General features: G+C 43.7%; 1 protein-coding gene across 1 annotated transcript; it reads right to left on the bottom strand.

Annotated features, from left to right (window-relative positions):
* Positions 1-8,329: 8,329 nt before the first annotated feature.
* Positions 8,330-56,641, bottom strand: LOC139416998 (uncharacterized). The gene is made up of 10 exons (XM_071166230.1): positions 56,458-56,641; positions 48,260-48,502; positions 43,678-43,914; positions 42,799-42,831; positions 42,396-42,416; positions 22,228-22,473; positions 16,765-16,794; positions 15,182-15,202; positions 8,527-8,598; positions 8,330-8,442 (listed from the first exon to the last, which is right to left on the bottom strand). The coding sequence occupies exons 1-10, from the start codon at positions 56,639-56,641 to the stop codon at positions 8,330-8,332; spliced, it is 1,200 nt and encodes a 399-aa protein (XP_071022331.1).
* Positions 56,642-61,736: the final 5,095 nt, after the last annotated feature.

The raw sequence follows: 61,736 nt of genomic DNA on the forward strand, positions 1-61,736 counted from the left end.
ACACATGGTTAGCAGATGTTAATTGTCACATACACATGGTTAGCAGATGTTAATGGTCACTTACACATGGTTAGCAGATGTTAATGGTCACATACACATGGTTAGCAGATGTTAATGGTCACATGGTTAGCAGATGTTAATGGTCACATACACATGGTTAGCAGATGTTAATGTTCACATACACATGGTTAGCAGATGTTAATGGTCACACGGTTAGCAGATGTTAATGGTCACATACACATGGTTAGCAGATGCTAATGGTCACATACACATGGTTAGCAGATGTTAATGGTCACATACACATGGTTAGCAGATGTTAATGGTCACATGGTTAGCAGATGTTAATGGTCACATACACATGGTTAGCAGATGTTAATGGTCACATGGTTAGCAGATGTTAATGGTCACATGGTTAGCAGATGTTAATTGTCACATACACATGGTTAGCAGATGTTAATGGTCACATACACATGGTTAGCAGATGTTAATGGTCACATACACATGGTTAGCAGATGTTAATGGTCACATACACATGGTTAGCAGATGTTAATGGTCACATACACATGGTTAGCAGATGTTAATGGTCAGATGGTTAGCAGATGTTAATGGTCACATACACATGGTTAGCAGATGTTAATGGTCACATGGTTAGCAGATGTTAATGGTCACATACACATGGTTAGCAGATGTTAATGGTCACATACACATGGTTAGCAGATGTTAATGGTCACATGGTTAGCAGATGTTAATGGTCACATGGTTAGCAGATGTTAATGGTCACATGGTTAGCAGATGTTAATGGCCAACATAAACATGGTTAGCAGATGTTAATGGTCACATACACATGGTTAGCAGATATTAATGGTCACATACACATGGTTAGCAGATGTTAATGGTCACATGGTTAGCAGATGTTAATGGTCACATACACATGGTTAGCAGATGTTAATGCGAGTTTAGCGAAATGCTTGTGCTTCTATTTCCGACAATGCAGTAATAACCAACGAGTAATCTAACCTAACAATTCCAAAACTACTACCTTATACACACAAGTGTAAGGGGATAAAGAATATGTACATAAAGATATATGAATGAGTGACGGTACAGAACGGCATAGGCAAGATGCAGTAGATGGTATCGAGGACAGTATATACATATGAGATGAGTAATGTAGGGTATGTAAACAAAGTGGCATAGTTTAAAGTGGCTAGTGATACATTTTTACATAAATTTCCATTATTAAAGTGGCTGGAGTTGAGTCAGTATGTTGCCAGCAGCCACTCAATGTTAGCGGTGGCTGTTTAACAGTCTGATGGCCTTGAGATAGAAGCTGTTTTTCAGTCTCTCGGTCCCTGCTTTGATGCACCGGTACTGACCTCGCCTTCTGGATGGGGGTGAACAGGCAGTGGCTCGGGTGGTTGTTGTCCTTGATGATCTTTATGACCTTCCTGTGACATCAGGTGGTGTAGGTGTCCTGGAGGGCAGGTAGTTTGCCCCCGGTGATGCGTTGTGCAGACCTCACTACCCTCTGGAGAGCCTTACAGTTGTGGGTGGAGCAGTTGCCGTACCAGGCGGTGATACAGCCCGACAGGATGCTCTCGATTGTGCATCTGTAAAAGTTTGTGAGTGCTTTTGGTGACAAGCTGAATTTCCTCAGCCTCCTGAGGTTGAAGAGGCGCTGTTGCGCCTTCTTCACCATGCTGTCTGTGTGGGTGGACCAATTCAGTTTGTCTGTGATGTGTACGCTGAGGAACTTAAAACGTACTACCCTCTCCACTACTGTCCCGTCGATGTGGATAGGGGGGTGTGGATAGGGGAATAGGGGGGTGCTCCCTCTGCTGTTTCCTGAAGTCCACGATCATCTCCTTAGTTTTGTTGACGTCGAGTGAGGTTATTTTCCTGACACCACACTCCGAGAGCCCTCACCTCCTCCCTGTAGGCCGTCTCGTCGTTGTTGGTAATCAAGCCTACAGCCTACTGTTGTGTCGTCCGCAAACTTGATGATTGAGTTGGAGGTGTGCACGGCCACACAGTCGTGGGTGAACAGGGAGTACAGGAGAGGGCTCAGAACGCACCCTTGTGGGGCCCCAGTGTTGAGGATCAGCGGGGTGGAGATGTTGTTACCTACCCTCACCACCTGGGGGCGGCCCATCAGGAAGTCCAGGACCCAGTTGCACAGGGCGGTGTCGAGACCCAGGGTCTCGAGCTTGATGACGAGCTTGGAGGGCACTATGGTGTTAAGTGCTGAGCTGTAGTCGATGAACAGCATTCTCACATAGGTATTCCTCTTGTCCAGATGGGTTAGGGCAGTGTGCAGTGTGGTTAAGATTGCATCGTCTGTGGACCTATTTGGGCGGTAAGCAAATTGGAGTGGGTCTAGGGTGTCAGGTAGGGTGGAGGTGATATGGTCCCAGGGTCTCGAGCTTGATGTCTATGGTGTTAAATGGTGTTAGATGCTGAGCTGATGAACAGCACATTGGGTCTAGATTGTCAGGTAGGGTGGTATGGTCCTTTACTCTCAAAGCACTTGAAGATGACGGAAGTGAGGGCTACGGGGTCGTTTAGTATGAACAAATTTCATGTTCCTGAGAAAGTATAAAAGATCGGTGAAGAATCCAGCTACGAACTGGTCCGTTTGTTACAACTTGGGGAAGCTCATGGGAGACGGTGGGGCCACATTACCATAACTCTGTTTATATAATAGCCTCAGATATGAGGTTTACATCTACTTGTTGTATAAGATGAATGAGTGAGGATGATACTGTTTGTACAATTGTGTAATATGATTTTGGACTGTTTAATGAAGGAAAATCCAATTCCATTTTGATTTGAACTAAATCAGAGGACCGCCCCTGAGCCCAGTTAGTGTCAGACATCCTGGGACAGCCCCTTTTCTGCAATTCCGAATAAAACCCAACTTTGAGAAATTATCACCAGACCAAGCTTACCTCAATTACAAGATGGCTAAAGGTTGTAGAATATTTTAACCATACCACGTGGTTAAACTCTTAGACTATTGATACCGACAGAATAAGAACAAGTCTTTGATGTTAATTACTAGTCTGCAGCTAGGAATTCGGTATCATTGAACGTGAAGAACGACACGAATGAATGTCACTCTGAACTAACCACTCGACAGAGAGTGAGAGAGAGAGAGAGAGAGAGAGAGAGGGGACGGAAACTCTCCAACAGAAACTAACTTTTTTAAAAGCGATCAAGACGACACATTGAGCGTAAATATATATATTGATTGCAATTGTTCCCGAATGAGTGAGCGTTCATGTGTAAAGGATTAGCATTTCAATTGTTATAATTAACTCTGTAGTGACTTCTCATGTGCAAAGGATTAGCATTTCAAATGTTATAATTAACTCTGTGACTTCTCAGTCGACCCCTTTTGTCTAACAAGCCGCCTATTCTCCTATAATTTCTTGTAACTATATTTACTTTGCTTGTTTGTTTATGCATTTCTTTGAATTACTTAGTTAGTAATACCTAAATTATTTAAGACAATTGATGTATGAATGACACAGTGAAGACTGGGTTCGTATTATATTTATTTATATATATATTTATATTATTTATTTTATATTTCCACAACACAGGTCACCAAGGAAACAGTAACACTACCTACTAACTTTTAAACATTTTGAAACATTACACTGGAGTCACATTCTCACACAATGATGTCATAGTTTATTAAAACCTGTTAGAGATAGGGCTGACTACTGCCCCCTTTGGAGGAATTGCGTGCCCATAGTAAACTGAAAAAAAATCTGTCAAAAATTGCTAATATATGCATATAATAATTATTATTGGATAGAAAACACTCTAAAGCTTCTAAAACCGTTGGAATTATGTCTGTAAGTATAGCAGAACTCACAGGGCAGGCATTCTTCCAAACTAGTTTTGTGGTCATGAAAGTTGGTGCAACTTTGACGTCCTCGCCCCCACCCTTCCCAACCAGCTATGGATCTGGGGACACTTTCTATGTCTTCCACTAGATGTCCTCATTCAGTAGAGCGTTTAATCGTTCAAATCCCGCGAGAATTGGCCCTATGGGAGTGAATTGAGTGAGTGCCGCGAGAAAATACCTGTGCGTTTGGGCGCGAATTGGTCCCATCCATTCCTTTGTTCCAGCACTCCGGGGGAGAGCTAACGATGACCGGTTGAATAGAAAATTGTTTTGTGTGTTAAAAACATCCTAAAGCTTGATTCTGCACTTAGTTTGACCTGTTTAGTCGACATATAATATGTAATTTTGAAGTTTTGATGCGCAACTTTTCCGGACCAGAGGACGTTTTGGGTGCATTTCAGCTGATGTTATTAGCAGTAGCTAATACAAAGACGTAAGACTTGAAACCAAACAATGTTTTGGGTAAGTATGAACCCTTCCAGTACATTCTGAACGAAGACCATCAAAGGTAAGGGAATATTTATGCTGAAATCTGTGTTTCTGTTGACTCCAACATAGCGGAGAAATATAGCTTATATCTGAGCGCCGTCTCAGAATATTGAATAGTGAGCGATTTCTGTAACGTTAAAAATAAATGTAACAAAGCGATTGCATTAAGAAGCAGTGTATCTTTCTAACTATATGTAGAACATGTATATTTAGTCAAAGTTTATGATGTCTATTTACGTTATCTTGCCGCGCTACCTAGATTTTCTGCGGACATTTTTGAGTAATTTCTGAACATGAATTCAATGTAAATGGACATTTATGGATATAAATGGCATATTATTGAAAGAAAAAAAATGTACTGTGTAACATGTCCTATTACTGTCATCTGATGAAGATTTTCAAAAGGTTAGTGAATGATTTATTTTTTAATCCTGCTTTTATAATTTTATATTTTCTGGGACAAAATGGCTGCCTCTTGTCTTCGTTTCGGTGGGGGTCTAATATAAATATGTGGTGTGTTTTCGCCGTAAAACATTTAAAAAATCTGACATGCTGGGTAGATGAACAAGGTGTTTATCTTTCATTTGAACTATTGGACTTGTTAATGTGTGGAGGTTAAATATTTCTTAGAATATTTTTGCGTTCCATGCGCCACGTTCCAGCTGAACGTGGGAGGGGTTGTTCCCAAAAGGGATCCCTAAGTCCTCATCAAGTTAAAACAAGAAATCCTCAATACATGGAAAATACCATTCAACTGTATATACATGATCAATATATTATATACAGTGGGGTCTGGAATTATAGACACCCTTGATAAAGATAATGACTGTATAAAATACATCAATATATAATATACAGTGGGTCTGGAATTATAGACACCCTTGATAAAGATAATAATGACTGTATATACATGATCAATATATAATATACAGTGGGTCTGGAATTATAGACACCCTTGATAAAGATAATAATGACTGTATAAAATACATCAATATATAATATACAGTGGGTCTGGAATTATAGACACCCCTGATAATTTGACCCCTCTGTATATAATCAAGGTGACACTAAACATTAAACACTTAAAAAAGTCAAATAAAAAACTGGCACATTGACATGAAGCTACAATAGAAGCTGACAGGTTGAAGCTACAATAGAAGCTGACAGGTTGAAGCTACAATAGAAGCTGACAGGTTGAAGCTACAATAGAAGCTGACAGGTTGAAGCTGACAGGTTGAAGCTACAATAGAAGCTGACAGGTTGAAGCTACAATAGAAGCTGACAGGTTGAAGCTACAATAGAAGCTGACAGGTTGAAGCTACAATAGAAGCTGACAGGTTGAAGCTACAATAGAAGCTGACAGGTTGAAGCTGACAGGTTGAAGCTACAATAGAAGCTGACAGGTTGAAGCTACAATAGAAGCTGACAGGTTGAAGCTACAATAGAAGCTGACAGGTTGAAGCTACAATAGAAGCTGACAGGTTGAAGCTACAATAGAAGCTGACAGGTTGAAGCTACAATAGAAGCTGACAGGTAGAAGCTACAATAGAAGCTGACAGGTTGAAGCTACAATAGAAGCTGACAGGTTGAAGCTACAATAGAAGTAGAAACATTTCAACAAATGGTTTTATCAGTCTGGGTCACAGGAGGCTGTTGAGGGGAGGACGGCTCATTATAACGGCTGGAACAGGAGCCAATGGAACGGCATCAAACATGGAAACCATGGAAACCACATGTATGATGTGTTTGATACCATGGAAACCGTGTGTAAGAGAGTCTGTAACAGATTCTAACAGGAGACATTAGTCCTGTGGTCTGGTTGATATACCTGATGATCAGGTACTGGACATAAGAGAGTCTGTAACAGATTCTACCAGGAGACATTAGTCCTGTGGTCTGGTTGATATACCTGATGATCAGGTACTGGACATAAGAGAGTCTGTAACAGATTCAACCAGGAGACATTAGTCCTGTGGTCTTGTTGATATACCTGATGATCAGGTACTGGACATAAGAGAGTCTGTAACAGGAGACATTAGTCCTGTGGTCTGGTTGATATACCTGATGATCAGGTACTGGACATAAGAGAGTCTGTAACAGGAGACATTAGTCCTGTGGTCTGGTTGATATACCTGATGATCAGGTACTGGACATAAGAGAGTCTGTAACAGGAGACATTAGTCCTGTGGTCTGGTTGATATACCTGATGATCAGGTACTGGACATAAGAGAGTCTGTAACAGGAGACATTAGTCCTGTGGTCTGGTTGATATACCTGATTATCAGGTACTGGACATAAGAGAGTCTGTAACAGATTCTAACAGGAGACATTAGTCCTGTGGTCTGGTTGATATACCTGATGATCAGGTACTGGACATAAGAGAGTCTGTAACAGGAGACATTAGACCATCATTCCATTCAATTCAACTCAGTTTCCTGAGGGGGATGAGAAAGACATTGTTTATGGGGAAAACATATATAGAATAACCAGGAAATGGATATAAACCCATAACAGACATGGGTAGTAAAACTTCAACAAGTAAAGAACTAACTACTGGAAGTGGATTATAGAGAACTGACTAACACCTTTATCAGATGACTTTGTCTTACCAAGATTCATATCACTCAGTTATATACTCAGAAACTCAGCTTTGTTAGGTGGGTTAGGTCTCTATAGAAAGTTATAGTCTCTCTATAGTTAGAGTCTCTCTATAGTTATAGTCTCTCTATAGTTATAGTCTCTCTATAGTTTTAGTCTCTCTATAGTACCCCTATAGCATATAGTTATAGTCTCTCTATAGTAACACAGCTTTATAGTTATAGTCTCTCTATAGTAACTCAGCTCTATAGTTATAGTCTCTCTATAGTAACTCCGCTCTATAGTTATAGTCTCTCTATAGTAACACAGCTTTATAGTTATAGTCTCTCTATAGTAACTCAGCTCTATAGTTATAGTCTCTCTATAGTAACTCAGCTCTATAGTTATAGTCTCTCTATAGTTATAGTCTCTCTATAGTTATAGTCTCTATAGTTATAGTCTCTATAGTTATAGTCTCTCTATAGTTATGGTCTCTCTATAGTAACTCAGCTTTATAGTTATAGTCTCTCTATAGTAACTCAGCTCTATAGTTATGGTCTCTCTATAGTTATAGTCTCTCTATAGTTATAGTCTCTATAGTTATAGTCTCTCTATAGTTATAGTCTCTATAGTTATAGTCTCTCTATAGTTATAGTCTCTCTATAGTTATAGTCTCTCTATAGTAACCCAGCTTTATTAGGTGGGATAGGTCTATATAGAAAGTTATAGTCTCTCTATAGTAACCCTATAGCATATAGTTATAGTCTCTCTATAGTAACCCTATAGCATATAGTTATAGTCTCTCTATAGTAACCCTATAGCATTTAGTTATAGTCTCTCTATAGTAACCCTATAGCATTTAGTTATAGTATCTCTATAGTAACCCTATAGCATTTAGTTATAGTCTCTCTATAGTAACCCTATAGCATTTAGTTATAGTCTCTCTATAGTAACCCTATAGCATTTAGTTATAGTCTCTCTATAGTAACCATATAGCATATAGTTATAGTCTCTCTATAGTAACACAGCTTTGTCTCAGTTATTGTTCCAGTCCCCCCCCCCCCCCTCCCTCTCTATAGAAACTCAGATTTGTTAGGTCTTTGTTAGGTCTCAGTTATTGTTCCAGTCCCCCCCCCCCCCTCTCTATAGAAACTCAGCTTTGTTAGGTCTTTGTTAGGTCTCAGTTATTGTTCCAGTCCACCCCCCTCCCTCCCTCTCTATAGAAACTCAGCTTTGTTAGGTCTTTGTTAGGTCTCAGTTATTGTTCCAGTCCCCCCCCCTCCCTCTCTATAGAAACTCAGCTCTATAGAAAGTTGTTGTAGCTCTATAGTTAAAGTCTATAGAAACTCAACTTCCACCCCTCTCCAGGTCATCATTCTTTGAACCCAGTAAATGCTTCATCTCAGGAACAGACTTCTTCCCTGAACCAGGTAAAGACTCCATCTCCATCTCTTCAGACTCTATTAAAGATAAGAGGATTTAGAATGAATCAACAACATTCAGAATTAATTCTAGGAAACATTAGAATCAATAAGACTGATTACTTTGGGAAGGAGTCTGTGTTTTCTGTTGACCACCTGGAGAGGTGGAGGGTTGGTTGGTATCATTATCTTCCCCTGAGGACAAGAACACACGTTGGTGAGCAAACCTTAACATGACAGCAGACACAGATGCACGTGAACACACACACACACACACAATTGTCATGGAAATTTTACAATTCCTATATGTGTTCATTCATTAACCAATTCAATTAAAATCACTGTCTGTTTCTAAGAATTTATAAGATCCTTATTTGCATTAAATAGACAGAGACCAGTCAAAATGTATCAAAATTAGCCAATAGTATTTATTCTCGGAGCGCGCTACTCAAAGAACCCTGTACAACAGTTTATACATCAAATATGTCGTCATCTTGACCAGGACAAAGCAGGTTCAAAAGTTCATTCCAACTATCATTAACTTCTGAAGTCTCACCATTTATCTGACAGTTCTCGCTATCTTTTCTAATCGCAGAGTTGAGTTAGTTCAAAGGTTAATGATCCTCTCTGTGACACACACACATACATTCCTTCCTTCACAATGGTTATCATTTCCAATTACTCCTTGTTATTGCTACATAACCTCTTTCTTATGAACTAACATTATAAATCAGATATAATAAAACTGGGTAGAATTCAATTAGTTTAGTTATAGTTAAATGTATACATTGTTTTCAATTAGTTTAGTTATAGTTAAATGTATACATTGTTTAACCATTATTCATAAAATCCATAACAACTACTGTGATAATTAAAGATCATTGAAACCCCCCTATACTCAGCCTTGTCTCAGGATGGTAAGTTGGTGGTTGAAGATATCCCTCTAGTGGTGTGGGGGCTGTGCTTTGGCAAAGTGAGTGGGGTTATATCCTTCCTGCTTGGCCCTGTCCGGGGGTGTCCTCGGATGGGGCCACAGTGTCTCCTGACCCCTCCTGTCTCAGCCTCCAGTATTTATGCTGCAGTAGTTTATGTGTCGGGGGGCTAGGGTCAGTTTGTTATATCTGGAGTACTTCTTCTGTCCTATTCGGTGTCCTGTGTGAATCTAAGTGTGCTCTCTCTAATTCTCTCCTTCTCTCTTTCTTTCTCTCTCTCGGAGGACCTGAGCCCTAGGACCATGCCCCAGGACTACCTGACATGATGACTCCTTGCTGTCCCCAGTCCACCTGGCCGTGCTGCTGCTCCAGTTTCAACTGTTCTGCCTTATTATTATTCGACCATGCTGGTCATTTATGAACATTTGAACATCTTGGCCATGTTCTGTTATAATCTCCACCCGGCACAGCCAGAAGAGGACTGGCCACCCCACATAGCCTGGTTCCTCTCTAGGTTTCTTCCTAGATTTTGGCCTTTCTAGGGAGTTTTTCCTAGCAACCGTATTTCTACAACTGCATTGCTTGCTGTTTGGGGTTTTAGGCTGGGTTTCTGTACAGCACTTTGAGATATCAGCTGATGTACGAAGGGCTATATAAATACATTTGATTTGATTGAATCATGATATTTATAAATCAAATCAAATCAAATCAAATTTTATTTGTCACATACACATGGTTAGCAGATGTTAATGCGAGTGTAGCGAAATGCTTGTGCTTCTAGTTCCGACAATGCAGTAATAACAAGTAATCTAACTAACAATTCCAAAACTACTGTCTTGTACACAGTGTAAGGGGATAAAGAATATGTACATAAGGATATATGAATGAGTGATGGTACAGAGCAGCATAGGCAAGATACAGTAGATGGTATTGAGTACAGTATGTACAAATGAGATGAGTATGTAAACAAAGTGGCATAGTTTGAAGTGGCTAGTGATACATGTATTACATAAGGATACAGTCGATGATATAGAGTACAGTATATACGTATGCATATGAGATGAATAATGTAGGGTAAGTAACATTATATAAGGTAGCATTGTTTAAAGTGGCTAGTGATATATTTACATCATTTCCCATCAATTCCCATTATTAAAGTGGCTGGAGTTGAGTCAGTGTCAGTGTGTTGGCAGCAGCCACTCAGTGTTAGTGGTGGCTGTTTAACAGTCTGATGGCCTTGAGATAGAAGCTGTTTTTCAGTCTCTCGGTCCCAGCTTTGATGCACCTGTACTGACCTCGCCTTCTGGATGATAGCGGGGTGAACAGGCAGTGGCTCGGGTGGTTGATGTCCTTGATGATCTTTATGGCCTTCCTGTGACATCGGGTGGTGTAGGTGTCCTGGAGGGCAGGTAGTTTGCCCCCGGTGATGCGTTGTGCAGACCTCACTACCCTCTGGAGAGCCTTACGGTTGAGGGCGGTGCAGTTGCCATACCAGGCGGTGATACAGCCCGCCAGGATGCTCTCAATTGTGCATCTGTAGAAGTTTGTGAGTGCTTTTGGTGACAAGCCGAATTTCTTCAGCCTCCTGAGGTTGAAGAGGCGCTGCTGCGCCTTCTTCACGATGCTGTCTGTGTGAGTGGACCAATTCAGATTGTCTGTGATGTGTATGCCGAGGAACTTAAAACTTGCTACCCTCTCCACTACTGTTCCATCGATGTGGATAGGGGGGTGTTCCCTCTGCTGTTTCCTGAAGTCCACAATCATCTCCTTAGTTTTGTTGACGTTGAGTGTGAGATTATTTTCCTGACACCACACTCCGAGGGCCCTCACCTCCTCCCTGTAGGCCGTCTCGTCGTTGTTGGTAATCAAGCCTACCACTGTTGTGTCGTCCGCAAACTTGATGATTGAGTTGGAGGCGTGCGTGGCCACGCAGTCGTGGGTGAACAGGGAGTACAGGAGAGGGCTCAGAACGCACCCTTGTGGGGCCCCAGTGTTGAGGATCAGCGGGGAGGAGATGTTGTTGCCTACCCTCACCACCTGGGGGCGGCCCGTCAGGAAGTCCAGTACCCAGTTGCACAGGGCGGGGTCGAGACCCAGGGTCTTGAGCTTGATGACGAGCTTGGAGGGTACTATGGTGTTGAATGCCGAGCTGTAGTCGATGAACAGCATTCTCACATAGGTATTCCTCTTGTCCAGATGGGTTAGGGCAGTGTGCAGTGTGGTTGAGATTGCATCGTCTGTGGACCTATTTGGGCGGTAAGCAAATTGGAGTGGGTCTAGGGTGTCAGGTAGGGTGGAGGTGATATGGTCCTTGACTAGTCTCTCAAAGCACTTCATGATGACGGACGTGAGTGCTACGGGGCGGTAGTCGTTTAGCTCAGTTACCTTAGCTTTCTTGGGAACCGGAACAATGGTGGCCCTCTTGAAGCATGTGGTAACAGCAGACTGGTATAGGGATTGATTGAATATGTCCTTAAACACACCGGCCAGCTGGTCTGCGCATGCTCTGAGGGCGCGGCTGGGGATGCCGTCTGGGCCTGCAGCCTTGCGAGGGTTAACACGTTTAAATGTCTTACTCACCTCGGCTGCAGTGAAGGAGAGACCGCATGTTTTCGTTGCAGGCCGTGTCAGTGGCACTGTATTGTCCTCAAAGCGGGCAAAAACGTTATTTAGTCTGGCTGGGAGCAAGACATCCTGGTCCGTGACTGGGCTGGATTTCTTCCTGTAGTCCGTGATTGACTGTAGACCCTGCCACATGCCTCTTGTGTCTGAGCCGTTGAATTGAGATTCTACTTTGTCTCAGTACTGGCGCTTAGCTTGTTTGATAGCCTTGCGGAGGGAATAGCTGCACTGTTTGTATTCGGTCATGTTACCAGACACCTTGCCCTGATTAAAAGCAGTGGTTCGCGCTTTCAGTTTCACACGAATGCTGCCATCAATCCACGGTTTCTGGTTAGGGAATGTTTTAATCGTTGCTATGGGAACGACATCTTCAACGCACGTTCTAATGAACTCGCACACCGAATCAGCGTATTCGTCAATGTTGTTATCTGACGCAATACGAAACATCTCCCAGTCCACGTGATGGAAGCAGTCTTGGAGTGTGGAGTCAGCTTGGTCGGACCAGCGTTGGACAGACCTCAGCGTGGGAGCCTCTTGTTTTAGTTTCTGTCTGTAGGCAGGGATCAACAAAATGGAGTCGTGGTCAGCTTTTCCGAAAGGGGGGCGGGGCAGGGCCTTATATGCGTCGCGGAAGTTAGAGTAACAATGATCCAAGGTCTTTCCACCCCTGGTTGCGCAATCGATATGCTGATAAAATTTGGGGAGTCTTGTTTTCAGATTAGCCTTGTTAAAATCCCCAGCTACAATGAATGCAGCCTCCGGATAAATCGTTTCCAGTTTGCAGAGAGTTAAATAAAGTTCGTTCAGAGCCATCGATGTGTCTGCTTGGGGGGGGGATATATACGGCTGTGATTATAATCGAAGAGAATTCTCTTGGTAGATAATGCGGTCTACATTTGATTGTGAGGAATTCTAAATCAGGTGAACAGAAGGATTTGAGTTCCTGTATGTTTCTTTCATCACACCATGTCACGTTGGCCATGAGGCATACGCCCCCGCCCCTCTTCTTACCAGAAAGATGTTTGTTTCTGTCAGCGCGATGCGTGGAGAAACCCGTTGGCTGCACCGCTTCGGATAGAGTCTCTCCAGTGAGCCATGTTTCAGTGAAGCAGAGGACGTTACAGTCTCTGATGTCCCTCTGGAATGCTACCCTTGCTCGGATTTCATCAACCTTGTTGTCAAGAGACTGGACATTGGCAAGAAGAATGCTAGGGAGTGGTGCGCGGTGTGCCCGTCTCCGGAGTCTGACCAGAAGACCGCCTCATTTCCCTCTCTTTCGGAGTCGTTTTTTTGGGTCGCTGCATAGGATCCACTCCGTTGTCCTGTTTGTAAGGCAGAACACAGGGTCCGCGTCGCGAAAAACATATTCTTGGTCGTACTGATGGTGAGTTGACGCTGATCTTATATTCAGTAGTTCTTCTCGACTGTATGTAATGAAACCTAAGATGACCTGGGGTACTAATGTAAGAAATAACACGTAAAAAAACAAAAAACTGCATAGTTTCCTAGGAACGCGAAGCGAGGCGGCCATCTCTGTCGGCGCCGGAAGTACACGTTATATACACTGCATGATCAAAAGTATGTGGACACCTGCTCATTGAACATCTCATTCCAAAGTCATGGGCATTAATATGGAGTTGGTCCCCCTTTTCTGCTATAACAGCCTCCACTATTCTGGGAAGGCTTTCCACGAGATGATGGAACATTTCTGTGGGGACTTGCTTCCATTCAGCCACAAGAGTATTAGTGAGGTCTCCCTCTCTCTGTTCTCTCAGAGGACCTGAGCCCTAGGACCATGCCTCAGGACAATCTGGCCTGATTACTCCTTGCTGTCTCCAGTCCACCTGGTTGTGCTGCTGCTCCAGTTTCAACTGTTCTGCCTTAGGCTATGGAAACCTGACCTGTTCACCGGACGTGCTACCTGTCCCAGACCTGCTGGTTTCAAATCTCTAGAGACAGCAGGAGTGGTGGAGATACTCTGAATGATCGGCTATGAAAAGCAAACTGACATTTACTCCTGTTGCACCCTCTACAACCACTGTGATTATTATTATTTGACCATGCTGGTCATCTATGAACATTTGAACATCTTGGCCATGTTCTGTTATAATCTCCACCCGGCACAGCCAGAAGAGGACTGATCACCCCTCAGAGCGTGGTTCCTCTGGTCTACCCAGTACAGTCAGTAAAGGACTGGTCACCCCTCAGATCCTGGTTCCTCTCTACTAAGTACAGCCAGTAGAGGACTGGTCACCCCTCAGAGCCTGGTTCCTCTGGTCTACCCAGTACAGCCAGTAGGGGACTGGTCACCTCTCAGAGCCTGGTTCCTTTCTACCCAGTACAGCCAGTAGAGGACTGGTCACCCCTCATAGGTAAAAAGGGCTTTATAAATACATTTGATTGATCAATTGATGCTGGGAGATTAGGTCTGGCTCGCAGTCGGCGTTCCAATTCATCCCAAAGGTGTTTGATGGGGTTGAGGTCAGGGCTCTGTGCAGGCCAGTCAAGTTCTGTTAAACCCAGATGGTGAAGAGTGATTCATCACTCCTGAGAACGTATTTCCACTAGTCCAGAGTCCAATGGCGGTGAGCTTTACACCACTCCACCCGATGCTTGGCATGGAGCATGGTGATCTTAGTCTTGTGTGCGTCTGCTCGGCCATGGAAACCCATTTCATGAAGCTCCAGACAAACAGTTATTGTGTTGACGTTGCATCCAGAGGCAGTTTGGAACTCTGTAGTGAGTGTTGCAACCGAGGACAGACGAGTTTTACGCCCTTCAACACTTGGCGGTCCCATTCTGTGAGATTATGTGGCCTACCACTAAACGGCTGAGACATTTTTGCTCCTAGATGTTTCCACTCCACAATAACAGCACTTACACCTGACCGGGGGAAGCTCTAGCAGGGCAGAAACTTGACCAACTGACTTGATGGAAAGGTGGCATCCTAAGACGGTGCCAAGTTGAAAGTCACTGAGCTCTTCAGTAAGGCCATTCTACTGCTGATGTTTGTCTATGGAGATTTCATGGCGGTGTGCTTGATTTTACACACCTTTCAGCAACTAGTGTGGCTGAAATAGAATCTACTGATTTAAAGAGTTGTCCACATACTTTTTAATATATAGTGTATTTATTTCTTTAAGGAAAGTGTCTTAAATCACTTTTAAATCACTTAAATCAATGAAATACATGCATGCAGACTTTCATGCAGTTGTGCAACTCACCCCTCTCTCCTCTGACCTCCTCTGTAGATAGAGAAGATAAAACATGATGTATTATGGGTACTAGAACATGAAGACAGACTACATCCTCTCTATTCTGACCTCCTCTGTAGACAGTAGATAAAACATGATGTATTATGGGTACTAGAACATGAAGACAGACTACATCCTCTCTATTCTGACCTCCTCTGTAGACAGTAGATAAAACGTGATGTATTATGGGTACTAGAACATGAAGACAGACTACATAGATAGACAGACAGGTACACAGACAGACACGCTACTTACTCAGCTTTTCTGGTGTAAAAATTAAATAAAGATAGTGATTTATACACTACATGATCATTTCCTTTGATAATGTTGTTAATGTTGATAATCACATGAATATAGAGGCCATCTTGATTTGAAGTGTTTCTGGGGGAGAAATACATTCACTCAACCAAAACAGACAGACAGACAGGAACACAGACAGACAGACAGGTACATAGACAGGAACATAGACAGACAGACAGGAACACAGACAGACAGACAGACAGACAGACAGACAGACAGACATGTACATAGACATGTACATAGACAGACAGGAACATAAACATACAGGAAGATAGACAGACAGGTACATAGACGTGTACATAGACAGACAGACAGGAACACAGACAGACAGGAACATAGACAGACAGGAACATAGACAGACAGTTAGGTACATAGACAGACAGACAGACAGACAGGTACATAGACAGACAGACAGGCAGGTACATAGACAGACAGACAGACAGACAGACAGGTACATAGACAGACAGACAGACAGGAACACAGACAGACAGGAACATAGACAGACAGACAGGAACATAGACAGACAGACAGGTACACAGACAGACAGACACACAGAAAGGTACACAGACAGACAGACAGACATGTACACAGACAGACAGACAGACAGACAGGTACACATACAGACAGACAGACAGGTACACAGACAGACAGACAGACAGACAGGTACACAGACAGACAGACAGACAGGTACACAGACAGACAGACAGGTACACAGACAGACAGACGGACAGACAGCCAGACAGACAGACATGTACACAGACAGACAGACAGACAGACAGACAGACAGACAGACACACACAGACAGACAGACACACACACACACAGACAGACACACACAGACAGACAGAGACAGGAACACAGACAGACAGACAGACAAACATGTACATAGACAGACATACATGTACATAGACAGACAGACAGGTACACAGACAGACAGAGTCAGGAACACAGACAGACAGACATGTACATAGACAGACAGGTACATAGACAGACAGACAGGTACATAGACAGACAGACAGGTACATAGACAGACAGACATGAACATAGACAGGCAGGTACATAGACAGACAGACATGAACATAGACAGGCAGGGACATAGACAGACAGACAGGAACAGACAGACAGGAACATAGACAGACAGACAGGTAGACAGACAGGTACATAGACAGACAGGTACATAGACAGACAGATACACAGACAGACAGGTACACAGACAGACAGACAGACAAAACATGGCTTAATTAATTACTTACGAAGCTTAAATTCTTCATCTTCATCTGAATCTAATAAAAAACAGTCAGTCAGTTAGAAGACACCTAAAACCATCATGTTATTATCTAACCCTGCTGGTACCCCCACAGAGGTACAGTAGACTGACCACTAGAAGTCGACCAATTAATCGGAATGGCCAAGTTTTCATAACAATCGGAAATCGATATTTTTGGACACCGTTTCTTTTTTTTTTTTAATAATATTTATATTTATTCAGATTTTTACCTTGTCAGCTCGGGGATTCAATCTTGCAACCTTACAGTTAACTAGTCCAATGCTCTAACCACCTGCCTCTCATTGCACTCCACGAGGAGACTGCCTGTTACGCGAATGCAGTAGAAGCCAAGGTAAGTTGCTAGCTAGCATTAAACTTTTCTTATAAAAAACAATCAATCATAATCACTAGTTAACTACACATGGTTGATGATATTACGAGGTTAACTAGCTTGTCCTGCGTTGCATATAATTGATGCGGTGCCTGCGTATCGTTGCTCCAATGTGTACCTAACCATTTTTAAGCCTGGGGGATAGGTTTATGACAGTCATAAATACCTCTCCCCCCTTTTTCCTCTCTCTACCCTACTGAGGTTACATTTGAAAAACCCTTGGTTAACATAGAGAATCTGGGAACATCAGAAGGTGGGGGGAAATTAACTATATTCTGGTAATGCGATATGATGTCAGTTCGGTTGTCATCTGAGACATTCTCATCAATGATAAGATGACAAACTCTACAGTGGAAAGTCTACACATCAGAGTTATCGGATTCACATGGAATTGTTTATCAATTTAAATGTTTGAATATGAAATGGTGATTTTAGCTTCTAAAATGTGAGATTTGCGTTTTCATAAGGGCTCTGCTCTGTGTGAAGGGACATGGGCTATAAAACTGTACTTCAAATCTATGATACTCCCCCACTTAACATACTGCTTGACTAGTTGGGCCCAAGCTTGCTGTACAACATTAAAACCCATTCAGTCCGTCTACAAACAGGCTTTTCACAAAATGCTTGAAGGTCAATCAGATTTGTGAACATAATCCTTAGCTGTGTGTTACCGCTTTCCATGTCTATTATCTGTAGCTTGTGAGGTGTGGAAACACTTTGTTGCTTTTATGAATTTTGTCTTGTTGCTTTTTGTCCTATGTTGCTCTGTCTGTATGCTACGTCTGGCTTGTCCTATGTTGCTCTGTCTGTATGCTACGTCTGTATGCTATGTCTGGCTTGTCCTATGTTGCTCTGTCTGTATGCTACGTCTTGCTTGTCCTATGTTGCTCTGTCTGTATGCTACGTCTTGCTTGTCCTATGTTGCTCTGTCTGTATGCTACGTCTTGCTTGTCCTATGTTGCTCTGTCTGTATGCTACGCCTGGCTTGTCCTATGTTGCTCTGTCTGTATGCTACGTCTGGCTTGTTCTATGTTGTTGTGTCTGTATGCTACGTCTGGCTTGTCCTATGTTGCTCTGTCTGTATGCTACGTCTGGCTTGTCCTATGTTGCTCTGTCTGTATGCTACGTCTTGCTTGTCCTATGTTGCTCTGTCTGTATGCTACGTCTGGCTTGTCCTATGTTGCTCTGTCTGTATGCTTTGTCTGGCTTGTTCTATGTTGCTGTGTCTGTATGCTACGTCTGGCTTGTCCTATGTTGCTCTGTCTGTATGCTACGTCTTGCTTGTCCATGTTGCTCTGTCTGTATGCTACGTCTTGCTTGTCCTATGTTGCTGTGTCTGTATGCTACGTCTGGCTTGTCCTATGTTGCTCTGTGTGTGATGGTCTATATTGTAATTGTTTTTAATAATCTGCCCAGGGACTGCGGTTGAAAATTAGCCGGCTGGCTAAAACCAGCACTTTTACTGAAACGTTGATTAATGTGCACCGTCCCTGTAAAAATAAAATAAACTCAAACTCTCCCTTCCTATATAAGCCCTTGATGACAATATAACCTCCTGTTCCGAGGATGTGAGGACGACGGTCCGATGTCAGAATGGTTCAGATAATAACTACAGAACGAAGCCAACATCAGCGTGAGCTTTGGTTGCGAATGGTATGAACTTTGAACTCTTATTCACTACAGAAGTGATACCTCCTAGCCGTTGAGTTAGCAACAGCAGCTGCAAACGAGGGTTAGGAAGGAACAGACAGAGTATTCCGTCTATCACACAACAACGTTACTGCAACGTATCCAAACCCAGCCCCTTTTCTTTTGTGTAACAAGCTGTCATATCTGTTCCGTCCGCTAGGGACGTTTTCCTTTATGATGTAAAGAAATTATAAGTTGTAATCAAGGTATAATTCATTCTTTGTATATGTAATTCTGTGTGATTAGTTAGGTATTCAGTAAATAAATAATTAAACCCAATTTTGTATTGCTGATTCAACTTGTTAGCCAGGGTTCTTGCAGTCGACCAAGAATTTACAACAATTTACAACTTTCAGATGAGACTGAATTAAGGTGACGATTAATATTGACTGCTATTGATATAAAATATTACAAGGTCTTTAAGAGTTTATTCGGAAGATAACAGCTCTATAAATATTATTTTGTGGTACCCGACTCTCTAGTTAATTACATTTACATGATTAATGCTCAATCAGGTGATATTAATTAAGAATACATTATTTTATAGAATAGCATGTCATACCACTTAATCCGGCATAGCCAAAGACACAACCATATTTAGCTAAAAGAAATCCAGGTTAGCAGGCAATATTAACCAGGTGAAATTGTGTCACTTCTCTTGCGTTCATTGTACGCAGAGTCAGGGTATATGCAACAGTTTGGGCCACCTTGCTCTTTGCAAACTAATTTGCCAGAATTTTACATAATTATGACATAACATTGAAGGTTGTACAATGTAACAGGAATATTTAGATTTGGGGATGCCACCCGTTAGATAAAATATGGAATGGTTATTATGTTATAATTAAGTAGATGATTTGATAGCGCAGTCTGACTGAGCGGTGGTAGGCAGCAGCAGTCTCGTGAGCATTTATTCAAACAGCACTTTCATGAGTTTTGCCAGCAGCTCTTCACTCAGCTTCAAGCATTACGCTGTTCAAGCCTATCAACTCCCGAGATTCACCGATGTGAAGTGGATAGCTAGTTAGCTGGGTGCGCGCTAACAGCGTTTCAAACGTCACTCGCTCTGAGAATTGCTCTGCAAGGGCCGAGGCTTTTGTGGAGCGATGGGTAACGCTGCTTCGAGGGTGGCTGTTGTCGATGTGTTCCTCGTTCGAGCCCAGGTAGGAGGGAGGAGAGGGACGGAAGCACTGGCAATACCAAAGTGCCTACTATTGGCACAAAAGTGTTGGAGAAGAAAGTAAATGTGCAATATGTGCCATGTAAAAAAGCCAACATTTAAGTTCCTTGCTCAGAACATGAGAACATATGAAAGTTGGTGGTTCCTTTTAACACGAGACTTCAATATTCCAAGGTAAGAGATTTTAGGTTGTAGTTATTATAGGAATTATAGGACTATTTCCCTCTATACCATTTGTATTTCATTAACCTTTGACTATTGGATGTTCTTATAGGCACTTTAGTATTGCCAGTGTAACAGTATAGCTTCCGTCCCTCTCCTCGCTCCTCCCTGGGCTCAAACCAGCAAAACTTTGTTTTTGCATTATTTAAACCAAATTGTTTCATTATTTATTTTAAGGCTAATTTGATTTTTATTGATGTATTATATTAAGTTAAAATAAGTGTTCATTCAGTATTGTAATTGTCATTATTGTCACAAAAAAAAAAGAAATCGTCCAATTAATCAGCTTTTCTCCAATAATCAGAATCTCTGTGTTGAAAAATCCTAATCGGTCGACCTCTACTGGCCACTCCTCAGAGCCTGGTTCCTCTGGTCTACCCAGTACAGCCAGTAGAGGACTGGTCACCCCTCAGAGCCTGGTTCCTCTCTACCCAGTACAGCCAGTAGAGGACTGGTCACCCCTCAGAGCCTGGTTCCTCTGGTCTACCCAGTACAGCCAGTAGAGGACTGGTCACCCCTCAGAGCCTGGTTCCTCTGGTCTACCCAGTACAGCCAGTAGAGGACTGGTCACCACTCAGAGCCTGGTTCCTCTCTACCCAGAACAGCCAGTAGAGGACTGGTCACTCCTCAGAGCCTGGTTCCTCTCTACCCAGTAGAGGACTGGTTACCCCTCAGAGCCTGGTTCCCCTAGTATACCCAGTAGAACCAGTAGAGGACTGGTCACACCTCAGAGCCTGGTTCCTCTGGTCTACCCAGTACAGCCAGTAGAGGACTGGTCACCCCTCAGAGCCTGGTTCCTCTGGTCTACCCAGTACAGCCAGTAGAGGACTGGTCACCCCTCAGAGCCTGGTTCCTCTGGTCTACCCAGTATAGCCAGTAGAGGACTGGTCACCCCTCAGAGCCTGGTTCCTCTGGTCTACCCAGTACAGCCAGTAGAGGACTGGTCACCCCTCAGAGCCTGGTTAATCTCTACCCAGTACAGCCAGTAGAGGACTGGCCACCCCTCAGAGCCTGGTTCCTCTCGTCTACCCAGTACAGCCAGTGGAGGACTGGTCACCCCTCAGAGCCTGGTTCCTCTCTACCCAGTAGAGGACTGGTCACCCCTCAGAGCCTGGTTCCTCTAGTCTACCCAGTAGAGCCAGTAGAGGACTGGTCACCCCTCAGAGCCTGGTTCCTCTCTACCCATTAGAGGACTGGTCACCCCTCAGAGCCTGGTTCCCCTAGTATACCCAGTAGAACCAGTAGAGGACTGGTCACACCTCAGAGCCTGGTTCCTCTGGTCTACCCAGTACAGCCAGTAGAGGACTGGTCACCCCTCAGAGCCTGGTTCCTCTGGTCTACCCAGTACAGCCAGTAGAGGACTGGTCACCCCTCAGAGCCTGGTTCCTCTGGTCTACCCAGTATAGCCAGTAGAGAACTGGTCACCCCTCAGAGCCTGGTTCCTCTCTACCCAGTAGAGGACTGGTCACCCCTCAGAGCCTGGTTCCTCTAGTCTACCCAGTAGAGCCAGTAGAGGACTGGTCACCCCTCAGAGCCTGGTTCCTCTGGTCTACCCAGAACAGCCAGTATAGGACTGGTCACCCCTCAGAGCCTGGTTCCTCTGGTCTACCCAATACAGCCAGTAGAGAGGTTCTTACCCAGGTGATAGACTAGATAAGGTTTATATTCCAGTGATATGTAACCAAAGGTAGAGAGGTTCTTACCCAGGTGATAGACTAGATAAGGTTTATATTCCAGTGATATGTAACCAGAGGTAGAGAGGTTCTTACCCAGGTGATAGATTTGATAAGGTTTATATTCCAGTGATATGTAACCAGAGGTAGAGAGGTTCTTACCCAGGTGATAGACTAGATAAGGTTTATATTCCAGTGATATGTAACCAGAGGTAGAGAGGTTCTTACCCAGGTGATAGACTAGATAAGGTTTATATTCCAGTGATATGTAACCAGAGGTAGAGAGGTTCTTACACAGGTGTCTGACAATGTCAGGTTCCAGATCCAGTAGAATCCTGTAAAAGTCTGATTTCACCCTTCTTGAGTTTAGAGCCTCGTACAACAGTTTCATCTGGTCCGGTTTGGTGCTGGCAGCACGGATCTTAGAGTACGTCTCAGAACAGATCAAGTGTTTCTGGTGCAGGACATGTGCTATGTGAATCCCCGTGGTAACATTCTGACTGAGGTGAACCCTGTTTCTGTCCACAAACTTGGCCTGACCTAGACAGGAAAGGAAACAGATGTAGAGTTATATACTGTAGAACAAGAGGATATTACTAGTCAGGTTAGATGTAGAGGACATTACTAGTCAGGTTAGATGTAGAGTTATATACTACTTATGCCTCTTTTCCTGTGCCAATTTAAAGTCCTTCACTGTAGAATATTCATTCATATGTTAATTAATAACATTAATATGTTTTCTGGTTTTATTATTGTAATACGTGTTTTTTTTAAAACACAAATTAATATACAGTATAACCATTAAAACCATGAGGTCTGTGATTAACAGTTGACCCATCAGTATTATAGTAATAAACCATGAGGTCTGTGATTAACAGTTGACCCATCAGTGTTATAGAAGGTAACCTGGTATAAATGAATAGAGTCTAATGGACAGTATGTGGGTCATTCCTAGTTATATCCTGATCTAATACAGGACTGGTCTGAAGGTAACCTGGTATAAATGAATAGAGTCTAATGGACAGTATATGGGTCATTCCTAGTTATATCCTGATCTAATACAGGACTGGTCTGAAGGTAACCTGGTATAAATGAATAGAGTCTAATGGACAGTATATGGTTCATTCCTAGTTATATCCTGATCTAATACAGGACTGGTCTGAAGGTAACCTGGTATAAATGAATAGAGTCTAATGGACAATATATGGGTCATTCCTAGTTATATCCTGATCTAATACAGGACTGGTCTGAAGGTAACCTGGTATAAATGAATAGAGTCTAATGGACAGTATATGGGTCATTCCTAGTTATATCCTGATCTAATACAGGACTGGTCTGAAGGTAACCTGGTATAAATGAATAGAGTCTAATGGACAGTATATGGGTCATTCCTAGTTATATCCTGATCTAATACAGGACTGGTCTGAAGGTAACCTGGTATAAATGAATAGAGTCTAATGGACAGTATATGGGTCATTCCTAGTTATATCCTGATCTAATACAGGACTGGTCTGAAGGTAACCTGGTATAAATGAGTAGAGTCTAATGGACAGTATATGGGTCATTCCTAGTTATATCCTGATCTAATACAGGACTGGTCTGAATGTAACCTGGTATAAATGAATAGAGTCTAATGGACAATATATGGGTCATTCCTAGTTATATCCTGATCTAATACAGGACTGGTCTGAAGGTAACCTGGTATAAATGAATAGAGTCTAATGGACAGTATGTGGGTCATTCCTAGTTATATCCTGATCTAATACAGGACTGGTCTGAAGGTAACCTGGTATAAATGAATAGAGTCTAATGGACAGTATATGGGTCATTCCTAGTTATATCCTGATCTAATACAGGACTGGTCTGAAGGTAACCTGGTATAAATGAATAGAGTCTAATGGACAGTATATGGGTCATTCCTAGTTATATCCTGATCTAATACAGGACTGGTCTGAAGGTAACCTGGTATAAATGAATAGAGTCTAATGGACAGTATATGGGTCATTCCTAGTTATATCCTGATCTAATACAGGACTGGTCTGAAGGTAACCTGGTATAAATGAATAGAGTCTAATGGACAGTATATGGTTAATTCCTAGTTATATCCTGATCTAATACAGGACTGGTCTGAAGGTAACCTGGTATAAATGAATAGAGTCTAATGGACAGTATATGGGTCATTCCTAGTTATATCCTGATCTAATACAGGACTGGTCTGAAGGTAACCTGGTATAAATGAATAGAGTCTTATGTCCTGATCTTTCTAATTCAGTGCATTCATAAAGTTACTTTTTCACCCAAAAATTACATTACATAAAATGGATTAAATTATTATTTCTCAATCTACACACACTACCCCATAATGACATCACAATACCCCATAATGACATCACACTACCCCATAATGACATCACAATTGTAACGTCGGGAGTGATGGGTGTGGAGTCAGGCGCAGAGAGCAGAAGTTCACGGAAAAAAACGCTTTAGACTGGCACTAAGAACAGAGGGAACATTTCCCCAGTCAGCTCCATTATTCATTACATTGGTTTAGTTTGAACAGGCAGACTGGCACTAGGAACAGAGGGAACGTTTCCCCAGTCACCTCCATTGTTAGTTACATTGGTTTAGTTTGAACAGGCAGACTGGCACTAAGAACAGAGGGAACGTTTCCCCAGTCAGCTAAATTATTAGTTACATTGGTTTAGTTTGAAGGGGCAGACTGGCACTAAGAACAGAGGGAACTTTTCCCCAGTCAGCTCCATTATTAGTTACATTAGTAGTTACATTGGTTTAGTTTGAACAGGCAGACTGGCACTAGGAACAGAGGGAACGTTTCCCCAGTCAGCTCCATTATTAGTTACATTGGTGTAGTTTGAACAGGCAGACTGGCACTAAGAACAGAGGGAATGTTTCCCCAGTCAGCTCCATTATTAGTTACATTGGTTTAGTTTGAACAGGCAGACTGGCACTAAGAACAGAGGGAACGTTTCCCCAGTCAGCTCCATTATTAGTTACATTGGTTTAGTTTGGTTTAGTTTGAACAGGCAGACTGGCACTAAGAACAGAGGGAACGTTTCCCCAGTCAGCTCCATTATTAGTTACATTGGTTTAGTTTGAACAGGCAGACTGGCACTAAGAACAGAGGGAACGTTTCCCCAGTCAGCTCCATTATTAGTTACATTATTAGTTACATTGGTTTAGTTTGAACAGGCAGACTGGCACTAACAACAGAGGGAATGTTTCCCCAGTCAGCTCCATTATTAGTTACATTGGTTTAGTTTGAACAGGCAGACTGGCACTAAGAACAGAGGGAACGTTTCCCCAGTCAGCTCCATTATTAGTTACATTATTAGTTACATTGGTTTAGTTTGAACAGGCAGACTGGCACTAAGAACTTAGGGAACGTTTCCCCAGTCAGCTTCATTATTAGTTACATTGGTGTAGTTTGAACAGGCAGACTGGCACTAAGAACAGAGGGAACGTTTCCCCAGTCAGCTCCATTATTAGTTACATTGGATTAGGTTGAACAGGCAGACTGGCACTAAGAACAGAGGGAACGTTTCCCCAGTCAGCTCCATTATTAGTTACATTGGTTTAGTTTGAACAGGCAGACTGGCACTAAGAACAGAGGGAACGTTTCCCCAGTCAGCTCCATTATTAGTGACATTGGTTTAGTTTGAACAGGCAGACTGGCACTAAGAACAGAGGGAACGTTTCCCCAGTCAGCTCCATTATTAGTTACATTGGTTTAGTTTGAACAGGCAGACTGGCACTAAGAACAGAGGGAACGTTTCCCCAGTCAGCTCCATTATTAGTTACATTGGTTTAGTTTGAACAGGCAGACTGGCACTAAGAACAGAGGGAACGTTTCCCCAGTCAGCTCCATTATTAGTTACATTGGTTTAGTTTGAACAGGCAGACTGGCACTAAGAACAGAGGGAACGTTTCCCCAGTCAGCTCCATTATTAGTTACATTGGTTTAGTTTGAACAGGCAGACTGGCACTAAGAACAGAGGGAACGTTTCCCCAGTTAGCTCCATTATTAGTTACATTGGTTTAGTTTGAACAGGCAGACTGGCACTAAGAACAAAGGGAACGTTTCCCCAGTCAGCTCCATTATTAGTTACATTGGTTTAGTTTGAACAGGCAGACTGGCACTAAGAACAGAGGGAACGTTTCCCCAGTCAGCTCCATTATTAGTTATATTGGTTTAGTTTGAAGGGGCAGACTGGCACTAAGAACAGAGGGAACTTTTCCCCAGTCAGCTCCATTATTAGTTACATTAGTAGTTACATTGGTTTAGTTTGAACAGGCAGACTGGAACTAGGAACAGAGGGAATGTTTCCCCAGTCAGCTCCATTATTAGTTACATTGGTGTAGTTTGAACAGGCAGACTGGCACTAAGAACAGAGGGAATGTTTCCCCAGTCAGCTCCATTATTAGTTACATTGGTTTAGTTTGAACAGGCAGACTGGCACTAAGAACAGAGGGAACGTTTCCCCAGTCAGCTCCATTATTAGTTACATTGGTTTAGTTTGAACAGGCAGACTGGCACTAAGAACAGAGGGAACGTTTCCCCAGTCAGCTCCATTATTAGTTACATTATTAGTTACATTGGTTTAGTTTGAACAGGCAGACTGGCACTAACAACAGAGGGAATGTTTCCCCAGTCAGCTCCATTATTAGTTACATTGGTTTAGTTTGAACAGGCAGACTGGCACTAAGAACAGAGGGAACGTTTCCCCAGTCAGCTCCATTATTAGTTACATTATTAGTTACATTGGTTTAGTTTGAACAGGCAGACTGGCACTAAGAACTTAGGGAACGTTTCCCCAGTCAGCTTCATTATTAGTTACATTGGTGTAGTTTGAACAGGCAGACTGGCACTAAGAACAGAGGGAACGTTTCCCCAGTCAGCTCCATTATTAGTTACATTGGTTTAGTTTGAACAGGCAGACTGGCACTAAGAACAGAGGGAACGTTTCCCCAGTCAGCTCCATTATTAGTTACATTGGTTTAGTTTGAACAGGCAGACTGGCACTAAGAACAGAGGGAACGTTTCCCCAGTCAGCTCCATTATTAGTTACATTGGTTTAGTTTGAACAGGCAGACTGGCACTAAGAACAGAGGGAACGTTTCCCCAGTCAGCTCCATTATTAGTTACATTGGTTTAGTTTGAACAGGCAGACTGGCACTAAGAACAGAGGGAACGTTTCCCCAGTTAGCTCCATTATTAGTTACATTGGTTTAGTTTGAACAGGCAGACTGGCACTAAGAACAAAGGGAACGTTTCCCCAGTCAGCTCCATTATTAGTTACATTGGTTTAGTTTGAACAGGCAGACTGGCACTAAGAACAGAGGGAACGTTTCCCCAGTCAGCTCCATTATTAGTTATATTGGTTTAGTTTGAAGGGGCAGACTGGCACTAAGAACAGAGGGAACTTTTCCCCAGTCAGCTCCATTATTAGTTACATTAGTAGTTACATTGGTTTAGTTTGAACAGGCAGACTGGAACTAGGAACAGAGGGAACGTTTCCCCAGTCAGCTCCATTATTAGTTACATTGGTGTAGTTTGAACAGGCAGACTGGCACTAAGAACAGAGGGAACGTTTCCCCAGTCAGCTCCATTATTAGTTACATTGGTTTAGTTTGAACAGGCAGACTGGCACTAAGAACAGAGGGAACGTTTCCCCAGTCAGCTCCATTATTAGTTACATTATTAGTTACATTGGTTTAGTTTGAACAGGCAGAATTGCACTAAGAACAGAGGGAATGTTTCCCCAGTCAGCTCCATTATTAGTTACATTGGTTTAGTTTGAACAGGCAGACTGGCACTAAGAACAGAGGGAACGTTTCCCCAGTCAGCTCCATTATTAGTTACATTATTAGTTACATTGGTTTAGTTTGAACAGGCAGACTGGCACTAAGAACAGAGGGAACGTTTCCCCAGTCAGCTCCATTATTAGTTACATTGGTGTAGTTTGAACAGGCAGACTGGCACTAAGAACCGAGGGAACGTTTCCCCAGTCAGCTCCATTATTAGTTACATTGGTTTAGTTTGAACAGGCAGACTGGCACTAAGAACAGAGGGAACGTTTCCCAAGTCAGCTCCATTATTAGTTACATTATTAGTTACATTGGTTAAGGTTGAACAGGCAGAATGGCACTAAGAACAGAGGGAACGTTTCCCTAGTCAGCTCCATTATTAGTTACATTGGTTTAGTTTGAACAGGCAGACTGGCACTAAGAACAGAGGGAACGTTTCCCCAGTCAGCTCCATTATTAGTTACATTGGTTTAGTTTGAACAGGCAGACTGGCACTAAGAACAGAGGGAACGTTTCCCCAGTTAGCTCCATTATTAGTTACATTGGTTTAGTTTGAACAGGCAGACTGGCACTAAGAACAAAGGGAACGTTTCCCCAGTCAGCTCCATTATTAGTTACATTGGTTTAGTTTGAACAGGCAGACTGGCACTAAGAACAGAGGGAACGTTTCCCCAGTCAGCTCCATTATTAGTTATATTGGTTTAGTTTGAACAGGCAGACTGGCACATTATTAGTTACAAGAACAGGCAGACTGGCACTAAGAACGTTTCCCCAGTCAGCTCCATTATTAGTTACATTGGTTTAGTTTGAACAGGCAGACTGGCACTAAGAACAGAGGGAACGTTTCCCCAGTCAGCTCCATTATTAGTTACATTGGTTTAGTTTGAACAGGCAGACTGGCACTAAGAACAGAGAGGAACGAGTCAGCTCCATTATTAGTTACATTATTAGTTACATTGGTTTAGTTTTCACCCATGTTTCCCCAGTCAGCTCCATTATTAGTTACATTGGTTTAGTTTGAACAGGCAGACTGGCACTAAGAACAGAGGGAACGTTTCCCCAGTCAGCTCCATTATTAGTTACATTGGTGTAGTTTGAACAGGCAGACTGGCACTAAGAACAGAGGGAATGTTTCCCCAGTCAGCTCCATTATTAGTTACATTGGTTTAGTTTGAACAGGCAGACTGGCACTAAGAACAGAGGGAACGTTTCCCCAGTCAGCTCCATTATTAGTTACATTGGTTTAGTTTGAACAGGCAGACTGGCACTAAGAACAGAGGGAACGTTTCCCCAGTCAGCTCCATTATTAGTTACATTGGTTTAGTTTGGTTTAGTGAAGGGGCAGACTGGCACTGAAACAGGCAGACTGGCACTAAGAACAGAGGGAACGTTTCCCCAGTCAGCTCCATTATTAGTTACATTGGTTTAGTTTGAACAGGCAGACTGGCACTAAGAACACAGACTGGCACTAAGAACAGGAACGTTTCCCCAGTCAGCTCCATTATTAGTTACATTATTAGTTACATTGGTTTAGTTTGAACAGGCAGAATTGCACTAAGAACAGAGGGAATGTTTCCCCAGTCAGCTCCATTATTAGTTACATTGGTTTAGTTTGAACAGGCAGACTGGCACTAAGAACAGAGGGAACGTTTCCCCAGTCAGCTCCATTATTAGTTACATTATTAGTTACATTGGTTTAGTTTGAACAGGCAGACTGGCACTAAGAACAGAGGGAACGTTTCCCCAGTCAGCTCCATTATTAGTTACATTGGTGTAGTTTGAACAGGCAGACTGGCACTAAGAACCGAGGGAACGTTTCCCCAGTCAGCTCCATTATTAGTTACATTGGTTTAGTTTGAACAGGCAGACTGGCACTAAGAACAGAGGGAACGTTTCCCAAGTCAGCTCCATTATTAGTTACATTATTAGTTACATTGGTTAAGGTTGAACAGGCAGACTGGCACTAAGAACAGAGGGAACGTTTCCCTAGTCAGCTCCATTATTAGTTACATTGGTTTAGTTTGAACAGGCAGACTGGCACTAAGAACAGAGGGAATGTTTCCCCAGTCAGCTCCATTATTAGTTACATTGGTTTAGTTTGAACAGGCAGACTGGCACTAAGAACAGAGGGAACGTTTCCCCAGTCAGCTCCATTATTAGTTACATTGGTTTAGTTTGAACAGGCAGAATGGCACTAAGAACAGAGGGAACATTTCCCCAGTCAGCTCCATTATTAGTTACATTGGTTTAGTTTGGTTTAGTTTGAACAGGCAGACTGGCACTAAGAACAGAGGGAACGTTTCTCCATTCAGCTCCATTATTAGTTACATTGGTTTAGTTTGAACAGGCAGACTGGCACTAAGAACAGAGGGAAAGTTTCCCCAGTCAGCTCCATTATTAGTTACATTGGTTTAGTTTGAACAGGCAGACTGGCACTAAGAACAGAGGGAACGTTTCCCCAGTCAGCTCCTTTATTAGTTACATTGGTTTAGTTTGAACAGGCAGACTGGCACTAAGAACAGAGGGAACGTTTCCCCAGTCAGCTCCATTATTAGTTACATTGGTTTAGTTTGAACAGGCAGACTGGCACTAAGAACAGAGGGAACGTTTCCCCAGTCAGCTCCATTATTAGTTACATTGGTTTAGTTTGAACAGGCAGACTGGCACTAAGAACAGAGGGAACGTTTCCCCAGTCAGCTCCATTATTAGTTACATTAGTTTAGGTTGAACAGGCAGACTGGCACTAAGAACAGAGGGAACGTTTCCCCAGTCAGCTCCATTATTAGTTACATTGGTTTAGTTTGAACAGGCAGACTGGCACTAAGAACAGAGGGAACGTTTCCCCAGTCAGCTCCATTATTAGTTACATTGGTTTAGTTTGAACAGGCAGACTGGCACTAAGAACAGAGGGAACGTTTCCCCAGTCAGCTCCATTATTAGTTACATTGGTTTAGTTTGAACAGGCAGACTGGCAATAAGAACAGAGGGAACGTTTCCCCAGTCAGCTCCATTATTAGTTACATTGGTTTAGTTTGAACAGGCAGACTGGCACTAAGAACAGAGGGAACGTTTCCCCAGTCAGCTCCATTATTAGTTACATTGGTTTAGTTTGAACAGGCAGAATGGCACTAAGAACAGAGGGAACGTTTCCCCAGTCAGCTCCATTATTAGTTACATTGGTTTAGTTTGGTTTAGTTTGAACAGGCAGACTGGCACTAAGAACAGAGGGAACGTTTCCCCAGTCAGCTCCATTATTAGTTGCATTGCTTTAGTTTGAACAGGCAGACTGGCACTAAGAACAGAGGGAACGTTTCCCCAGTCAGCTCCATTATTAGTTACATTATTAGTTACATTGGTTTAGTTTGAACAGGCAGAATTGCACTAAGAACAGAGGGAACATTTCCCCAGTCAGCTCCATTATTAGTTACATTAGTTTAGTTTGGTTTAGTTTGAACAGGCAGACTGGCACTAAGAACAGAGGGAACGTTTCCCCAGTCAGCTCCATTATTAGTTACATTATTAGTTACATTGGTTTAGTTTGAACAGGCAGAATTGCACTAAGAACAGAGGGAACATTTCCCCAGTCAGCTCCATTATTAGTTACATTAGTTTAGTTTGGTTTAGTTTGAACAGGCAGACTGGCACTAAGAACAGAGGGAACGTTTCCCCAGTCAGCTCCATTATTAGTTACATTGGTTTAGTTTGAACAGGCAGACTGGCACTAAGAACAGAGGGAACGTTTCCCCAGTCAGCTCCATTATTAGTTACATTATTAGTTACAATGGTTTAGTTTGAACAGGCAGACTGGCACTAAGAACAGAGGGAATGTTTCCCCAGTCAGCTCCATTATTAGTTACATTGGTTTAGTTTGAACAGGCAGACTGGCACTAAGAACAGAGGGAACGTTTCCCCAGTCAGCTCCATTATTAGTTACATTATTAGTTACATTGGTTTAGTTTGAACAGGCAGACTGGCACTAAGAACAGAGGGAACGTTTCCCCAGTCAGCTCCATTATTAGTTATATTGGTTTAGTTTGAAGGGGCAGACTGGCACTAAGAACAGAGGGAACTTTTCCCCAGTCAGCTCCATTATTAGTTACATTAGTAGTTACATTGGTTTAGTTTGAACAGGCAGACTGGAACTAGGAACAGAGGGAACGTTTCCCCAGTCAGCTCCATTATTAGTTACATTGGTGTAGTTTGAACAGGCAGACTGGCACTAAGAACAGAGGGAATGTTTCCCCAGTCAGCTCCATTATTAGTTACATTGGTTTAGTTTGAACAGGCAGACTGGCACTAAGAACAGAGGGAAAGTTTCCCCAGTCAGCTCCATTATTAGTTACATTGGTTTAGTTTGAACAGGCAGAATGGCACTAAGAACAGAGGGAACATTTCCCCAGTCAGCTCCATTATTAGTTACATTGGTTTAGTTTGGTTTAGTTTGAACAGGCAGACTGGCACTAAGAACAGAGGGAACGTTTCCCCAGTCAGCTCCATTATTAGTTACATTGGTTTAGTTTGAACAGGCAGACTGGCACTAAGAACAGAGGGAACGTTTCCCCAGTCAGCTCCATTATTAGTTACATTATTAGTTACATTGGTTTAGTTTGAACAGGCAGAATTGCACTAAGAACAGAGGGAATGTTTCCCCAGTCAGCTCCATTATTAGTTACATTGGTTTAGTTTGAACAGGCAGACTGGCACTAAGAACAGAGGGAACGTTTCCCCAGTCAGCTCCATTATTAGTTACATTATTAGTTACATTGGTTTAGTTTGAACAGGCAGACTGGCACTAAGAACAGAGGGAACGTTTCCCCAGTCAGCTCCATTATTAGTTACATTGGTGTAGTTTGAACAGGCAGACTGGCACTAAGAACCGAGGGAACGTTTCCCCAGTCAGCTCCATTATTAGTTACATTGGTTTAGTTTGAACAGGCAGACTGGCACTAAGAACAGAGGGAACGTTTCCCAAGTCAGCTCCATTATTAGTTACATTATTAGTTACATTGGTTAAGGTTGAACAGGCAGACTGGCACTAAGAACAGAGGGAACGTTTCCCTAGTCAGCTCCATTATTAGTTACATTGGTTTAGTTTGAACAGGCAGACTGGCACTAAGAACAGAGGGAATGTTTCCCCAGTCAGCTCCATTATTAGTTACATTGGTTTAGTTTGAACAGGCAGACTGGCACTAAGAACAGAGGGAACGTTTCCCCAGTCAGCTCCATTATTAGTTACATTGGTTTAGTTTGAACAGGCAGAATGGCACTAAGAACAGAGGGAACATTTCCCCAGTCAGCTCCATTATTAGTTACATTGGTTTAGTTTGGTTTAGTTTGAACAGGCAGACTGGCACTAAGAACAGAGGGAACGTTTCTCCAGTCAGCTCCATTATTAGTTACATTGGTTTAGTTTGAACAGGCAGACTGGCACTAAGAACAGAGGGAAAGTTTCCCCAGTCAGCTCCATTATTAGTTACATTGGTTTAGTTTGAACAGGCAGACTGGCACTAAGAACAGAGGGAACGTTTCCCCAGTCAGCTCCTTTATTAGTTACATTGGTTTAGTTTGAACAGGCAGACTGGCACTAAGAACAGAGGGAACGTTTCCCCAGTCAGCTCCATTATTAGTTACATTGGTTTAGTTTGAACAGGCAGACTGGCACTAAGAACAGAGGGAACGTTTCCCCAGTCAGCTCCATTATTAGTTACATTGGTTTAGTTTGAACAGGCAGACTGGCACTAAGAACAGAGGGAACGTTTCCCCAGTCAGCTCCATTATTAGTTACATTAGTTTAGGTTGAACAGGCAGACTGGCACTAAGAACAGAGGGAACGTTTCCCCAGTCAGCTCCATTATTAGTTACATTGGTTTAGTTTGAACAGGCAGACTGGCACTAAGAACAGAGGGAACGTTTCCCCAGTCAGCTCCATTATTAGTTACATTGGTTTAGTTTGAACAGGCAGACTGGCACTAAGAACAGAGGGAACGTTTCCCCAGTCAGCTCCATTATTAGTTACATTGGTTTAGTTTGAACAGGCAGACTGGCAATAAGAACAGAGGGAACGTTTCCCCAGTCAGCTCCATTATTAGTTACATTGGTTTAGTTTGAACAGGCAGACTGGCACTAAGAACAGAGGGAACGTTTCCCCAGTCAGCTCCATTATTAGTTACATTGGTTTAGTTTGAACAGGCAGAATGGCACTAAGAACAGAGGGAACGTTTCCCCAGTCAGCTCCATTATTAGTTACATTGGTTTAGTTTGGTTTAGTTTGAACAGGCAGACTGGCACTAAGAACAGAGGGAACGTTTCCCCAGTCAGCTCCATTATTAGTTGCATTGCTTTAGTTTGAACAGGCAGACTGGCACTAAGAACAGAGGGAACGTTTCCCCAGTCAGCTCCATTATTAGTTACATTATTAGTTACATTGGTTTAGTTTGAACAGGCAGAATTGCACTAAGAACAGAGGGAACATTTCCCCAGTCAGCTCCATTATTAGTTACATTAGTTTAGTTTGGTTTAGTTTGAACAGGCAGACTGGCACTAAGAACAGAGGGAACGTTTCCCCAGTCAGCTCCATTATTAGTTACATTATTAGTTACATTGGTTTAGTTTGAACAGGCAGAATTGCACTAAGAACAGAGGGAACATTTCCCCAGTCAGCTCCATTATTAGTTACATTAGTTTAGTTTGGTTTAGTTTGAACAGGCAGACTGGCACTAAGAACAGAGGGAACGTTTCCCCAGTCAGCTCCATTATTAGTTACATTGGTTTAGTTTGAACAGGCAGACTGGCACTAAGAACAGAGGGAACGTTTCCCCAGTCAGCTCCATTATTAGTTACATTATTAGTTACAATGGTTTAGTTTGAACAGGCAGACTGGCACTAAGAACAGAGGGAATGTTTCCCCAGTCAGCTCCATTATTAGTTACATTGGTTTAGTTTGAACAGGCAGACTGGCACTAAGAACAGAGGGAACGTTTCCCCAGTCAGCTCCATTATTAGTTACATTATTAGTTACATTGGTTTAGTTTGAACAGGCAGACTGGCACTAAGAACAGAGGGAACGTTTCCCCAGTCAGCTCCATTATTAGTTACATTGGTGTAGTTTGAACAGGCAGACTGGCACTAAGAACAGAGGGAACGTTTCCCCAGTCAGCTCCATTATTAGTTACATTGGTTTAGGTTGAACCGGCAGACTGGCACTAAGAACAGAGTGAACGTTTCCCCAGTCAGCTCCATTATTAGTTACATTGGTTTAGTTTGAACAGGCAGACTGGCACTAAGAACAGAGGGAACGTTTCCCCAGTCAGCTCCATTATTAGTTACATTGGTTTAGTTTGAACAGGCAGACTGGCACTAAGAACAGAGGGAACGTTTCCCCAGTCAGCTCCATTATTAGTTACATTGGTTTAGTTTGAACAGGCAGACTGGCACTAAGAACAGAGGGAACGTTTCCCCAGTCAGCTCCATTATTAGTTACATTGGTTTAGTTTGAACAGGCAGACTGGCACTAAGAACAGAGGGAACGTTTCCCCAGTCAGCTCCATTATTAGTTACATTGGTTTAGTTTGAACAGGCAGACTGGCACTAAGAACAGAGGGAACGTTTCCCCAGTCAGCTCCATTATTATTTACATTGGTTTAGTTTGAACAGGCAGACTGGCACTAAGAACAGAGGGAACGTTTCCCCAGTCAGCTCCATTATTAGTTACATTGGTTTAGTTTGAACAGGCAGACTGGCACTAAGAACAGAGGGAACGTTTCCCCAGTCAGCTCCATTATTAGTTACATTGGTTTAGTTTGAACAGGCAGACTGGCACTAAGAACAGAGGGAACGTTTCCCCAGTCAGCTCCATTATTATTTACATTGGTTTAGTTTGAACAGGCAGACTGGCACTAAGCACAGAGGGAACGTTTCCCCAGGCAGCTCCATTATTAGTTACATTATTAGTTACATTGGTTTAGTTTGAACAGGCAGACTGGCACTAAGAACAGAGGGAACGTTTCCCCAGTCAGCTCCATTATTAGTTACATTGGTTTAGTTTGAACAGGCAGACCGGCACTAAGAACAGAGGGAACGTTTCCCCAGTCAGCTCCATTATTAGTTACATTGGTTTAGTTTGAACAGGCAGACTGGCACTAAGAACCGAGGGAACGTTTCCCCAGTCAGCTCCATTATTAGTTACATTGGTTTAGTTTGAACAGGCAGACTGGCACTAAGAACAGAGGGAACGTTTCCCCAGTCAGCTCCATTATTAGTTACATTATTAGTTACATTGGTTAAGGTTGAACAGGCAGACTGGCACTAAGAACAGAGGGAACGTTTCCCTAGTCAGCTCCATTATTAGTTACATTGGTTTAGTTTGAAGAGGCAGACTGGCACTAAGAACAGAGGGAATGTTTCCCCAGTCAGCTCCATTATTAGTTACATTGGTTTAGTTTGAACAGGCAGACTGGCACTAAGAACAGAGGGAACGTTTCCCCAGTCAGCTCCATTATTAGTTACATTGGTTTAGTTTGAACAGGCAGAATGGCACTAAGAACAGAGGGAACATTTCCCCAGTCAGCTCCATTATTAGTTACATTGGTTTAGTTTGGTTTAGTTTGAACAGGCAGACTGGCACTAAGAACAGAGGGAACGTTTCCCCAGTCAGCTCCATTATTAGTTACATTGGTTTAGTTTGAACAGGCAGACTGGCACTAAGAACAGAGGGAAAGTTTCCCCAGTCAGCTTCATTATTAGTTACATTGGTTTAGTTTGAACAGGCAGACTGGCACTAAGAACAGAGGGAACGTTTCCCCAGTCAGCTCCATTATTAGTTACATTGGTTTAGTTTGAACAGGCAGACTGGCACTAAGAACAGAGGGAACGTTTCCCCAGTCAGCTCCATTATTAGTTACATTGGTTTAGTTTGAACAGGCAGACTGGCACTAAGAACAGAGGGAACGTTTCCCCAGTCAGCTCCATTATTAGTTACATTGGTTTAGTTTGAACAGGCAGACTGGCACTAAGAACAGAGGGAACGTTTCCCCAGTCAGCTCCATTATTAGTTACATTGGTTTAGTTTGAACAGGCAGACTGGCACTAAGAACAGAGGGAACGTTTCCCCAGTCAGCTCCATTATTAGTTACATTGGTTTAGGTTGAACAGGCAGACTGGCACTAAGAACAGAGGGAACGTTTCCCCAGTCAGCTCCATTATTAGTTACATTGGTTTAGTTTGAACAGGCAGACTGGCACTAAGAACAGAGGGAACGTTTCCCCAGTCAGCTCCATTATTAGTTACATTGGTTTAGTTTGAACAGGCAGACTGGCACTAAGAACAGAGGGAACGTTTCCCCAGTCAGCTCCATTATTAGTTACATTGGTTTAGTTTGAACAGGCAGACTGGCACTAAGAACAGAGGGAACGTTTCCCCAGTCAGCTCCATTATTAGTTACATTATTAGTTACAATGGTTTAGTTTGAACAGGCAGACTGGCACTAAGAACAGAGGGAATGTTTCCCCAGTCAGCTCCATTATTAGTTACATTGGTTTAGTTTGAACAGGCAGACTGGCACTAAGAACAGAGGGAACGTTTCCCCAGTCAGCTCCATTATTAGTTACATTATTAGTTACATTGGTTTAGTTTGAACAGGCAGACTGGCACTAAGAACAGAGGGAACGTTTCCCCAGTCAGCTCCATTATTAGTTACATTGGTGTAGTTTGAACAGGCAGACTGGCACTAAGAACAGAGGGAACGTTTCCCCAGTCAGCTCCATTATTAGTTACATTGGTTTAGGTTGAACCGGCAGACTGGCACTAAGAACAGAGTGAACGTTTCCCCAGTCAGCTCCATTATTAGTTACATTGGTTTAGTTTGAACAGGCAGACTGGCACTAAGAACAGAGGGAACGTTTCCCCAGTCAGCTCCATTATTAGTTACATTGGTTTAGTTTGAACAGGCAGACTGGCACTAAGAACAGAGGGAACGTTTCCCCAGTCAGCTCCATTATTAGTTACATTGGTTTAGTTTGAACAGGCAGACTGGCACTAAGAACAGAGGGAACGTTTCCCCAGTCAGCTCCATTATTAGTTACATTGGTTTAGTTTGAACAGGCAGACTGGCACTAAGAACAGAGGGAACGTTTCCCCAGTCAGCTTCATTATTAGTTACATTGGTTTAGTTTGAACAGGCAGACTGGCACTAAGAACAGAGGGAACGTTTCCCCAGTCAGCTCCATTATTAGTTACATTGGTTTAGTTTGAACAGGCAGACTGGCACTAAGAACAGAGGGAACGTTTCCCCAGTCAGCTCCATTATTAGTTACATTGGTTTAGTTTGAACAGGCAGACTGGCACTAAGAACAGAGGGAACGTTTCCCCAGTCAGCTCCATTATTATTTACATTGGTTTAGTTTGAACAGGCAGACTGGCACTAAGCACAGAGGGAACGTTTCCCCAGGCAGCTCCATTATTAGTTACATTATTAGTTACATTGGTTTAGTTTGAACAGGCAGACTGGCACTAAGAACAGAGGGAACGTTTCCCCAGTCAGCTCCATTATTAGTTACATTGGTTTAGTTTGAACAGGCAGACCGGCACTAAGAACAGAGGGAACGTTTCCCCAGTCAGCTCCATTATTAGTTACATTGGTTTAGTTTGAACAGGCAGACTGGCACTAAGAACAGAGGGAACGTTTCCCCAGTCAGCTCCATTATTAGTTACATTGGTTTAGTTTGAACAGGCAGACTGGCACTAAGAACAGAGGGAACGTTTCCCCAGTCAGCTCCATTATTAGTTACATTATTAGTTACATTGGTTAAGGTTGAACAGGCAGACTGGCACTAAGAACAGAGGGAACGTTTCCCTAGTCAGCTCCATTATTAGTTACATTGGTTTAGTTTGAAGAGGCAGACTGGCACTAAGAACAGAGGGAATGTTTCCCCAGTCAGCTCCATTATTAGTTACATTGGTTTAGTTTGAACAGGCAGACTGGCACTAAGAACAGAGGGAACGTTTCCCCAGTCAGCTCCATTATTAGTTACATTGGTTTAGTTTGAACAGGCAGAATGGCACTAAGAACAGAGGGAACATTTCCCCAGTCAGCTCCATTATTAGTTACATTGGTTTAGTTTGGTTTAGTTTGAACAGGCAGACTGGCACTAAGAACAGAGGGAACGTTTCCCCAGTCAGCTCCATTATTAGTTACATTGGTTTAGTTTGAACAGGCAGACTGGCACTAAGAACAGAGGGAAAGTTTCCCCAGTCAGCTTCATTATTAGTTACATTGGTTTAGTTTGAACAGGCAGACTGGCACTAAGAACAGAGGGAACGTTTCCCCAGTCAGCTCCATTATTAGTTACATTGGTTTAGTTTGAACAGGCAGACTGGCACTAAGAACAGAGGGAACGTTTCCCCAGTCAGCTCCATTATTAGTTACATTGGTTTAGTTTGAACAGGCAGACTGGCACTAAGAACAGAGGGAACGTTTCCCCAGTCAGCTCCATTATTAGTTACATTGGTTTAGTTTGAACAGGCAGACTGGCACTAAGAACAGAGGGAACGTTTCCCCAGTCAGCTCCATTATTAGTTACATTGGTTTAGTTTGAACAGGCAGACTGGCACTAAGAACAGAGGGAATGTTTCCCCAGTCAGCTCCATTATTAGTTACATTGGTTTAGTTTGAACAGGCAGACTGGCACTAAGAACAGAGGGAACGTTTCCCCAGTCAGCTCCATTATTAGTTACATTGGTTTAGGTTGAACAGGCAGACTGGCACTAAGAACAGAGGGATCGTTTCCCCAGTCAGCTCCATTATTAGTTACATTGGTTTAGTTTGAACAGGCAGACTGGCACTAAGAACAGAGGGAACGTTTCCCCAGTCAGCTCCATTATTAGTTACATTGGTTTAGTTTGAACAGGCAGACTGGCACTAAGAACAGAGGGAACGTTTCCCCAGTCAGCTCCATTATTAGTTGCATTGGTTTAGTTTAAACAGGCAGACTGGCACTAAGAAAAGAGGGAACGTTTCCCCAGTCAGCTCCATTATTAGTGCAATGCCCCTTAAAGTGTTTCTCTGTGCTACCCAGTGTGGCGGGTTTCTCTTAGAATACAAACCGTAGTGGAACAACAGTTTTAGTAAGTAACACAGTTGGACCCAAAACCATAATCAGTGCTCTAACTCCCCTTAGTGGTGGTCTGAGGTGGTGATGCAGGGTACCGTATTAAACCAGACATTACCTCTAACTCCCCCTAGTGGTGGTCTGAGGTGGTGATGCAGGGTACCGTAATAAACCAGACATTACCTCTAACTCCCCCTAGTGGTGGTCTGAGGTAGTGATGCAGGGTACTGTACTAAACCACACATTACCTCTAACTCCCCCTAGTGGTTGTCTGAGGTAGTGACGCAGGGTACTGTACTAAACCACACATTACCTCTAACTCCCCCTAGTGGTGGTCTGAGGTAGTGATGCAGGGTACTGTACTAAACCACACATTACCTCTACCTCCCCCTAGTGGTGGTCTGAGGTAGTGATGCAGGGTACCATACTAAACCACACATTACCTCTAACTCCCCCTAGTGGTGGTCTGAGGTAGTGATGCAGGGTACTGTAATAAACCACACATTACCTCTAACTCCCCCTAGTGGTGGTCTGAGGTAGTGATGCAGGGTACTGTAATAAACCACACATTACCTCTAACTCCCCCTAGTGGTGGTCTGAGGTAGTGATGCACGGTACCATACTAAACCACACATTACCTCTAACTCCCCCTAGTGGTGGTCTGAGGTAGTGATGCAGGGTACTGTAATAAACCACACATTATCTCTAACTCCCCCTAGTGGTGGTCTGAGGTAGTGATGCAGGGTACTGTAATAAACCACACATTACCTCTAACTCCCCCTAGTGTTGGTCTGAGGTAGTGATGCAGGGTACTGTAATAAATCACACATTATCTCTAGCTCCCCCTAGTGGTGGTCTGAGGTAGTGATGCAGGGTACTGTAATAAACCACACATTACCTCTAACTCCCCCTAGTGGTGGTCTGAGGTAGTGATGCAGGGTACCATACTAAACCACACATTACCTCTAACTCCCCCTAGTGGTGGTCTGAGGTAGTGATGCAGGGTACTGTAATAAACCACACATTATCTCTAACTCCCCCTAGTGGTGGTCTGAGGTAGTGATGCAGGTTACTGTAATAAACCACACATTACCTCTAACTCCCCCTAGTGGTGGTCTGAGGTAGTGATGCAGGGTACTGTAATAAACCACACATTATCTCTAACTCCCCCTAGTGGTGGTCTGAGGTAGTGATGCAGGGTACTGTAATAAACCACACATTATCTCTAACTCCCCCTAGTGGTGGTCTGAGGTAGTGATGCAGGGTACCGTAATAAACCACACATCACCTCTAACTCCCCCTAGTGGTTGTCTGAGGTAGTGATGCAGGGTACCGTAATAAACCATACATTACCTCTAACTCCCCCTAGTGGTGGTCTGAGGTAGTGATGCAGGGTACTGTAATAAACCACAAATTACCTCTAACTCCCCCTATTGGTGGTCTGAGGTAGTGATGCAGGGTACTGTAATAAACCACACATTACCTCTAACTCCCCCTAGTGGTGGTCTGAGGTAGTGATGCAGGGTACTGTACTAAACCACACATTACCTCTACCTCCCCCTAGTGGTGGTCTGAGGTAGTGATGCAGGGTACTGTAATAAACCACACATTACCTCTAACTCCCCCTAATGGTGGTCTGAGGTAGTGATGCAGGGTACTGTACTAAACCACACATTACCTCTAACTCCCCCTAGTGGTGGTCTGAGGTAGTGATGCAGGGTACTTTAATAAACCACACATTACCTCTACCTCCCCCTAGTGGTGGTCTGAGGTAGTGACGCAGGGTACTGTAATAAACCACACATTACCTCTACCTCCCCCTAGTGGTGGTCTGAGTTAGTGATGCAGGGTACTGTAATAAACCAAACATTACCTCTACCTCCCCCTAGTGGTGGTCTGAGGTAGTGATGCAGGGTACTGTAATAAACCACACATTATCTCTAACTCCCCCTAGTGGTGGTCTGAGGTAGTGATGCAGGGTACTGTACTAAACCACACATTACCTCTAACTCCCCCTAGTGGTGGTCTGAGGTAGTGATGCAGGGTACTGTACTAAACCACACATTACCTCTAACTCCCCCTAGTGGTGGTCTGAGGTAGTGATGCAGGGTACTGTACTAAACCACACATTATCTCTTCCATCTCATAGTGTTACAGTTGATATTGATATCCAAAGTCACATTTGATTTCATCCACCAAGTCAGTATGTGTGAATTGGATTGTGGTTTTCTGTAGATTCATGTTCATTGAATTTCTATTGAACTTTGAAAGCTGAGACCCTCAGATTAAAATAGAGTTGGGTTCACCCTAGTAAACTATAGGAGGATATATGGCTGATATCTCAGTCTATTGGCTTCACCCTAGTAAACTATAGGAGGATATATGGCTGATATCTCAGTCTATTGATGTAATAGAGTTTAGTTCACCCTAGTAAACTATAGGAGGATATATGGCTGATATCTCAGTATGTTGATGATGTAATAGAGTTTACCTACATCATCATTATTGCACAGACTTTCACACACAACTCACCCCTCTGTCTTCTGAGCTCCTCTGTAGACAGAAGACAGTAGATAAAACATGATGTATTATGGGTACTAGAACATGAAGACAGACTACATCCTCTCTATTCTGACCTCCTCTGTAGACAGTAGATAAAACATGATGTATTATGGGTACTAGAACATGAAGACAGACTACATCCTCTCTATTCTGACCTCCTCTGTAGACAGTAGATAAAACATGATGTATTATGGGTACTAGAACATGAAGACAGACTACATCCTCTCTATTCTGACCTTCTCTATAGACAGTAGATAAAACATGATGTATTATGGGTACTAGAACATGAAGACAAACTATATCCTCTCTATTCGACAGTAGATAATAATGTTGGTAATGTTGAATATTACATGAATACAGAGACAACACTTACCCAGCTGTTTAGTCAGGTTTTGAATGAGTTCATCTAGGGGGGGAAATATTCAGTCAGCTTCAGGTCAAAAATAAATATAGCCAGATGGTAGATAGGAATCAGGCCCTTCCTCTCTACCCAGTAGAGGACTGGTCACCCCTCAGAGCCTGGTTCCTCTCTAACCAGTACAGCCAGTAGAGGACTGGTCACCCCTCAGAGCCTGGTTCCTCTCTAACCAGTACAGCCAGTAGAGGATGGGTCACCCCTCAGAGCCTGGTTCCTCTCTACCCAGTACAGCCAGTAGAGGACTGGTCACCCCTCAGAGCCTGGTTCCTCTGGTCTACCCAGTAGAGGACTGGTCACCCCTCAGAGCCTGGTTCCTCTGGTCTACCCAGTACAGCCAGTAGAGGACTGGTCACCCCTCAGAGTCTGGTTCCTCTGGTCTACCCAGTACAGCCAGTAGAGGACTGGTCACCCCTCAGAGCCTGGTTCCTCTGGTCTACCCAGAAGAGGACTGGTCACCCCTCAGAGCCTGGTTCCTCTGGCCTACTCAGTACAGCCAGTAAAGGACTGGTCAACCTTCAGAGCCTGGATCCTCTGGTCTACCCAGTACAGCCAGTAGAGGACTGGTCACCCCTAAGAGCCTGGTTCCTCTCTACCCAGTAGAGGACTGGTCACCCCTCAGAGCCTGGTTCCGCTCTACCCAGTAGAGGACTGGTCACCCCTCAGAGCCTGTTTCCTCTGGTCTACTCAGTACAGCCAGTAGAGGGCTGGTCGCCCCTCAGAGCCTGGCTCCTCTGGTCTACCCAGTACAGCCAGTAGAGAGGTTCTTACCCAGGTGATAGACTAGATAAGGTTTATATTCCAGTGATATGTAACCAGAGGTAGAGAGGTTCTTACCCCGGTCGTTGACAACGTCAGGTTCCAGATCCAGTAGAATCCTGTAAAAGTCTGATTTCACCTGGTTCCCTCCTGAGTCTAGAGCCTGGTACAACCGTATCATCTGGTCCTGTCTGGTCCTAGCAGCATGGATCTCAGTGTACCTCTCAGAACGGATCAAGTAAAATGCCATGGGAATCACCATGGTAACACTCTGGATGAGGTGAACCTTGTTTCTGTTCACAAAGCGGACATCACCTAGACAGGAAAGAAAACAGATGTAGAGTTATATACTGTAGAACAAGAGGACATTACTAGTCAGGTTAGATGTACAGGACATTACTAGTCAGGTTAGATGTAGAGGACATTACTAGTCAGGTTAGATGTAGAGTTATATACTGTAGAACAAGAGGACATTACTAGTCAGGTTAGATGTAGAGTTATATACTGTAGAACTAGAGGACATTACTAGTCAGGTTAGATGTAGAGGACATTACTAGTCAGGTTAGATGTAGAGTTATATATTGTAGAACAAGAGGACATTACTAGTCAGGTTAGATGTAGAGGACATTACTAGTCACGTTAGATGTAGAGTTATAGAGTGTAGAACAAGAGGACATTACTAGTCTGGTTAGATGTAGAGTTATATACTAAAGAACAAGAGGGCATTACTAGTCAGGTAAGATGTAGAGGACATTACTAGTCAGGTTAGATGTAGAGTTATATAGTGTAGAACAAGAGGACATTACTAGTCAGGTTAGATGTGGAGGACATTACTAGTCAGGTTAGATGTAGAGGACATTACTAGTCAGGTTAGATGTAGAGTTATATACTGTAGAACAAGAGGACATTACTAGTCAGGTTAGATGTAGAGTTATATACTGTAGAACAAGAGGACATTACTAGTCAGGTTAGATGTAGAGGACATTACTAGTCAGGTTAGATGTAGAGAACATCACTAGTCAGGTTAGATGTAGAGGACATTACTAGTCAGGTTAGATGTAGAGTTATATACTGTAGAACAAGAGGACATTACTAGTCAGGTTAGATGTAGAGGACATTACTAGTCAGGTTAGATGTAGAGTTATATACTGTAGAACAAGAGGACATCACTAGTCAGGTTAGATGTAGAGGACATTACTAGTCAGGTTAGATGTAGAGGACATTACTAGTCAGGTTAGATGTGGAGTTATATACTGTAGAACAAGAGGACATCACTAGTCAGGTTAGATGTAGAGGACATTACTAGTCATGTTAGATGTAGAGGACATCACTAGTCAGGTTAGATGTAGAGGACATTACGAGTCAGGTTAGATGTAGAGGACATTACTAGTCAGGTTAGATGTAGAGTTATATACTGTAGAACAAGAGGACATCACTAGTCAGGTTAGATGTAGAGGACATTACTAGTCAGGTTAGATGTAGAGGACATTACTAGTCAGGTTAGATGTAGAGTTATATACTGTAGAACAAGAGGACATTACTAGTCAGGTTAGATGTAGAGGACATCACTAGTCAGGTTAGATGTAGAGGACATTACTAGTCAGGTTAGATGTAGAGGACATTACTAGTCAGGTTAGATGTAGAGTTATATACTGTAGAACAAGAGGACATTACTAGTCAGGTTAGATGTAGAGGACATCACTAGTCAGGTTAGATGTAGAGGACATTACTAGTCAGGTTAGATGTAGAGGACATTACTAGTCAGTTTAGATGTAGAGTTATATACTGTAGAACTAGAGGACATTACTAGTCAGGTTAGATGTAGAGTTATATACTGTAGAGCAAGAGGACATTACTAGTCAGGTTAGATGTAGAGGACTTTACTAGTCAGGTTAGATATAGAGGACATTACTAGTCAGGTTAGATGTAGAGTTATGTACTGTAGAACAAGAGGACATTACTAGTCAGGTTAGATGTAGAGTTATGTACTGTAGAACAAGAGGACATTACTAGTCAGGTAAGATGTAGAGGACATTACTAGAGGACATTACTAGTCAGGTTTGATGAAGAGATATATACTGTTGAACAGTTGACCCATCAGTATTATAGTATTAAACCATGAGGTCTGTGATTAACAGTTGACCCATCAGTATTATAGTAATAATCCATGAGGTCTGTGATTAACAGTTGACCCATCAGTATTATAGTAATAAACCACGAGGTCTGTGATTAACAGTTGACCCATCAGTATTATGGGAGGTATGCCCTGTCAGAGAGGTGTTTCTGGGAGATATGCCTTGTCAGAGAGGTGTTCCTGGGAGATATGCCCTGTCAGAGAGGTGTTTCTGGGAGATATGCCCTGTCAGAGAGGTGTTTCTGGGAGATATGCCCTGTCAGAGAGGTGTTCCTGGGTGATATGCCCTGTCAGAGAGGTGTTCCTGGGAGATATGCCCTGTCAGAGAGGTGTTTCTGGGAGATATGCCCTGTCAGAGAGGTGTTTCTGGGAGATATGCCCTGTCAGAGAGGTGTTCCTGGTGGTGGTCTGAGGTAGTGATGCAGGGTACTGTACTAAACCACACATTACCTCTAACTCCCCCTAGTGGTGGTCTGAGGTAGTGATGCAGGGTACTGTAATAAACCACACATTACCTCTAACTCCCCCTAGTGGTGGTCTGAGGTAGTGATGCAGGGTACTGTACCAAACCACACATTACCTCTAACTCCCCCTAGTGGTGGTCTGAGGTAGTGACGCAGGGTACCGTACTAAACCACACATTACCTCTAACTCCCCCTAGTGGTGGTCTGAGGTAGTGATGCAGGGTACCATACTAAACCACACATTACCTCTAACTCCCCTAGTGGTGGTCTGAGGTAGTGATGCAGGGTGCTGTAATAAACCACACATTACCTCTAACTCCCCCTAGTGGTGGTCTGAGGTAGTGATGCAGGGTACTGTACTAAACCACACATTACCTCTAACTCCCCCTAGTGGTGGTCTGAGGTAGTGATGCAGGGTACCATACTAAACCACACATTACCTCTAACTCCCCCTAGTGGTGGTCTGAGGTAGTGATGCAGGGTACCATACTAAACCACACATTACCTCTAACTCACCCTAGTGGTGGTCTGAGGTAGTGATGCAGGGTGCTGTAATAAACCACACATTACCTCTAACTCCCCCTAGTGGTGGTCTGAGGTAGTGATGCAGGGTACTGTACTAAACCACACATGACCTCTAACTCCCCCTAGTGGTGGTCTGAGGTAGTGATGCAGGGTACTGTAATAAACCACACATTACCTCTAACTCCCCCTAGTGGTGGTCTGAGGTAGTGATGCAGGGTACTGTAATAAACCACACATTACCTCTAACTCCCCCTAGTGGTGGTCTGAGGTAGTGATGCAGGGTACTGTACTAAACCACACATTACCTCTAACTCCCCCTAGTGGTGGTCTGAGGTAGTGATGCAGGGTACTGTAATAAACCACACATTACCTCTAACTCCCCCTAGTGGTGGTCTGAGGTAGTGATGCAGGGTACTGTAATAAACCACACATTACCTCTAACGCCCCCTAGTGGTGGTCTGAGGTAGTGATGCAGGGTACTGTAATAAACCACACATTACCTCTACCTCCCCCTAGTGGTGGTCTGAGGTAGTGATGCAGGGTACTGTACTAAACCACACATTACCTCTACCTCCCCCTAGTGGTGGTCTGAGGTAGTGATGCAGGGTACTGTAATAAACCACACATTACCTCCAACTCCCCCTAGTGGTGGTCTGAGGTAGTGATGCAGGGTACTGTACTAAACCACACATTACCTCTACCTCCCCCTAGTGGTGGTCTGAGGTAGTGATGCAGGGTACTGTAATAAACCACACATTACCTCTAACTCCCCCTAGTGGTGGTCTGAGGTAGTGACGCAGGGTACTGTACTAAACCACACATTACCTCTAACTCCCCCTAGTGGTGGTCTGAGGTAGTGATGCAGGGTACTGTAATAAACCACACATTACCTCTAACTCCCCCTAGTGGTGGTCTGAGGTAGTGATGCAGGGTACTGTAATAAACCACACATTACCTCTAACTCCCCCTAGTGGTGGTCTGAGGTAGTGATGAAGGGTACTGTACTAAACCACACATTACCTCTAACTCCCCCTAGTGGTGGTCTGAGGTAGTGATGCAGGGTACTGCACTAAACCACACATTATCTCTTCCATCTCATAGTGTTACAGTTGATATTGATATCCAAAGTCACATTTGATTTCATCCACCAAGTCAGTATGTGTGAATTGGATTGTGGTTTCCTGTAGATTCATGTAGATTCCCTAGTAAACTATAAGAGGATATATGGCTGATATCTCAGTCTATTGGGTTCACCCTAGTAAACTATTCTCTACTAGCCAGTAGAGGACTGGTCACCCCTCAGAGCCTGGTTCCTCTGGTCTACCCAGTACAGCCAGTAGAGGACTGGTCACCCCTCGGAGCCTGGTTCCGCTCTACCCAGTACAGCCAGTAGAGAGGTTCTTACCCAGGTGATAGACTAGATAAGTTTTATATTCCAGGGATATGTAAGCAGAGGTAGAGAGGTTCTTACCCAGGTGATAGACTAGATAAGGTTTATATTCCAGTGATATGTAACCAGAGGTAGAGAGGTTCTTACCCAGGTCCCTGACAACGTCAGGTTCCAGATCCAGTAGAATCCTGTAAAAGTCTGATTTCACACTTCTTGAGTCTTCTGCTTCTTCTAGGGTCTGGTACAACAGTCTCATCTGGTCCTGGCTGGTCATCTGGTTGATACTGATGTCACAGTACAACTCCTCATAGAACAGCTCATACATGATGGGCTTTACCATGGTAACCCTCTGAATGAGTTGATCCTTATGGTAGTCCACAAATGTGGCACCTGAAAACAGATGTAGAGTTATATACTGTAAACAAGAGGACATTACTAGTCAGGTTAGATGTAGAGGACATTACTAGTCAGGTTAGATGTAGAGTTATATACTGTAGAACAAGAGGACATTACTAGTCAGGTTAGATGTAGAGGACATTACTAGTCAGGTTAGATGTAGAGTTATATACTGTAGAACAAGAGGACATTACTAGTCAGGTTAGATGTAGAGTTATATACTGTAGAACAAGAGGACATTATTAGTCAGGTTAGATGTAGAGTTATATACTGTAGAACAAGAGGACATTACTAGTCAGGTTAGATGTAGAGTTATATACTGTAGAACAAGAGGACATTACTAGTCAGGTTAGATGTAGAGGACATTACTAGTCAGGTTAGATGTAGAGGACATTACTAGTCAGGTTAGATGTAGAGTTATATACTTTAGAACATGAGGACATTACTAGTCAGGTTAGATGTAGAGTTATATACTGTAGAACGAGAGGACATTACTAGTCAGGTTAGATGAAGAGTTATATACTGTAGAACTAGAGGATATTACTAGTCCGGTTAGATGTAGAGGACATTACTAGTCAGGTTAGATGTAGAGGACATTACTAGTCATGTTAGATGTAGAGGACATTACTAGTCAGGTTAGATGTAGAGTTATATAGTGTAGAACTAGAGGACATTACTAGTCAGGTTAGATGTAGAATTATATACTTATTTTCGTTATGTGAATCACAGGGATTTGGGACAGCCTTAACCTCTTGGATCTCTAGGTGCGCTATTTCATTTTTGGATTAAAAACGTTCCCGTTTTAAGCCCAATATTTTGTCACGAAAAGATGCTCGACTATGCATATTATTGACCGGTTTGGAAAGAAAACACTCCGAAGTTTCAGAATCTGCAAAGATATTGTCTGTAAGTGCCCCAGAACTCATTCTACAGGCGAAACCAAGATGATACGTCAACCAGGAAATGAGCAGAATCTCTGAAGCTCTGTTTTCCATTGTCTCCTTATATGGCTGTGATTGCGCAAGGAATGAGCCTACACTTTCTGTCGTTTCCCCAAGGCGTTTGCAGCATTGTGACGTATTTGTAGGCATATCATTGGAAGATTGACCATAAGAGACTACATTTTCCAAGTGTCCTGGTGTCCCTGCGTCGGAATTGGAGCGTAAAGCCAGGTGCAATTCTTTTTCCATTTGAGAGCAAGGAGAAACCAGGCTTCCACGAAGGATATATCATCGAAGAGATATGTGGAAAAACACCTTGAGGATTGATTCTAAACCACGTTTGCCATGTTTCAGTCGATATTATGGAGTCAATTTGGAAAAAAAGTTCGCGTTTTGAGGGCTGAATTTTCGTTTTTTTTTTTTTTTTTTTTTTTTTTTGGTAGCCAAATGTGATGTACAAAACTGAGCTATTTCTAATACACAAATAATCTTTTTGGAAAAACTGAGCATCTGCTATCTAACTGAGAGTCTCCTCATTGAAAACATCAGAAGTTCTTCACAGGTAAGTTATTTTATTTGAAGGCTTTACTTGTTTTTGTGATAGTTGCCTGCTAAATGCTAACGCTAATGCTAACGCTAAATGCTACGCTAGCTAGCTACTGTTACACAAATGATTGTTTTCCTATGGTTGAAAAGCATATTTTGAAAATCTGAGATGACAGTGTTGTTAACAAAAGGCTAAGCTTGAGAGATAGCATATTTATTTCATTTCATTTGCGATTTTCATGAATAGTTAACGTTGCGTTATGGTAATGAGCTTAGGTCTATAAATAGAATCCCAGATCCGGGTTTGGTCGTCGCAACAGGTTAACTGTTCATCCATAACCCATACCTGTTCATGTTAACTGAACTAGTCGGAATGCTCTCGTCGGAATGCTCTAGTCAGAATGCTCTAGTCAGAATACAGGAAGGCTTTATAAACTCAGCAAAAAAAAGAAACGTCCCTTTTCAGGACTTTGTCTTTCAAAGATAATTTGTAAATATCCAAATAACTTCACAGATCTTCATTGTAAAGGGTTTAAACACTGTTTCCCATGCTTGTTAACCTCTCTGGCCCACCCGGGACGCAACCGCACCCCCTGCCAACAATAAATGCAAATGCGCTACGCTAAATGCTAATAGCACTCGTTAAAATTCAAACGTTCATTAAAACACACATGCAGGGTATTGAATTAAAGCTACACTCGTTGTGAATCTAGCCAACGAGTCAGATTTGTAAAATGCTTTTCGGCGAAAGCATTAGTAGCTATTATCTGATACCAGGCAACACCCCGAAATACCAGAAGGGGACGTAAACAAAGGAATTAGCGTAGCCGGCGCTACACAAAACGCAGAAATAAAATATAAAACATTCATTACCTTTGACGAGATTCTTTGTTGGCACTCCTATATGTCCCATAAACATCACAATTGGGTCTTTTTTTCTCGATTAAATCGGTCCATATATACCCAAAATGTCCATTTATGAACACCGTCAGATCCAGGAAAAACACAGTTTTTAAACGACACGTTATTTTTTTAAATAAAAAAAAAGTTGCCTATAAACTTTGACAAAACACTTCAAACTACTTCTGTAATCCAACTTGAGGTATTACTAAACGTTAATAAACGATCAAATTGATCACGGAGCGATCTGTATTAAATAGGCACAAGTTTGAAAAACGTAGCCAACTTTACCGGTTCCATTTTTCACAGCTGTGGACCTGACAACCGGATGTGGCTATTACTCAGAACACCAAGGATTTAGTTGAATCGAAATCACAACACTGGCGACATCGTGTGGAAGCTATAGGAACTGTAATCTTACCCTTAAGTATTTTTCCTTCCAATAGACAATACATAGACTGGCGGATTGATTTTTTCTCCGTCAAAAAAGTGACCAGGTTCTCTGGCGATTTTGACCACGGAACTTGTTCTGTTATAGTCACAGACACCATTGAACCAGTTCCAGAAACTTCAGAGTGTTTTCTATGCACACATACTAATCATATGCATATACTATATTCCTGGCATGAGTAGCAGGACGTTGAAATGTTGCGCGATTTTTAACAGAATGTTGAAAAAAGTAGCCCGATCTCTAAGAGGTTTTAAATGAACCATAAACAATGAATGAACATGCACCTGTGGAACGGTCGTTAAGACAATAACAGCTTACAGACGGTAGGCCTGCAGATGTGGCCAGGGCAATAAATTGCAACGTCCGTACTGTGAGACAGCTAAGACAGCGGTACAGGGAGACAGGACGGACAGCTGATCGTCCTCGCAGTGGCAGACCACGTGTTACATCACCTGCACAGGATCGGTACACCCGAACATCACACCTACGGGACAGGTACAGAATGGCAACAACAACTGCCAGAGTTATACCAGGAACGCATAATCCCTCCATCAGTGCTCAGTCTGTCCACAAAAGGCTGAGAAAGGCAGGTCCTCACCAGATATCACCGTCAACAACATCGCCTATGGGCACAAACCCAACGTCGCTGGACCAGACAGGACTGGCAGAAAGTGCTCTTCACTGACGACTCGTGGTTTTGTCTCAGCAGGAGTGATGGTCAGATTCACGTTTATCGTCAAAGGAATGAGTGTTACACCGAGGCCTGTACTCTGGAGAGGGATCGATTTGGAGGTGGAGGGCCCGCCATGGTCTGGGGCGATGTGTCACAGCATATTCGGACTGAGCTTGTTGTCATTGCAGGCAATCTCAACGCTGTGCGTTACAGGGAAGACATCCTCCTCCCTCACGTGGTACCCTTCCTGCAGGCTCATCCTGACATGACCCTCCAGCATGACAATGCCACCAGCCATACTGCTCATTATGTGCGTGATTTCCTGCAAGACAGGAATGTCAGTGTTCTGCCATGGCCAGCGAAGAGCCCGTATCTCATTCCCATTGAGCACGTCTGGGACCTGTTGGATCGGAGGGTGAGGGCTTGGGCCATTCCCCCCAGAAATGTCTGGGAACTTGCAGGTGCCTTGGTGGAAGAGTGGGGTAACATCTCACAGCAATAACTGGTACAGTCCATGAGGAGGAGATGCATTGCAGTACTTAATGCAGCTGCTGGCCACACGGTTACTTTTGATTTTGACCCCCCTTTGTTCAGGGACACATTATTCCATTTCTGTTAGTCACATGTCTGTGGAACTTGTTTAGTTTATGTCTCAGTTGTTGAATCTTATGATCATACAAATATTTACACATGTTAAGTTTGCTGAAAACAAACACAGTTGACAGTGAGAGGACGTTTCTTTTTTTGCTGAGTTTTTTATATATCTAAGTGTTACGGTTTTCTTCTATCTCCTCCTCTGACGAGGAGGTGTAGCAAGGATCGGACAAAAATGCAGCGTGGTAATTTTGATAATTGTTTAATAAACGAAATAAACACGAACAATACAAAACAAGAAACGTAACACGAAAACCTAACCAGCCTATCTGGTGCGAACAAACACAGAGACAGGAACAATCACCCACGAAACACTCAAAGAATATGGCTGCCTAAATATGGTTCCCAATCAGAGACAACGATAAACACCTGCCTCTGATTGAGAACCACTCCAGACAGCCATAGACTATTCTAGATAACCCTACTATATCACAATCCCGATACCGACAAAAAAAACAAGACAAAACACACCGCATAATAAACCCATCTCACCAGGGCGTGACAGAACCCCCCCCCCCCCCCCCCCAAGGTGCCGACTCCCGGCCGCACACCTAAACCCATAGGGGAGGGTCCGGGTGGGCGTCTGTCCACGGTGGCGGCTCCGGCGCGGGACGTGGACCCCACTCCAACAAAGTCTTAGTCCCCTTGCATCGCGTCCTTTGATTGGCGAACCTCGCCGCCGACCTTGGCCTAGTAACCCTCACCAAGGGCCCCACTGGACTGAGGGGCAGCTCGGGACTGAGGGGTAGCTCGGGACTGAGGGGAAGCTCGGGACTGAGGGGAAGCTCGGGACTGAGAGGAAGCTCAGGCAGGTAGTTGGCTCTGGCAGATCCTGGCTGACTGGCGGCTCTGGCTGCTCCATGCTGACTGGCGGCTCTGGCGACTCCATGCTGACTGGCGGCTCTGGCGGCTCCTTGCAGACTGGCAGGCTCTGGCGGCTCCTTGCAGACTGGCGGCTCCTTGCAGACTGGCGGCTCTGGCGGCTCCTTGCAGACTGGCGGCTCTGGCGACTCCTTGCAGACTGGCGGCTCTGGCGGCTCCTTGCAGACTGCCGGCTCTGGCGGCTCCTTGCAGACTGGCGGCTCTGGCGGCTCCTTGCAGACTGGCGGCTCTGGTGGCTCCATGCAGACTGGCGGCTCTGGCGGCTCCTTGCAGACTGGCAGCTCTGGCGGCTCCTTGCAGACTGGCGGCTCCTTGCAGACTGGCGGCTCCTTGCAGACTGGCGGCTCCTTGCAGACTGGCGGCTTCTTGCAGACTGGCGGCTCCTTGCAGACTGGCAGCTCCTTGCAGACTGGCAGCTCCTTGCAGACTGGCAGCTCTGGCTGCGCTGAACAGGCGTAAGACTCCGGCAGCGCTGTAAAGGAGGAAGGCTCCGGCAACGCTGTAGAGGAGGAAGGCTCTGGCAGCGCTGTAGAGGATGAAGGCTCCGGCAGTGCTGGACAGACGAAGCGCACTGAAGGCCTGGTGCGTGGTGCTGGAACTGGTGGTACTGGGCCTAGAACACGCACAGGAAGCCTGGTGCGGGGAGCTGCCACCGGAGGGCTGGTGTGTGGAGGTGGCACAGGATGGACCGGACCGTGAAGGCGTACTGGAGATCTTGAGAGCAGGGCTGGCACAGGACGTGCAAGGCTTGGGAGGTGCACAGGAGGCCTGGTGCCGACTAACAGTCGACTAACACTCACCTCAGGACGAGTATGGAGCGCTGACCCAGGTGCCATCAAATCCCAACACGCTACGCCGGGCAAATTTCGTGCCTAATGCACCAACACAGCAACTCCCTCATAACTCTCTCCTCCGATTTCCCGATTAACTCCTTCACAGTCTCTGCTTCGCTCACCTCCAAAACCGGCTCTGGTTCTGGTTTCCTCCTTGGCTCCTTACGATAAACAGGGGGAGTTTGCTCAGGACTCCTGACTCTGCAACACTCTCCCTGTGCCCCCCTCCAAGAAATTTTTGGGGCTGACTCTCAGGCTTCCTTCCACACCGCTGTGTTCGTCTCTCCAACTCCATTCTCCTATAACCCTCTTCGCACTGCTCCAGCAAATCCCAGGCGGGCTCCGGCACTCTTCCGGGGCCGACCGCCCACCTGTCTATTTCCTCCCAAGTCGTATAATCCAGACTTCGTTGCTCCTGCTAGCGCTGCCTGTCACCACGCCGCTTGGTCCTGTTGTGGTGGGTGATTCTGTTACGGTTTTATTTTATCTTCTCCTCTGAATAGGTGTAGCAAGGATCGGACCAAAATGCAGCGTTGTATTTTTGATACATGTTTAATGAACGAAATAAACACGAACAATACAAAACAAGAAACGTAATACGAAAACCTAACCAGCCTATCTGGTGCGAACAAACACAGAGACAGGAACAATCACCAACGAAACACTCAAAGAATATGGCTGCCTAAATATGGTTCCTAATCAGAGACAACGATAAACACCTGCCTCTGATTGAGAACCACTCCAGACAGCTATAGACTATTCTAGATAACCCTACTATATAACAATCCCAATACCTACAAAAAAAACAAGACAAAATACATTATAAACCCATGTCACACCCTGGCCTGACCAAAAATAATAAAGAAAACACTAAATACTAAGACGAGGGCGTGACAGTAAGATATACAGCCAGGGCTGGTCACCCCTCACAGCCTGGTTCTTCTCTACCCAGTACAGCCAGTAGAGGGCTGGTCACCCCTCAGAGCCTGGTTCCTCTCTACCCAGTACAGTCGGTAGAGGACTGGTCACCCCTCAGAGCCTGGTTCCTCTGGTCTACCCAGTACAGCCAGTAGAAGTCTGGTCTCCCCTCAGAGCCTGGTTCCTCTGGTCTACCCAGTACAGCCAGTAGAGGACTGGTCTACCCCCAAAGCCTGGTTCCTCTCTATCCAGTACAGCCAGTAGAGGACTGGTCACCCCTCAGAGCCTGGTTCCTCTCAAACCAGCACAGTCAGTAGAGGACTGGTCACCCCTCAGAGCCTGGTTCCTCTCTACCCAGTACAGTCAGTAGAGGACTGGTCACCCCTTAGAGACTGGTTCCTCTCTACCCAGTATTGCCAGTAGAGGGCTGGTCGCCCCTCAGAGCCTGGTTCCTCTGGTCTACCCAACACAGCCAGTAGAGAGGTTCTTACCCAGGTGATAGACTAGATAAGGTTTATATTCCAGTGATATGTAACCAGAGGTAGAGAGGTTCTTACCCAGGTGATAGGCTAGATAAGGTTGATATTCCAGTGATATGTAACCAGAGGTAGAGAGGTTCTTACCCAGGTGATAGACTAGATATGGTTTATATTCCAGAGATATGTAACCAGAGGTAGAGAGGTTCTTACCCAGGTGATAGACTAGATAAGGTTTATATTCCAGTGATATGTAACCAGAGGTAGAGAGGTTCTTACCCAGGTGATAGACTAGATAAGGTTTATATTCCAGTGATATGTGACCAGAGGTAGAGAGGTTCTTACCCAGGTGATAGACTAGATAAGGTTTATATTCCAGTGATATGTAACCAGAGGTAGAGAGGTTCTTACCCAGGTGATAGACTAGATAAGGTTTATATTCCAGTGATATGTAACCAGAGGTAGAGAGGTTCTTACCCAGGTGATAGACTAGATAAGGTTTATATTCCAGTGATATGTAACCAGAGGTAGAGAGGTTCTTACCCAGGTGATATACTAGATAAGGTTTATATTCCAGTGATATGTAACCAGAGGTAGAGAGGTTCTTACCCAGGTGATAGACTAGATAAGGTTTACATTCCAGTGATATGTAACCAGAGGTAGAGAGGTTCTTACCCAGGTCGATGACAACGTCAGGTTCCAGATCCAGTAGAATCCTGTAAAAGTCCGATTTCACCTTTTCCCTTCTTGAGTCTAGAGCCTCGTACAACAGTTTCATCTGGTCCTGTCTGGTCCTGGCAGCATGGATCTCAGAGTACCTCTCAGAACGGATCAAGTAAAATGCCATGGGAATCACCATGGTAACATTGTGAATGAGGTGAACCTTGTTTCTGTTCACAAACTGGACATCACCTAGACAGGAAAGAAAACAGATGTGGAGTTATATACTGTAGAACAAGAGGACATTACTAGTCAGGTTAGATGTAGAGGACATTCATAGTCAGGTTAGATGTAGAGGACATTACTAGTCAGGTTAGATGTAGAGGACATTACTAGTCAGGTTAGATGTAGAGGACATTACTAGTCAGGTTAGATGTAGAGTTATATAGTGTAGAACAAGAGGACATTACTAGTCAGGTTAGATGTAGAGGACATTCATAGTCAGGTTAGATGTAGAGGACATTACTAGTCAGGTTAGATGTAGAGGACATTACTAGTCAGGTTAGATGTAGAGGACATTACTAGTCAGGTTAGATGTAGAGTTATATACTGTAGAACAAGAGGACATTACTAGTCAGGTTAGATGTAGAGTTATATACTGTAGAACAAGAGGACATTACTAGTCAGGTTAGATGTAGAGTTATATACTGTAGAACAAGAGGACATTACTAGTCAGATTAGATGTAGAGTTGTATACTGTAGAACAAGAGGACATTACTAGTCAGGTTAGATGCAGAGTTATATACTGTAGAACAAGAGGACATTACTAGTCAGGTTAGATGTAGAGGAAATTACTAGTCAGGCTAGATGTAGAGTTATATACTGTAGAACAAGAGGACATTACTAGTCAGGTTAGATGTAGAGTTATATACTGTAGAACAAGAGGACATCACTAGTCAGGTTAGATGTAGATGTAGAGTTATATACTGTAGAACAAGAGGACATTACTAGTCAGGTTAGATGTAGAGAACATTACTAGTCAGGTTAGATGTAGAGTTATATACTGTAGAACAAGAGGACATTACTAGTCAGGTTTGATGTAGAGTTATATACTGTAGAACAAGAGGACGTTACTAGTCAGGTTAGATGTAGAGTTATATACTGTAGAACAAGAGGACATTACTAGTCAGGTTAGATGCAGAGTTATATACTGTAGAACAAGAGGACATTGCTAGTCAGGTTAGATGTAGAGGACATTACTAGTCAGGTTAGATGTAGAGTTATATACTGTAGAACAAGAGGACATTACAAGTCAGGTTAGATGTAGAGGACATTACTAGTCAGGTTAGATGTAGATTTATATACTGTAGAACAAGAGGACATTACTAGTCAGGTTAGATGTAGAGTTATATACTGTAGAACAAGATGACATTACTAGTCAGGTTAGATGTAGAGTTATATACTGTAGAACAAGAGGACATTACTAGTCAGGTTAGATGTAGAGTTATATACTGTAGAACAAGAGGACATTACTAGTCAGGCTAGATGTAGAGTTATATACTGTAGAACAAGAGGACATTACTAGTCAGGTTAGATGTAGAGTTATATACTGTAGAACAAGAGGACATCACTAGTCAGGTTAGATGTAGATGTAGAGTTATATACTGTAGAACAAGAGGACATTACTAGTCAGGTTAGATGTAGAGGACATTACTAGTCAGGTTAGATGTAGAGTTATATACTGTAGAACAAGAGGACATTACTCGTCAGGTTTGATGTAGAGTTATATACTGTAGAACAAGAGGACGTTACTAGTCAGGTTAGATGTAGAGTTATATACTGTAGAACAAGAGGACATTACTAGTCAGGTTAGATGCAGAGTTATATACTGTAGAACAAGAGGACATTGCTAGTCAGGTTAGATGTAGAGGACATTACTAGTCAGGTTAGATGTAGAGGACATTACTAGTCAGGTTAGATGTAGAGTTATATACTGTAGAACAAGAGGACATTACTAGTCAGGTTAGATGTAGAGTTATATACTGTAGAACAAGATGACATTACTAGTCAGGTTAGATGTAGAGTTATATACTGTAGAACAAGAGGACATTACTAGTCAGGTTAGATGTAGAGTTATATACTGTAGAACAAGAGGACATTACTAGTCAGGTTAGATGCAGAGTTATATACTGTAGAACAAGAGGACATTACTAGTCAGGTTAGACGTAGAGGAAATTACTAGTCAGGTTAGATGTAGAGTTATATAGTGTAGAACAAGAGGACATTACTAGTCAGGTGAGATGTAGAGTTATATACTGTAGAACAAGAGGACATTACTCGTCAGGTTTGATGTAGAGTTATATACTGTAGAACAAGAGGACATTACTAGTCAGGTTAGATGTAGAGTTATATACTATAGAACAAGAGGACATTACTAGTCAGGTTAGATGTAGAGGACATTACTAGTCAGGTTAGATGTAGAGGACATTACTAGTCAGGTTAGATGTAGAGGACATTACTAGTCAGGTTAGATGTAGAGGACATTACTAGTCAGGTTAGATGTAGAGATATATACTGTAGAACAAGAGGACATTACTAGTCAGGTTAGATGTAGAGGACATTACTAGTCAGGTTAGATGTAGAGTTATATACTGTAGAACAAGAGGACATTACTAGTCAGGTTAGATGTAGAGTTATATATTTATTTTCTTTATGTGAATCACAGGGATTTGGGACAGCCTTAACTGTTCATCCATAACCCATACCTGTTCATGTTAACTGAACATGCATAGTCGGAATGCCCTAGTCGGAATGCCCTAGTCGGAATGCCCTAGTCGGAATGCCCTAGTCGGAATGCCCTAGTCGGAATGCCCTAGCCGGAATGCCCTAGTCGGAATGCTCTAGTCAGACTGCTCTCGTCAGACTGCTCTAGTCAGACTGCTCTCGTCAGAATGCTCTAGTCAGAATACAGGAAGGCTTTATAAACTCAGCAAAAAAAGAAAGGTCCCTTTTCAGGACTTTGTCTTTCAAAGATAATTAGCAAAAATCCAAATAACTTCACAGATCTTCATTGTAAAGGGTTTAAACACTGTTTCCCATGCTTGTTCAATGAACCATAAACAATTAATGAACATGCACCTGTGGAACGGTCGTTCCACAGGTGCAAAATTTAAAAAAATAAAATAAATTGCAACGTCCGTACTGTGAGACAGCTAAGACAGCGGTACAGGGAGACGGGACGGACAGCTGATTGTCCTCGCAGTGGCAGACCACGTGTTACATCGCCTGCACAGGATCGGTACATCCGAACATCACACCTACGGGACAGGTACAGGATGGCAACAACAACTGCCAGAGTTATACCAGGAACGCACAATCCCTCCATCAGTGCTCAGTCTGTCCACAATAGGCTGAGAAAGGCTAGACTGGGCTTGTAGGCCTGTTGTAAGGCAGGTCCTCACCAGACATCACCGTCAACAACATCGCCTATGGGCACAAACCCAATGTCGCTGGACCAGACGGGACTGGCAGAAAGTGCTCTTCACTGACGAGTCGTGGTTTTGTCTCAGCAGGGGTGATGGTCAGATTCACGTTTATCGTCAAAGGAATGAGTGTTACACCGAGGCCTGTACTCTGGAGAGGGATCGATTTGGAGGTGGAGGGTCCGCCATGGTCTGGGGCGATGTGTCACAGCATCATCGGACTGAGCTTGTTGTCATTGCAGGTAATCTCAACGCTGTGCGTTACAGGGAAGACATCCTCCTCCCTCATGTGGTACCCTTCCTGCAGGCTCATCCTGAAATGACCCTCCAGCATGACAATGCCACCAGCCATACTGCTCATTATGTGCGTGATTTCCTGCAAGACAGGAATGTCAGTGTTCTGCCATGGCCAGCGAAGACCCCGTATCTCATTCCCATTGAGCACGTCTGGGACCTGTTGGATCGGAGGGTGAGGGCTTGGACCATTCCCCCCAGAAATGTCTGGGAACATGCAGGTGCCTTGGTGGAAGAGTGGGGTAAAATCTCACAGCAAGACCTGGTACAGTCCATGAGGAGGAGATGCACTGCAGTACTTAATGCAGCTGGTGGCCACACCAGATACTGACTGTTACTTTTGATATTGACCCCCCTTTGTTCAGGGACACATTATTCCATTTCTGTTAGTCACATGTCTGTGGAACTTGTTTAGTTTATGTCTCAGTTGTTGAATCTTATGATCATACAAATATTTACACATGTTAAGTTTGCTGAAAACAAACACAGTTGACAGTGAGAGGACGTTTCTTTTTTTGCTGAGTTTTTTATATATCTAAGTGTTACGGTTTTCTTCTATCTCCTCCTCTGACGAGGAGGTGTAGCAAGGATCGGACAAAAATGCAGCGTGGTAATTTTGATAATTGTTTAATAAACGAAATAAACACGAACAATACAAAACAAGAAACGTAACACGAAAACCTAACCAGCCTATCTGGTGCGAACAAACACAGAGACAGGAACAATCACCCACGAAACACTCAAAGAATATGGCTGCCTAAATATGGTTCCCAATCAGAGACAACGATAAACACCTGCCTCTGATTGAGAACCACTCCAGACAGCCATAGACTATTCTAGATAACCCTACTATATCACAATCCCGATACCGACAAAAAAAACAAGACAAAACACACCGCATAATAAACCCATCTCACCAGGGCGTGACAGAACCCCCCCCCCCCCCCCCCCCAAGGTGCCGACTCCCGGCCGCACACCTAAACCCATAGGGGAGGGTCCGGGTGGGCGTCTGTCCACGGTGGCGGCTCCGGCGCGGGACGTGGACCCCACTCCAACAAAGTCTTAGTCCCCTTGCATCGCGTCCTTTGATTGGCGAACCTCGCCGCCGACCTTGGCCTAGTAACCCTCACCAAGGGCCCCACTGGACTGAGGGGCAGCTCGGGACTGAGGGGTAGCTCGGGACTGAGAGGAAGCTCAGGCAGGTAGTTGGCTCTGGCAGATCCTGGCTGACTGGCGGCTCTGGCTGCTCCATGCTGACTGGCGGCTCTGGCGACTCCATGCTGACTGGCGGCTCTGGCGGCTCCTTGCAGACTGGCAGGCTCTGGCGGCTCCTTGCAGACTGGCGGCTCCTTGCAGACTGGCGGCTCTGGCGGCTCCTTGCAGACTGGCGGCTCTGGCGACTCCTTGCAGACTGGCGGCTCTGGCGGCTCCTTGCAGACTGCCGGCTCTGGCGGCTCCTTGCAGACTGGCGGCTCTGGCGGCTCCTTGCAGACTGGCGGCTCTGGTGGCTCCATGCAG

This window comes from Oncorhynchus clarkii, chromosome 9, assembly GCF_045791955.1.
Source record: "Oncorhynchus clarkii lewisi isolate Uvic-CL-2024 chromosome 9, UVic_Ocla_1.0, whole genome shotgun sequence".
NCBI classification, from domain to species: domain Eukaryota; kingdom Metazoa; phylum Chordata; class Actinopteri; order Salmoniformes; family Salmonidae; genus Oncorhynchus; species Oncorhynchus clarkii.

What these genes read in the sequence shown, in the direction of transcription:
- LOC139416998 (XM_071166230.1), bottom strand. Translation starts at nt 56,641, where the DNA reads ATGGTGATTCCCATGGCATTTTACTTGATCCGTTCTGAGAGGTACTCT. An exon ending in AGATGAAGAATTTAAGCTTC is followed by an intron (nt 15,203 to 16,764) that starts GTAAGTAATTAA and finishes CTCTATCTACAG; the next exon opens with AGGAGGTCAGAGGAGAGAGG. An exon ending in GGAGGTCAGAGGAGAGAGGG is followed by an intron (nt 8,599 to 15,181) that starts GTGAGTTGCACA and finishes TCTTGTCCTCAG; the next exon opens with GGGAAGATAATGATACCAAC.